This window comes from Arvicanthis niloticus, chromosome 4, assembly GCF_011762505.2.
Source record: "Arvicanthis niloticus isolate mArvNil1 chromosome 4, mArvNil1.pat.X, whole genome shotgun sequence".
NCBI lineage: Eukaryota > Metazoa > Chordata > Mammalia > Rodentia > Muridae > Arvicanthis > Arvicanthis niloticus.
In genome coordinates this window covers 48880237-48952325 of record NC_047661.1, presented here as the reverse complement: position 1 = coordinate 48952325, position 72089 = coordinate 48880237, and the positions used below count along the sequence as shown (strand labels likewise).

The window sequence follows — 72089 nt, the reverse complement described above, 5'->3', positions numbered from 1 at the left end:
CTACTGTGAACACTGTGTATGTGTTGTGTACAGTGGTACACTCAGACAAACATTCATACACACAAAACAATAAAAATTAAAAACTCAAAAAATGTATTTTAAAGCTGAAGAAGGCTCAACAGATTGACTGTTGTGTCAGTCTGCAGACGTTGGCAAGCCATCCCTCTGTCTCCCCGCTCAATGGTTTTGTACCACAGCTGTTGTAATATACATCACATATTTACAGGACTGAGTCAAGGAAGCTCACCAGAAACACACAAAGTTGAGTAATGAATATAAAAACACAAGTATAAGGAACACGTCCAGTGTTCTACTGTACAGGGAGGCAACTATAGTTCACAAAAGCCTATGAGAAAGGAAGCACTCAAAGATTCAACAGCTCCAAAGATAAAGGAATAATAATCAGCTGGAGCCATTATTCTAATTTGATAGATAGACATTCTCTATATATTTATGGATAAACATTATAAACCATAAATTTTTACAACTATTATATGTCAATCAAGTTTTTTTCATGTTTAAGGCAAAGGGAATGTTATCTATCTTGATTTGATCACTACATGTTTTATACATATACACAAATACAAACTATCATCCTGTATAATTATAATATCTTATAAGAATATTATTAAGATAATAATTTTAACATAAAAAATAAATAAGACTTGCATGTTGCATAATTCTTCTATCAGATCAGAGAGAAACAAAGACACAGGGTGGTTCCGTGACATTCCACAATAACTTCAGACAAAACTGGTGGTTACACCATAAGGCCACGGACTTTGCTGTGTGGTTGCATCTCTCCATGACATCAGAAGCTACACCCATAAAGTCTCACCAACACAACCACCCAAGCCTGAGTGGACAAGGACACCAATGGGCATGCAAACCACACAGGGAAAGCCCATGAGGCCTCAACCCTCTACAAAGAACTACAAGCAACTGAGTAAACTCCTGGGAGTTGGAGGGGTCGTCCTCCCCATGGAAGAGCAAATCAATTGGTTGCCCAGTGCCAAATGGTCAGCCCTAAAAACACACATACATATATGGCCTCAACAGGTTGTATTCAAGAATATACTTATATATAAATACACATATGCATGCAATAGCAACTAATGAAAGAAGAAAAATACTAGTAGCTACAATTTTCATGGGTGTTCAAAAAACAACTAGCATATCAAACCAATATCTTTTATTACTTAAAATATGACCAATTTTTTTTTAACATGTGTCCATTAAAATTAGAATTAAAATGTTAAGAATAGGGGCTAGGGAGCTGGCTCAGTTGTTAAGAACACTTGCTGGTCTTATGAAGGGTCCACGTTTGATTCCTACCACCCACATTAGACCTCCTCTAACTGCAGCTCCAGGGAATCTAACACCTTCTTCTGGTTTCCATGGGCACCAGCACACATGTGCACATACACTCAGACACACGTATGCATAAATAAAAACATAATAAATCTTTTTAAATGTAAGGAATATAATTGTATATACAAATACTAAAAAATGATAATGATTTACAAGTTTCTGACTATTTACAAATGCTAATGTCTGTTGTCACTAAAGATGTGTATTTTAAAAAAAAACAAAAAAAAAACAGCAAAAAAAATGTGTATTTTTTACTATTTAGTTCAGGTTACAGTGAAATATAATTGAGAAATTCTTTAGTCTGAATAGGCTGAGTATTTTTCCTCTTTGGCATCTGTTTCAGTGACAGGGTGAGCATAACTGTCAGCCACGAGACTCTTGGGTGCTAAGCTATACCTGTAGAAACTGTCAGGCAGAGAGAAACGGCCGGGCTTCAAATTGTGGCCTCGTGGCATGCAGTAGCATGAGTTTAAGTTTTTAAGTGAACGCTACAGGCACTTGATTGCCTGATAGGCTTAGAGGCAATGAAGCACTGGATACGTGCTCTGTGAGTCTTGTTGGGTATATCTGCAAAACAAGGGCAAATAACACATGCTACGTTCAGTAGAAGGTAAAGGTATGATTTATATGATGGCACTTAAAAATAACTATAAAACAACTGTACTGTAATTACAGCTATTAGTATGCAGAAGGCCCACAATTCCATGACAGTAAAAACAGTCCCCCATTACTGCACTGCTCCTAATTTTAGAGCGCAATCAAGCTCACTTACAGGGTTTTAGGAGCAGATGTACCAGTCTCCCTTTTCAGATACTACCGCTTATGGTGAGTCTGCCTCATACCCCTCAGTCCTCCCCACAGGAGATTCTTTTAGAGAGTCTAGACTATCAAATACCAAGCAAAACCTCTTTGACAAGCCCAACCAATGCTACAGAATAATGGCTGCTTGTACCACCCAAGGTCAGCTGCCTGGATGACATTACAATCAGCCCATGGACAACAACAGAACAGACCACAAGGATGAAAGCTCAGGGCAACCATGTGAGCAGAGCTGTCAGTGGGAACACCTGAAATGCACACAGCCCCACACAACGGTGTTTGTGCAGCAATCCTATGCAGCAGTACTGAGTGAAGCAGGCATGGGTGGCTCATGCCTGTAACCCTAGAACTCAGGAGCCTAACACACAAAGATTTCTGTGAGTGTGAGATCAGCCCAGGCTACACTGTGAGACCTTGTCTCGGAAAAGGAAAAGCAGTTTAAAAAAAAAAAAAAAAAAAGCACAGCAACATGATACCAAAAATTCAAGCTATCAGGAGAAAGAGGAAGGAGTTAGAGTCTTGCAAAGGTGTCTGTGACTATCCTCAGCTCATCTCTCTGATTGTGCCTTTGTTCCTCTGGCTCCTCACAAAGCATTATCAGCTTTGTAAGATGTCAGCAAAGTATACAAGAGAAGGGCTCAGTATTATAAAGCAAGGATGATGCTGTGTGGCATGACCTGTCTTCTCAGAAGTAACCATAGGAATAGCAGCCAAAAGAAGTGCCCAGATAGCAACAAAGGAAGCTGGAAGGCCAACTTCCTCCAAAATCCCTAAGCCTGACAAGCTACACAAAAGGCCAGCTAATCAGTTCTCCCCATCAATTCACAGACTACAAGGTTTGGTGTGATTTGGTTTAGCAAATATTTCCTATCACCTGCCCATGCCAGATCTGAGAGTACTGGCACTAATAAGAGGTACTTCAAGTGCCAGATGTTTGGGTGCTGAGCAATGAATGTCCTACTGCTGTGTAGGGGGATAGGGTCCTGGTTACACAACATGTTTTAGAAAGGAGGCAAAGCTACCAGCAATGGAGGCTTTCTCCACATCCTCGCCAGCATGTGCTGTCACCTGAGTTTTTGATCTTAGCCATTCTGATTGGTGTCAGCTGCAATCTCAGAGTCACTTTGATTTGCATTTCCCTGATAACTAAGGACTTTGAACATTTTTTTTAAGTGCTTCTCAGCCATTCGAGATTTCTCAGTTGTGAACTCTTGGTTTAGTTCTATGCCCCATGTTTTGATCAGGTTGTTTGGTTTTTGGAGGTTAGCTTCTTGAGTTTTTTATATATCTTGATATTAGCCCTCTATTGGATGTGGGGTTTGTGAAAAAATTTTTCCCAATCTGTTAGTTGCTGATTTGTCCTATTGACTACGTCCTTTGCCTTACATAAGTTTTTCACTTTCATGAGGACCCATTTATCAATTATTGATCTTAGAGTGTGAGCCATTGGAGTTCTGTTTAGGAAATTTCCCCCTATGCCAATGTGTTCAAGGCTCTTTCCTACTTTTTCCTCTATTATATTCAGTGTATCTGGTTTTATTTTGAGGTCTTTGATCCATTTGACTTGAGCTTCATTGATGGTGGGATTACAAACTGGTACAACCACTCTGGAAATCAATCTGGAAGTTCCTCAGAAAATTGGAAATAGATCTAACTAAAGATCCAGCTATACCACTTGTGGGCATATACCTAAAGCATGCCCCACCATGGCACAGAGGCACGTGCTCCGCTATGTTCATAGTGGCCTTATTTGTGATAGCCAGAAGCTGAAAACAACCCAGATTCCCCATGACAAAAGAATGGATACAGAAAATGTGGTTCATTTATTCAATAGAATACTACTCAGCTACTAAAAACAAGGACATCCTGAGTTTTGCAGGCAAACGGATGGAACTAGAAAATATTATCCTGAGTGAGGTAACTCAGACCCAAAAGGACATGCAGGGTATGTATTCACTAATAAATAGATATTAGCCCAAAAACGTACAGAATACCCAAGATAAAATCTATAGAACTCAAGAAGGTTAACAACCTGCAAGGCCCAAGTGAAGATGCTTCAATCCCACTCAGGATGGAGAAGAAAGTAATCACAGGGGGTAGAGAGAGGGGGAACCTGGGTGGGAGAGAAGGAGAGGAAAAAGGAGGAACATGATCAGGTTTTTTGGGGGGGAGAAACAGGAATGAAGCTCTGAGGGCCAGCAGAATGAATGAAGATACACAACCTTAGGAAGTAAGAGTGGGACCCTCTGGAATATACCAGAGACTGGAGGTGAGAGACTATTAGGACTCAAAGGGAAAGAACTTAGATGAAATACCAAACAATGTGGGGAGGGAACATGTAGAGTCCACCTCCAGTAGAAGGACAGGGCATCAAGTGGAGGGATGGAGTTGCCATCCCACAGTCAAACACTCTGACCAGAATTGTTCCTGACATATTACTGATGCCATGTTGTACTTACAGACAGGAGCCTAGTGTGGCTGCCCTCTAAGAGGCCCACCAAGTAGCTGACTGAGACAGCTACAGATACTTACACCCAACCAATGGACTGAAGTCAGAGGCCCCTGTGGTTGAATTTGGGAAAGGCTGGAAGACAGCAGTCTCAACTAACCTGGATCTCTGAGATCTCTCGGACACTGAGCCACCAACTGAGCAGCATACACTAGCTGGTCTGAGGCCCCAGTCACGTAGACAGCAGAGGACTGCTGAGTCTGGCCTCAGTGTGAGCAGATGCACCTAACCCTCGAGAAACTTGAGGCCCCAAGGGAGTGGGGAGACCTGGCAGGGTAACGGTGCGGACATCCTCTTGGAGACAGGAGAGGAAGAATGGGATGAGGAATTGTTGGAGGACAAAGAGAGAATAATGACTGGACTGTAAAAAAAGATTAAAGATAATTGTAAAAAGAAAAAAAGAAAGAAAGGAGGCAAAGTGTGAGCTGGCCAGTAATCCTGAAGAGGATAACACTTAATACATTTGGGATTTACACAGTTGAATTCACTCTCTGAGTACTTCTGTGGTTTGCATAATTTAATATAATTATAAAGTTAACTATATTTGCAAGAAAATAACCAGAGGGAGGTGAGGAGCAGTGTGAGTCAAGGTGAGGGAGAGGCCAAGTGCCACATGCAGGAAACTGTGAGACACATGAATGCAGGAGAAAGGCCCAGGGCCAGAATGGCATGTTCTTTCACAAAGCCTTATCTCCTTCTGCTCCCCATTCTGATCTTTGCTCTGCATGTCTCCCTCTCCATCAGAAGTGAATACTTTGGGATATGTCTCAGAAGCACATCTGGCTGGCAGTAGGAGATAGGTTGCAGTTTATTGCTACTTCATGGGGGGAAATAAAATCTAGAAGTGAACTTCCTCTGAGCATGAGTATGAGTATGATATTTCCATAAACATAGGAACTCAGCTCGGACTGCATACAACTCTAGCACTCCCAAGTAAGGACCAGTAGAGTCACAGAGGAACTCCATCAGTGACATCTACATCCAGAAAGCAAAAGGAAGATTTGAAAGCGGAAAGCCATGGGAGGCCTGGCTGACATTCCAGAGTAACTATCAAAGGTTTCCCTAGAACACTCATCTATAGCGCGTCCAGACTTGGGCAAAGTTTTGCCTAGCTGCAAGGGAAGCCACTCATCCAGCTGGAAACTGGGAATTCAGTTACTGGGTGAATTAGAGTACAATTGTTACATATAACTGTCAGGTTCTTTCCATGATAATCTCATTAACCTCTTGCTTCTAGAACTGACTGGCTAGGACTCAACTAGACTACAACATTTTAGAGAGCAAGAGTTGCATTCTGCTATGTGAAGTGCTTCATGACATCTAGCACTTGCCAAACATCCAACAAATGATGTAGAAAAACAAACTGACGAGCACCAAAGGAAACAAACACATTTTCTTGTGTTTCTTGCTTCTTTTCTGTTATTTTTTAAAATAAGTATCCAGAGAGATATATTTCATCTTGGCATTTTCAGCTTGATGGTTGCCAAAAGTTTGTTTTGTTCCATTTTGTTTTGTTTTGTTGTTCCAGGGATTGAACCTATGTATTGTTATATAATTGTGTATGTTAGTCAAGTGTTCTACCACACAGTTACATCCCCCAGTAGTAAGTATGGTTTCCTCTGTTTCTGTTGTTTAAACCTTGTTAGTATATGTAGGCTAATTTCATTGTTGAGCTTCACAAAAACACTGTGGCTATGAAATTGTAAAGTTGATCTATGTATAATGAAAATATGAAGATTTTTAATATTAGCACAAACACTGTTAGATTTGTTTGCTTGCTTGCTTGCTTGAACAAAATATACTTTAAATTAGCAAAAGAGAAGTTTCACCTTCTCTTTTGATATGATCACCCACAGCACAGTCGATTTTATAATAATCAACAGTGTTTAGTCCTAGATGTTTACTGTTCAGAAATATGGAACAGAGGGCTTGACACACTTGGATTTTGTCTGCTGTTGCTCATCTTTCCTAAGCTGTGAAGACAGGAATTGGCCTTACACTTGCTGGGTAGGGCACTCCCCCAGATAGCCCGGAATTTAGAGACAAAAAAAAATTCTAGATCCAAGCCTGATGAACAATGATCCAAGGCTCATGACAATCCAGTAGTATGCCAATTTGGGCTTTTTTTTTTTTTAAGTATAATGATGGGGCTGTATAGATGACGCAGCAGTTAAGAGTATTGGTTGCTCTTCCAATGAACCTGGGTTCAATCCCACGTTAGCTCATAGCCATCTGAATCTTTTTTCTGGCTTCCAAAGGCACCATGTACCTATGTGATATACAAGCATACATGGAGTCAATATACTCATATACATAAAATTGAATTAAGTAAAAGATAATGATAAAGTGACTGGTCTAGATTTCTTCTATACTTATAAAATTCCTGTTGAAAGCAATTTCAGAAATGTAATTCCTAAAATAACTTCAGCAATCCAGTATTGAAGCCAGACATGGTGGGCAAACCTAGACATGGAGTCAGGAAGATCTGAAGTTCAAGGTTGTCCTTAACTCTATAGCAAGTTTCAGGCCAGCTGGGCTGTATAAGATCTGTCCCCTATATGTTTTAAATTTAAAATGAAAATAAAGAATGCCAAATTGGTTAACTGTCATATTAACAGTTACTTATTTCAGTATAACAATAACATATAAATATTTTAACATGACATATATATATGTATATATGTATATATATATATATATATATACATCCCTGATATTTAACAGAATTTTACATTGTGAATAATGTACATTAGGATTACATTTACATAACACTTACATAAACATATACCATACACACATTTACACATATACAAGTACACATATGAATATGTAATTTGTATATGTATTCTCCTATTATTTTATAGATAATATAACAACCAAAAATAAATAAGAAAAATTGTTTCCAATCCAGGTCTTTCTCAATATAAAGGGCTTACTGGCTCAAATTCATTTCTGATAATTACAAAAAAAAAAAAAAAAAAAACAATCAAAAGAATATATTTCAACAAGCTAATAAAAGTACAATAACAAGATGATCAATTAAAATCATGTAATAATGTCTTTTTTTCCAGAGAAACTGGAGGCATTTTATAGACATCAATTTTCCTGAAAGAAAACACAGACCACCTCTCCACTGCCAGGGATTCTTGGCTCTTTATGCAATGCTGAGCCATTACCTGATATGTGGAGAATTTTATATTAACCACAAGGAAAGGCTGAATCAATAATATTGCTGAGAATGGATGTGCACTTCTCTCTTCCCAGCACACATCCAACACTGACAAATGAAGCTCTCAGGGTCCCAGTGAGACTGGGACGGAGTCACAATCTGTCACCTAGGGAAGGAGAGAGACAGAAGGCCAATCCACTGCCCTCAGCATTTGGGGAGCAAGGGAGAGGGCGGGCTGAGGCTAGAACTGAGCCTGTGGGGTGAGCTATGCACCACACCCAGATCACACAAAACCTCCCGCCCCAGCCTCACTCTGGCTTTGGAGAACAGCAGTCTTGGAACTCAGGCGCCCCATTGTCTGAGGCATCGGAGAGAATGTGTTTTCAAGTTGAATATCTATCAATCAACACATATCGATTTTCTTTAATTCTCTCCACAGAGCATTCTTTCTTCTGAAGAGCCTGTGTGATTTGAAAAATGTATCACCTATTTGTCAGGCATGTATAATTCATGAAGGCCCTTTTATTCAAGGTCTGTAGTCCGAAGCCAGCAATTCCTGAGTTATTAACATGTTATTAGATACACCCTATTAAGATCTGTAGACATCCAACCTTTTACACAAAAGCAAGAGACACTACATAAATTTTCACTTGCATGATTAGGCTTAAAGGATTCTGATTTTAACACCACCCTATGAATCCACCCCACAGAGCAGCCTGCCACAATAAAACAATCAAAAAATTATCCTTGACTTTAGTTTAAAACAAGTCTGCTTTAGATGAGTCTCTTAGAATGTGTGGTTTCCTTCCCAGGTACAATGCCTGTCAGTACTGACTACTCAACAGGAATTCTTGGGAATTTAGCACCAACACAGACTCCTGAATTGGTATTAAATAATCTACTTTATAAGTAACCAACTTAAAATAATAGCATTTAATTCATGAAGTAACATGCCCTTCATGTTATATGTAATTAATGCAAAATAATGTCATGTTTTAGTATGTCCAAAGATATGTGGCAGGGATTTCTGTTAGTCTAGTAAGGAAATTTTTGATATCTATCATTGTTTTACATGTAGCAAAAATAGGAGGGTAGTTGTCGTCAAGTGGAGACTTTCAAGCAGAGGTCGGGCAAGAAAGGAGTCTTGTGAATAGTAAAACAAACCATTATAAACCAAAAACCCCTGAGAGTCTGGCTTTTTCTCAAAAGATAACTTGAATCAGAATTTAAGGTGATGTTTTCAGCTAAAAAAAAAAAAAAAAAAAAAAAAAAAAAAAAAAAGGTTCACCTTCTCAAAAGCTCATGAAATAAGCTCAGTTACCTACTGCAATGCCACTCTGTCTGTCCATCCAAAGTCATAGGGAGAAAGGGAAAGGGTTAAATATCAGTAAATGGATTAAATAGTCCCCATACACCAAAAATATAAAGAAGAAGCTATGGTAAAGACCCCTATGCACACCACCAAAGTTTAGCCAACATTCATTCTACAGTATTTTTTCTTTCTTTTGCTTGCTCAACTCTTTTTGGAAATAAAACATTACAGATATACATTGACCCTGCTCTGTTTTTCTCCTCTTTCAAGAGGCGAACATCTTCAAATTCCTGTTTATCTTTTATGGATGTGGTCTTGTATGCTATTACAATTTAAAAAAAAAAATCATGTTTCAAATTGTATGTGTGCAATGGCCCTGTCATGTCCAGAAAACACCATTTCACAGAAATCGCCCACCATTCCTGGCTCTTTCTGCACCCTCCTCAGTGTTGGTCCTAGGGTCTTTGGTAGAGGGTCTATGGTACAGGTGTCCTATGTAAGGCTGGATGTTCTGTTGTGTCTTATTCTTTGCACGTTGAGTCATTAATCTTAGCCACTGTGTGACTGTGTTATGCTGATGGCACTGGTAGGTATTTGGCATTTTCTTCCCCACTCTTCTCTGATTAGAAGCAACACCGCCATGAACATCCTGGTGTTTATCTCCTCGTGCACATGTGTATGTATGTGAACTTTTAGCACACTGGAGAAATGCAGCCTATTAAATCAAATCAACAGTCTAGTTGCTTGTCATAAAAATAATACAGCAGTGTGTTCAGGTTTCAGAGAACAGTTCGAAACTGCCATTTCCTTTTTCAGGCTGTGACTGAGACTATATAAAATCATCTAAATGGAGATAAAGAGTGGGTACACAGGAGTCACCCAGAACTTGAAGCTCTGATTCAGTGGCTGTGCCTCTGCAGTGTCTGATCTAAGCTTTAAGTCTGGTTGACAGAGTTGAGTGTGTCTAATTTAAGATATATGCCGAGGAGACCTAAATAGCAAACGAAATGAGAATAGATGTGCTAAGGGGAAAGAAACTTGACAGGTCTGGGTGTACAGTTCATGGAACACGTTTCAAACCCCAGAGGTGCAGCCAACGTCCAGTTACACAACATAAGCTGCAGAGAGAAGAGCTCTTCAGAGTCTGATTTTTTTTTTCTGTCTAACAATCTCAGGCCAGGCTAGAGTCAGTCTTCGCTCACCCAGGGCTGCTCGTTTCTTCAACACTCCTCTGTGGTGATACCAAAGAGCCACTTGATCAGAACCTGCCCTGAAGTGAGAGTGAATATACCTAAACTGAGCAGCAGCCCCCTGTGGGTGAAAGGCAAGGCTCCATAGGAAGAAACGATGTACAGGGTCCATCTTTCCTGATCCAATGGAGGACATAGGTATACACCTCACCAGCTGCCATGCAATCCAAGAATAATTCTTCCTAACATCTGGAAGAGAGCATGCGAGCTGAGCTCTCAGTGCTGCCACTCCTGCAGCTCAGACAGACCAGACAGAGCGTATTTGGAATCAGAAAAATTGGTACCTTTGATTTACAAGGAATTGAAGGTATCTCATTTAAACAAACCACTTAAGCTTGTTTTGCAGGACGAGAAAGGTCCTGTGAAGTATTGTGTTCCGGCTCACACAGCAGACTATAGAAGCACAAAGCCTCCAAAGTTTTTGTTTTGTGTTCTTTTCCCTGTATTATATGTATCGCATGTAAATATAATATAATATTTATTGCATGTAAGTATAATATAATATTAAGTTGGCAATTAAAAATGTTTATTTCCACTGGCTAGGTCTATAGCTCAGGAATAGAGCATTTGTCTGCCATACAGAGTTCTATCCCTACCATATAAAAACCATTTTTCTCTTTTACTTGTCATTCATTTTAAAAGTTGCATTTCAGATGCGGAGAAAGGATAATCTCCACTTTGAGGTTAGCATAGTGAACATAGCAAATTTGAAATCCCTCTGGACTACATAGTCCATATATGGAGAAGTGATGTGCTTGCTTGCAAGCATGAAGATCTGTGTTTGTGTCCCCAATAGCCACATAAAAAGCTGGACATAGCACACATACACTTGTAATCCCAGTTTGGGAGGGGAAGATGTGGAACTCCTTGGTTAGCAGACTAGCTGAGTTAGTGAGCTGCAGATTCAGGGACAAACCCTGTCTCAGAAAATAATGTGGAAGGTGAAGAGGAAGCCAGCTGACATGGACCTTTGGCATCAGCACACATGGGTGAATAGGTATCCACATCAACACACAAACACACACCCCCTACACACAAACACACACCCCTACACACAACTTCCCAGAAGCGATACCTTATGTCTTCCATAGAAAACTCAGCAGATTGTGTTAACACTCTCAGCTGTATACTGTGCCTTTCTTTGAGAAGATTACTCTGTCCCAGTTGAGATAAGGTTTGACCATGCTACAAGTTTATCATCTATCTGCTGTGAGCTAAATTCCCCCAATGCAGACTGTTCCTTTTGCCTGGATCTCAAGATAAGGAAGAAACAGAAATGAGACTAGCTCACAGTTGATGCACTGTGAATGAGAAATAATGCTTTGTTGTAAGCCATTAAGATTTTGGGGCTCTTTGTTATTGCCACACAACCCCACAAAATCTGATTCATATTGTTAGCAGCAAATTGCAATAAGAGCGAAGACGCTCAATGGGTCATCATTAAACCACTCATATAAAACTAGGAACAAACAGACCAACCTCACATACCATTTTTGAAGATGGGGGCAAGTCATAACTGATTAATCTTTTCCTTTGCTTCCATTGTTGCACAGAACTTCTTTTCGAAAAACAGTATGAGAAGTTCATTGTGGAATCAGCTGCTTTATCCCACTTAACACTCTCAGGAATGCATACTTCATACCAAAAATGAATATGGAATGAAGGCATCCTGTGTCAGCACTGCTGTGTCTGTTATAGCTGGTGCCTGGAAAGAAGGATGAATGTCGGGCCTAACACAAGGTCTAATCTCCATTCCACCTTCACCCTTCAGTCATGTACACAGGTGGAGGGCATGAACAGGCCCTAGAGAGATTTACATACTAATGAGGTACCTGAAGGCCAGAGGTGGAGCCAATTAAACATTCCTCCCCAGCCCTCCCCATTCTCCCCCCCCCCTTTTAACTCAGGTCGATCCTGGGTTTTAGGGGGTATGCATCAGATCCATCCACCATCCACCATAACCGGTTTTGGAAACCCAAGGACTTGCTCGTGTGTTGGGGCTGTGCCGCCATGAGGAATTGTGAGGAGCCGGGGAGAGGCTTTTAGTTAATGAGCAGCCAGGCCCAACTTCCAGCTGGAGGAACCCAGAGCGTTCCCAGCCGACTACCCACAGCATGGCGGGAGGAACCCTGAGATCCCCAGCCTTATTTTTTCCCTACAGATGAAGAATAGAAGTAACAAAGAATTCAAGTACCCAAAAGCCAAGACCTTGGGATAAAATATCAAGCTGTTTTCCTTTTCTAAATGCTATTTATTTACCTATTTACCTATTTATTTATTTATTAATAGGTGCTAGGAATCAAATCCAGGGCCTGATGCAGGCTAGCCAGGTGTTCTACTACTGAGTTATATCCTCAACTCAAACTACCTCTCCTCATGCCTATGTCTGATGGTAGTTGCCAACAGCCTCAGAGGCCAACTGGCCATCATCCATATGAACCCAGCAGTAGCATCCATTCCACCGATATCAAAGAACAAGCCCCAAGTCTCCATTCCTGCAGGCATATCTAAGCTTTTAACATGTAACAGGACATGCCAAGGTTCATGCCAAGAACACACAACCAAGTTCAAAAAACATGTTGCAAAAAAAATTCACATACATAATGTTTTAAGTAGGTTTACAATCTTGTGTTTCTCCACATTCATAGCTATCCTGGAGTGCAGCTCATGGGCTACAGGTTAGACATCTAGCACTACACAATAATTAGGAGAAGCCAGATGACAACTGTAGAAATGTCTACATGTTCAAGCTACTCTAAGAACAGAGACTAGGTCCCTGACCTCTATAAATATATAATTCAGTAGGGAAAAGACACAAAAATCAATCAAAATATAATAAGCAGATTTTGTGGAAATTTTGGAAAGTAAAGAAGCTGATAAAGTTAGAAATTGCAGTACAGACTATTTCTGAGATAGTAAAAAGCCCCTCGGACTACATGACATTTCGGTTGAAATCCTAAGGATAAGAAGAACTCAGCCATGAAGAGAAAGAGCTGAGAATGTGTATTTGAAGCAAGGGGAAAGGGTCACAAAGATTCTGAGGCACAAAAGAGCATGACATATTCCAGGAGCAGATTGGCTTTCAAAGAAATGGACTCGTGAGCCAACTTGGTATTAGAATATTTCAGGCTGAATCAGAGCCAGGGGAACAGGACTGCTGACAAACAGGATTGTGGGGGGCGAGAGGCAGGCATGCTTTTCCTACAAACGGATTCCCTCCAATGTTCTAAGAGAATTATTGTGACCCTCAGGAGGCAACTGATGCAGCTCTTAGCCACACAACTTAGGAACACAGAAGGTGATATTAAAAAAAAGTTGGTAACTGTGGTTATCTGCACTGTGCCCACATAAAACCAATCCTATAGTTGGTCAAGGAGGAAGGTGGGTTTCACAGACCTTTACCATTGAACCATTGTTACAGATAGACTCTGGAAGGTAAGCAATCATTGTTTTTGGCTGTGTACTCAGATGAACCTATCAAGCCCCAATCAGTAGTTCCAAAATCTACAGTCACACAGATGTTTCTGGTCAATCTTCTAGGTCCCAAACAAAATGAACAGATCCTAAAGAGAGAGAGAGACCTGTGGGGTGGAGGATGGATGCACAGAAGTAATAAGGATTTGAGAATGGTCAGTGAGCAAAACCTATACATGTAAAATGATTTTTGCTTTCCTCCAATTTTTTGTTTGTCTTTTCCTGGATTTTTAAGGGATTTTTTTTTTTATTTTCTCTTTAGGGACCTCTATCATCTTCAAAAAGTTTGTTTTAAGGCCATTTGCTTGTGCTTTAGCTACACTGGAATATTCAGGCCTTGCTGCCATAGGATAACTGGGCTCTGGTGGCACCACATTGACCTGGCTGTTGTTGACTGTGTTCTTACACTGGTGTTTAGGAGTCTGGGTTTGAGATGATTACAGGTCTAGGTGCTGATTTCTGGATTTGTCTTTGTTGGATGGGTTTTTTGTTCTTTGGCTTCTGTTTCCTCTTTGGTATTTCTGGCCTAGATTTCTGGTGGCCAGTATGACCTCTGATCCAGTAGGGAATCTCTGGCCGGGCTGGAAACTTGTCTTTTGCTGACTAGCTTGGCCTTTGGTGCAGCAGGGAATCTCTGTTCCTCTGACTGATGTGTGAGCAGCTGGAGTCTGCTAGAGTTAGGGGCATGGGCCAAGCATGAAATTATTTTTTTAAAAAGTTAAAACCAAGATGGAAACACTTGAGGAATGACAGCCTGAAGGTGTCCTCTAGCATCCAGATGTGTGCACACATGCATGATTATGCACATACATACACACACATACACACAAACACAATACACATACACTCAAAGGACAATACACACACTACACACATACATATACACACAAACACAATACACATATACTCAAAGTACAATACAAACACTACACACACACATATATATACAAACACAATCATACAAAACACACACATACAAACACTCACACACATACACACATACATACACACACACACACACACACACACACACACACATACACATACTCGTGATTTCCTGGAAGAGAAAAAGAGGATATTGGGTGCTCGGTCTAACCATTGGGCAGCAAAGTCTCTGGAGTGTCCAGGTGGTTCTGAGCAGTCAGTTTGTTATAAGAGTTCAGGTACAAACAGAAAGAACAGAGAGCTGCTGACAGGAAGTAGGGGCTTTCAAGGCACAGATGATGTAATGAATCCGCATACTATTTACAAAGTATTTTCTAAGAGTCATGAGTTCTTTTTCTCAAGTAAGCTTACAATAAAGAAACTAAGACAGGGATGTCTTTCTAGATGAGTAGTCCCCTGCCCTGACTCTCCATAGGATTTGGGTATAATCATTTCTTCTTCAGGTCTTGTCATCCTCTTGTTCTCAGTAGTTTAACTGGGACAGACATAAAGCTTGGAAAAGATAACAGGACTGTTGGGGACTCAGAACTTCCTAGCCGAAACACAGTTTTCTCACTGGATTTTCAAATGAGCAGATGGAAGAGTTCAGTCTATGACAGAAAAGAAGGAAGCAGGACGTGTATCAGTGTGGAGCAGACTTGGAGAAAGTGAAGCAAGAAATGGGCAGAGTTGGGTGGTTCAAGTGGTACCATGTGGGCTTCTGCTGCAGGCCTTACCTAAACCCAGACCCCACCAGGACATATGGATTGTAGGAATCCATAAATTTTTGCTTTGTCCCCTTTGACCTGAGGGTTTTTTTTTCTTACCAGCAAGGAAGTCATTAATCAACGGACAAAGAAGAGAAGGAGCTGTTTCAAGGATTGCTCGTGGTATGTGGTGATTAAAGGTTTCCACTGAGTCAGCAAAGTTCACATAAGGCTGGATACCCTGAAGGTCACCGCGAGATTTGGCAAGATCAGCTACAACACAGTGGTGACTTGGAAACAAGGTTCTTCAATAGTCTAGAATGTTCTCCATGCCTGTGTGTTATTGATATAGCTTCTATTCTATCATGTGGAGTAACGGAGCGCCCTGGATAGAGCGCTAGGGCTCTTTGTCCCAGGTACTGCTCAGAACCGACTAGCTGTATACTTCGGGGATATCACTATTTTAACTTCCTGAAGTTTAACAGTTTGTGTATATCTCAAATGATTCCACCTGTCTGGTGCTCAGAAAATCACAAACATACACATGAGAATACAAGTGTGTGTGCACACGCGCACACACACACACACACACACACACACATCTCAGTATTTGCTGTTTCCAGCAAATTTATACTGCTCAGAAACTGAGCAAGGAGAGCAGCCACCCAGGTCTTCCCAAGTCCTGTTAGCGTTCTCCCTTTGCTGCTAATCTATATTCTTTGGGCTCAATCTCATCCTGTGCTGATCGCTTTACCAAAGGCTACATAATAGTGTGTGTAGCCTGTACAGAACTGCGGTGCACAGCCTGACCTCTGGCACCTGCTCTTATTTTCCATGGCTGACATTTCTCCATGTGTCCTCTGTGTTCTGAAGCACCCTGCTGTGCATCACCACTTTCACTAATAACCCAAGACCAGAGTGATGGGCTCATGGTATCTGTCCGAGAAGGTATGGGACCTTTCATCCTAAGAAGGCAATTGTTTCCAAGTAGCTATGGTCTTAGCAAAGTTGTTATTGTTGCTGCTGATGCTGTGTGTAGTTTCGTTTGTTTTGTTTTTGTGCTTTGAGACAAAGTTTTACTGTACAGCCCTGGCTGGCTTAAATGTAATATGTAAATCAGGCTAACCTAGAAAGTCACAGAGATCCTTCTGCCTCTGCATCTTAAGTACTAGGTATAAAGGGTTTTTGCCGTCATTCTTGGCTTACAGAGTCTTTTCTGGGGTCTGGAGCATATGTTCCCTTTTTCTTTCTCTTTGTAGCCTGGATGCTTGAACACTGGCCCTGAAACAAAACTTTCAGCAAAGGTTAGGAGCCATTAAAATGCATCCCTCTTATTCAGCTCAGTTGGGATCAGGAGGCGAGAGGTTAACTTTCCAACAGGGCAACATACCCCGTATATATCAGCCCTAACAATGAGGCTTTTATTTCCCTGAGTCAGCTTTAAAAATAATGTTGACTTTTATGGTCGATACATTATAGATCACCATATTTATGTCAAGACATATTGGCATGAAAATAAATCAATGAAAATATTAATACCCAAGCCTTGTGTTTAAATGAAACCCCTTGCAGCTCCACAGTTTCCCTCATATTTCACTGTAGGGCTCTCAGGGAGCTCACCCCGGACGTGTGTCACTGAACATGAAAGCAAGGCTCATTTTCATTCTCCACAACGACTGCTTTTAATCAGCCTTGTGTAGAATCAGCTCCAGATTTTCCCACTTTGTTCTTTTACCACAAACATACATAACTGCCTCCCATCATTAATAGGAATGTCAATTCTAATTTACAGTTTATGCTTAAACAAAATATCTCAGAGCAAAGCTCTGGCTGATATATTTTTTAATAAATGAAACTCTGCACTTGGAGACCAACTTCAGTTATTATTTTCCATCCACATTTTATTTTATTGTCATATATTTCAGAAATCAAGCCCATAATTTAGAAATTTTTTTAATGAGTTTTAAAAGAAAATACATTCTTTTCACATGTGTCTTCTCTTTTGGATGCCCTCTACCCTCACAGGACACATGAACCAGTAGCTTACAGCCCTTCTAAGGGACCTATGCTCCCAGACTGTCAGCCTGGATGTTCAGTCACCAAGTATGGTCTGTTCCTAACTTCACAGACAAACAATACGAATGTTAGTTCACAACTGTCAGTCCACATTGTGTGAGTGGCCTGGCTATGGGGACCGATCACCATGTCCTGGAAGCATTTCTTTGCCTCTGTACAGAGATTAGACATATCAACAAGAGCAGATGCCAAAGGATGCCCTTAGCAGGCTTCAAATGTCCAATGTGTGAACATTGCAATACATCTGAAAACCTCAGGAAACACTCAATAGAGTTGCAAAAAAAAAAAAAAAAAAAAAAAACCCAAAACAAAGAAAAAACACCTTCATGTTGGGTCATAGCTATCTGGGATGAGCAACCCAGAGGTCATGGGTTAGACACACCTGCTGAGACGGGGAGAATTATGGGAGGCCAGAAGAAAGCAGAAACAGAACAGAGAAGTAGTGAAGTAGAGAAAGGGAGGAGGGTGAGTAGAGAAAGGGAGGAGGGTGAGACAGCTTGATTCAGGCAGAAGCCTGGTAGGCCTCCCTCATCTCAAACTCACCTCATCAGCCGTTCCATCCCACTTGCCACGCACTGCTCATCCTTTTCCTAGACTAGCACAGTAGCCCCTAACCTGCCCCTACTGACCCAGCTCTCTGCTCTTCAAACAACAGGCACGGTGACCTTTCAAACTGCAGATCTCACCATATTGTTGTGCTTTTTCTTGCACACAGGCAGACATGCACAGAGCTAAACCCATTAGGAGGATACAAACAAACCCATCTGAAGGGGACAGACTTACACACACTAATACAGCAATGAGTGTATTTTCAGTACACAGAGATCCACAAGCTGCTACAAAAATCACAAATCATCAATAAACAGTAAGTTAAACTGTATTCACAGTAAGATTGAGGCTGGTGGTCACACCCAAAAAGACATGCATGGTATATACTCACATATAAGTGGACATTAGCCATAAAGCACAGGATACCCACACTACAGTTCACAGACCCAAAGAACATAAGTAACAAGGAGGGCCCAAGGAAGGATGATTGAATCTCACCCAGAAGGGGAAATAAGAGTCATTGGAGGTGGATGGAGGGAGGGAACTGGATGGGAAAGGGGATGGGGAGGGAAACAGGGTTGGTGGATCAGGTGAAGGAAGAGAGAGACAGGGAAATAGGGCAAGTAAACAAAACTTGGTGGTGGGGGCTGGGGGGAGACATCTCTAGAATATGCCAGAACCCTGGAGTTTGGGAGGCTCCAGGGAGCCTATTGAGGTGACTCTAGCTGAGACTCCTAGCAATGGGGGATATAGAGCCTGATGTGGCTACCTCATGTCACTAGGCAGGACTCGTAGTGAGGGAATAAGCACACCAACCCACCCACAAAACCTTCAACCCAAAATTTGTCCTGCCTACAAGAAGTGCAAGGACAAAGATGAAGCAGAAACTAAGGGAATGGCCAACCAATGACTGACCCATCCCATGGGCAAGCACCAATCCCTGGCACTATTAATGATACTCTTTTATGCTCGCAGACAGGAGCCTAGCATAACTGTTCTATGAGAAGCTCCACCTCTGAGAGGCAGCTTGTGGGACCGTGAAAGGATAGCTTGGTTTCTGGTGGAGCACTGGCTAGAGATGGTTGGAGATACAACAGGTATCCCTCTGCAAGGGACGACATACATTTCTCCCACTCCCGGACTCCAGGCTCCTGACATGCAGCCGAAGACCTCCACTGATTAGTGTCTTTCAGTCACATAGGGCAATGCCCCTTCCAGCCCCTCCACAGGTAGAGGGTATGACTAAAGGCCACAGAGTGTCAAGAGATCTCCATATTAATGAGATACCTAAAGGCCAGAGGGCATAGTCAATTAAGCATTCCTTCCCAGATCCTCCACCCTCCTCCCACCTGAGGAGGGTGGAGGATCTAATTTAAGTCAGGTCCACCCTGAGGTCCAGGTGGTACAACCACATCCATTTTCCACCATGACAATAAACCTTTTAAAACCATGGACTTCCTCATGTCTTTGGGGCCCACCGTGGGGAACCATAGAGAAGGCCTTTGACTACGGAGCCCTGCTGCTTAGTCTCCTGCTAGAAGATTTCTCTACATTCCTACCACAGAGGCTGCCAACTCAAGCAAGCTAGCTGAGCCAGCCTTGAACCAGCCAAGGGAGTGCCATAACCAAGAGTCCCACCCCGCAGGGTGCCACCAGAGTGCTCTGTCTTCAGGCTGAGACCTCTCCACACCTGGGCAGAGCCCTGTGGCTTCTCAGCCCAGTGTCTGCCAAGCGCAGCGTAGAGTGAACTCAGTCAAATTCCTGCGGGAACCACAACACAACCCAACAGGACCCATGCCCACGCACGAGCTAAAGACCCACAGCAGCTGACTGAAAAACATGCAAAGACCCACAGGCAAACATTAGATGGATCTCCGGAAATCCCGTGGAAGAGTTGGGGTAAGGATTGAAGGACCTGGAGGGGATAGAAATTCCATAAGAAGACAACTAACCTGGACCCTTGGAGGCTCTCGGAGACTGAACCACCAACCAAAGAGCATACATGGGCTGGACCTAGGCCCTCCACACATATGTAGTAAAAGTGAAGCTTGGTCTTCATATGGGTCCCCCAACAACAGGAGCAGGGGCTGAACCTGAAACTGTTGCCTGCCTGTGGATCCCACTTACCTAACTTGGCTATCTTATCTGGCCTCAGTGGGAGAGGATGTGCTAGTCCTGTGGTGACTTGATATGCCAGGGTGAGTTGGTACCCTGGAGGGGGCCTCCATCTTCTCAGAGAAGGGGAGGGGAAGACGGGGAGAGGGGCTTTGTGAGGGGAGGGACTAGGAGGAAGGGGACTGTGATTAGGATGGAAAGTGAATAATTAATTAATTGAAATTAATTAATGGTGTTATAACCTCACCCATAGGCAGGAGGATTGCCAATCTAAGGTCAGCCTGGACCATAAAACAAAATTTTTTCACAAAGCAAAATTAAGAACTTATATTTCTCAAAAGTCCAAAAATAAATATGAACATTTATATACCACTAAGTCAGGAAAACATAGTATGAAATAGAAAAAAAAAAATGACATGAAAGGCTGGTAAGATTTTTAACATAAAATACATAAAAGTCTGGGTTAACAATAATCAAGAGAGAGAGATACCAGAATAAGGAAAATTAGAAGACCCTGGAACAATGGCTTCACACCAAAAGATCTGGGTCAGGATATGCAGGAGCCTTTCCTTTCCCAAGAAACAATGCGTGAGAAGGGGTGAGCTCTCAATGGATGGCTGTAAAACAAGGCTCAGGACAAAAGCACAAGGTCTGACCCTGCTATGTTTGCATCCTCAGTATACTCTCTGCATCAACTGTTATGGACCCATCTGAGGAACTTGCATCTCTAAATCAGAGAAAGAGCAGTACAGATGTCCCTGTGGGGTGTGGCCTGAACAGAAACAGACAGTAGCATGTGGACCACTGTTTGCCTAGTCCTGTCCAGAAGAGGCTTTTCTTCAGGTAGAGTTTGCCCAGTTTCTCAGAGGACAGTCCCTTAGAGCTGGGCACTCTGCACCCTTTGTGGGGACCACCTCAGTAACACATCATCAGTCCTCATATTGCCTCCCTCTGTAGACATGTTACTCAAGTCCCTCCATCCTTACCCCACCAAATAACAACAACAACAACAACAATAATAATAACAACAACACATATGGCCAGGGCTCTGCTTCCTGAGTGGTCCAAGCTGGAGCAACATCATCTGCCCCATTCTCTCCCTGATAGAGTGAGCCTTCCCACTGGGTAGCTTCAGGGTAGGCTGCTGTTAGCTTTCTCAGTGCAAGGTACAAGAGATTCTCTCTGCCTTGAAGTGAGGCTGGGTAGAAGAATGGATTCTGGCTTTTTTGAGGCCTTGAGCTTTACCTCGGGCTCTACAGCTGCTTTACTGTCTTGACCTACACCAAAGACACAACACATAGAGACTCGGGCATGATGTCTTTAAAGGTCTTCAATGCTAAACAAAAGGAAAGAGAAATTTTTCGTAGACATTCTCTCTTGGGGTTCTAAGTCCAGAAAGAGTGATGGAGCATCCTCAACCATAGACTATAAAGTAATGTTGCAATGTATTGTTGTTGTTTTGTTCTGTTTTACTTATTACACTGAAGCTAAAATTTCCAACTTCAGAGTCAAGTTTAAGGTTATCGCACACTTCTACAGTGGACCAACGAGAGCATCGTGTCTGCTTTTCTGGTGCAATATCAGCACCAGAACCACTGCTATGACAGCACAATGTTTCCCACCATCCCGTGTCTACACTAACTTGAAACATGCTTGTAAACAGAAAAGGAAAACCTTCAAACTGCAACATAAACTCACTATTGAAGTGAAGGATTCACTGTGTTAGATTCAAAACAATTAAGATGTTGAGCCAGAGCCCAGGTACAGAGCAGTCATGAGCCCACACTGTAAAATCGAATACAAAATCATTTAAAAGCTAGCATACATATTTAACGATGACTCCAGGTAAACTATAAAAGTGGGTAGTAGATTGATATGTAGATCTACTTAACAATTTCCTAAAACAGTACATTCAGTTGTTGCCCCTGTGGGGTGTACATCTCAAGGCATGCATTCCGTGGAAACCTGCTTCTGTGTTTATTACTTCCCCCTGCATTTGCTATGCTTCTTCCCATACACGCATACTCAGGATGAACTTTAACTTGTAATGAGGCACACGAAGGAACAAATAGCAGTCAGTAATAACAGAACAAAACAACCGTAACCATATAATAAAACTTTGTGCTCTGAGAGCATTATTGAATAACATGAGGGTTTCTTTGACACAAGAACTGTAGTACTTCATCTGACAACCTAAATGACCACCAAATGACTAGCAGGCAGGTAGCTTATGCAGAGCGCATACATCTGACTAAGCTGATTCGTGGGACAGAACAGTACAGTGAGAGAATTCATCATGCCACTCTGAATGGCACACAATTTAGAACTTAAGAATTGTGCAGCCAGGCGGTGGTGGTGCACACCTTTAATCCCAGCACTTGGGAGGCAGAGACAGGTGGATTTCTGAGTTCGAGGCTAGCCTGGTCTGCAGAGTGAGTTCCAGGACAGCCAGGGCTACACAGAGAAACCCTGTCTCGAAAAAACAAAAACAAAAAAAAAAAAAAAAAAAAGAATTGTGCAGTGCTGCAGTGCTAGAATTTTCCATTTTATACTTTTGGACTGTAGATGACATCATACAACTGTAGTCTCAGAAAGTGAGGACCAGGATAAAGGGGAACTACTGCATTCTGTTTAGTAGCTTCTCTGATTTGAGGCAGTACAGACAGGGAGTTGGGGAGTGACTTGTTATTTATTTGCCAAGTCTTACTTTTTTGGGTTGGGGAGGAACCTCCAATTGTGGTGGAGTTAGGGAGGTAAAAGAACATTTCCCTGAAATCTGGTTTTATAAAAAATAAAATAAAATAAAATAAAATAAAAAATCCAAGCTTGCCCTGCATGAGCTACCCCACAACATACAATTCTCCTGAACCTTAGATTCTCAGCTGTAAAATGAAGAGAATGTTTCTGTGCTTACCTCCCAGAAAATTCTATACAATAGCCACCCACCATAAAGATCCGCTCTCAGCTAACTGTAACTCCATTTGTTTGTATGAAATCAACATAGTAACGATAGATCCAGACTGATAAGTGAAAGGTTTGTTGGTAGGATTATGTGGGGAGGGGTCCTTAGTCATCATGTCTCTTCTACAGCCATGATGCTGTGAACAGAGCCCAACCCCAATTCAGGTTTTCATCCACATGAGGGTGAGGAGGGGGATTGAAAACTATCTGTGGTCTTTACTGCCATCCAGTGGTCAGTTGTCAAAATAAATCAAATTATTTTCTAGTGCATTTGAAACAAAATTAATTCCAGGTAAAACATTTGCTGCATTAATCTACTGTAGAATTAATTGTACCCACATACCCTCCATTTAAAAGAAACCATAAAAATTGTTATGGCAATAATTTTTGTAAATAAATATTTATATAATATATATGTGTATGTGCCAACAGATAAATGCATATGTACATTGATATATAAACAGATAAGCATATGCTAATGATTTTTGGAAAACAAAACTTGGTAAGAAATGAACACAGTCTAGGGATATTTATGACTCTCCAGTAAATAGCTTCCTTTGTGAAAGAGAGGTCTCTGGGGACTAGATGTAGCTCAGTGGTGATTAACAGGCATGGAGTCCTGATTTCAAACCCTATCACCTCAAAAACATATCTAACGGGCAAATGTGTATCTTTACACAAAAGAGTGAGTGAGACTTTGGTGCTATTATTATTGTTGCTGTCATTATTACTAATTATCTGAAACAAAATCTTGCCATGTAGTTTAGGATAGCCTGTTACTTGACCTGTCTGTAGCATATGCTGGCCTCAAACCCACAATCCCCTTCCTCAGTTTTCTGAATACTATAAACAGCACCTAAGAGTTCTTGGGTGGGGCCAAAGTCAGTGATCTATGCAGACTCACCAGATTGAGGCCCACAGTGTGACCCAACGGGTTCATCAGCCAACCAGAGGTAGTGGTAGTGTTTGATTTGCAATGTTGGTCACGTGAGTGAAAGGCCAGGGGAGGCAGCACTGAGTCTCAGCTTCTCTCTGGGAGCTACTCACTGAGCTGGGAAGACAGCTTCTCCAGAAATAACTAAGCATTTGCCAGCACCCTGGCATGAAAGATTACAGGGAACAAAATGAATGAAAATTATGTTTCTTTCTCTCTCTCAGCCAAAAGGCTTTCTTCTTGTTGCCCAGTAGATTTTAAAGCCAGTCAGAGAAGTGAACTGTTGGCATCCTGAGGTACAGAGACGCTCCATCTCCCACAGTGTCTGTGCCTCCAAAGCCCGGGCTGCACCATCCTAGTCCCCAGCATTCCAGACTTGAAAGCCCCAACTCCTCCTCAGGCTTGTGCCCCACATACAAGGCCACAGTACCTCCTGCCTTGGTAGTCTCTCCTGTCAGCTCCCTGCTCTATAGCCATCCTTGTTGGCTTTTCTGGCATGGAGATGACTTGCTCCTACATCCTGCAACAGCTCCTCCTGGTCTGACTGGTTTCTTCCTGCTCCAGGTTCAGGTCTATGGCATTATCAGTATATTCTTCAAATTCATCTGTTAGAAGGGATTTCCAGATAGTCAAGACGAATCGAATGCAGAGATCACCTGAGAATTATCACAGTTGACTCGTGATGTCTGAAATTTCCAACAGTGTAATATCTGGAAGTTGGGGGACAGGGGTACCAATAACAGGGCTCAGTCTGAGAGCAAAGATCTGTGAACTGGGAGCCCATAAAGAATGTCCTATAGTCCAAAGGCCAGAAAATCTAGAGCTCTGATGTTTAAGACCAGATGGGACTTCCAGCTCCAGTGAGAAAGGTGGATTTACCTTTCCTCAACCTTTTCTTCCTGTCTGGGCCTTCCACCAATTGGATGGTGCCATATTGGGTAAGGGATGATCTTCCTTAATCTGATTCAAATGGCGGAATCCTCTGGAAGCACTCTCACAGGCAAAATTAAAATAATCATGTTCTATCAACTCTCTGGGTTTTTGTATTCTGTCAGATGCACACCCAAGATGAACCAACACCAGACTTATTCCATCACTGCTCTGCTTAGGAACGTCCTTCCTCTCAGACCCAGTGCCTCGGTCATGTCTACCCTCTGCGCTTGCCACCTCTTCCAAATGTCCCTCATCTCGTCCTCTTGCAGCTCACCTTCTGCTCAGCAGGCTCCTGTGTCTTCCTCTTCTGGAAGCTCAACTGCTGCCTATTTTGAGAAACCTTCACTTGGTCCCCGCAGTGACTGTATCTTGACATTTTCCACAGCTTTTGTGACCATTTCTCACAAAATACAATTAGCTGTACCCATTTCTGACTTTCCCACTGAGGTACAAGATCCTGGAGAGCAAGGGCTATGTCTGTGCACACACGTTCCTGTGTGCATGTGTGTATGTGTATGTGCAAGCGTGTGTGTATGTGTGTGTTGTATGTATGTATGTGTGTGTGTGCAGGTCCATGTGTGTCTGTGTGAGTGTTTATGTGTATGTGAGTGTAGATGTACATGGTGCCCAATATGGCACCACCCAATTGGTGGAGAGCCCAGACAGGAAGAAAAGGTTGAGGAAAGGCAAATCCACCCTTCTCACTGGAGCTAGAAGTCCTATCTGGTCTTAAACATCAGAGCTCTAGATTTTCTGGTGTGTGCTTGTGTGTATGAGGGTGTGACTGCATGCATGCATTGTGTGTATCTGTGTGTGCAGGTACATGCGTGTGTGCCTATATGTTAGTATGTGTATGTGCATCTGTGTATGTATGTGAGTGCATTGTCTGTGTGTATCTGTGTGTGCAGATGTGTGTGTGTGTGTGTGTGTGTGTGTGTGTGCAAATGTATACTGTGTACATGTGGTTTGGAGGCCAGACATTTACTTGTGTGTCATACTTTAGGTGTTATTCTACCTTATTTTTATAGAGATGAGATCTTCAACTGGGCAGGAACTCACCAAGTAGCCTAGACTGGCTTGCCAGCCCCGGGGGATCCTCCTGTTCTCAGCTTCCCCACACTGGGTCTATGAGTGAATGTCACCTAGCCTGGGTTGTGTTTAGATGTGAGATCTAGGAGTCAAAGCCGGGTCCCCACACTTGCACACCAAGCACTTTACCCACTTAGCTCTTTCCTCGGCAGAAGTCCTGTTGTTTTCATTGTGAATAACGCTCAGTAGACAGTTGTCAGCAATCAGTGGAGCCCCAGACTGTCCACCTTAAGCTTGTCTCTCTTGCTATGTTTTATTTTTCAATGTTATTTGGTTTAATTTGTTCTGAAACAAGGTCTTGCTATACTGCTCAGTTGGGTCTCAGACTCTTGGGTTTGACTAATCTTGCCTTGGCCTCCCTTGGAGTGTGAACACAAGTGCATGTATACCGCCACATTGGCTTTCCCCCACTCCTTGTGTTAACTGTCTTTCTAAATATTAAGTGCCTAGTGTTAAACCCTGGGAATCTACATCTCTCAAGCCCTTGGGTACCATGCTAATTGGCTGACCACACACTCACTGACTTACCTAAAGTGACAGAAAACTTCAGGCTCCCCACGCAGCCCCTGTTGCTACTGGAACCTGTCCTTTGGACCTGCTATGTCAGCCTGGACAACAATAAGGAAGAAACTGCACCTGGCTTCAAAGCTCAAAATTGTTTTCTTAAGTGTTCAGGAGGTTGAGATGGCTAATAAGCAAATTGTCCTCAGTATTCAAATAAGCAGTTAATAAATCCTGAAAGAGATACAAATCAAAATCCTTCCACGGAGCACATAGGCAAAACCTGTGTTTTCCCTAATCCTGAAATTCCATGGGTCACTTTCTCTTTCACAATGGCTAATGAGGCTAGCACAGGATTGTGGGCAGTAGCAGATCACCTCTGGGTGCACCATCCTCTCAGCTGGAGTGACTCCCCTAAGAGAGTTCCTGAGTCTATGCAAAGGGTTCTACAGGGCGGGGGTGTCATGGAACTGGCAGTTTTCTATGTCCTATTTAAATGACAGCACTGTCTTCCAGCCACCATGATACAAATCTGCCAACAGCAGAGAGCAGAGGAGTCAAGGTAAGACCACTGAGCCCCAAAAGTCTAAGCACGGAGTTTAAAGGTCAGGTTTAACTCTCTTTTTTTTCCACCTCAGTCTGCTTGTGCTCAAAGACCAGGAGAAAAGCTGAATGCTGGGTCGGGAGAGGCTAACGCCCAGCTGAGGTCCTGATGCTGAGTGTTTTATTTCCTTTCAGGGGGAAGCAGAAGTAGAGGCCATCTTCGAGGAAGCCTCCTTGGAGATGGAGAAGCTACGTATGAATGTCTCGACAGATCATGGCGCCTGCCACTTCTCAGAGAGCTACAAGCAAGTCTATCTATCACTAACCTACAGTCTCATCTTCATGCTAGGGATGCCCCTCAATGGGGCTGTCTTATGGCTCTCCTGGTGCCAGACCAAGCCCTGGAGCTGTGCCACCATCTACCTGATGAACCTGATGGTGGCGGACCTGCTTTACATACTAAGCCTGCCCTTGCTCATCATCACCTACGCGGTGGGCGACACCTGGCTCTTTGGGGAGATGCTGTGCAGGCTGGTGCGTTTCCTGTTCTACACCAACCTCTATAGCAGCATCCTGCTGCTGACCTGCATCTCTCTACACCGCTTTCTAGGAGTGTGCCACCCCCTGAGCTCACTGTCCTACCGGACTCACCAGCATGCCTGGCGAGCAGCTGCTGCCACCTGGGCCCTGGTAATCCTCCAGTTGCTACCGACTCTGGTTTTCTCTCACACAGACTATGTAAATGGCCAGATGATCTGCTATGACACAGCCAGCCCAGAGAATTTTGATCATTTCTTTGCCTACAGCATGGTACTGATGTTATCTGGGTTTGTCTTCCCCTCCTTGATCATTCTTGGGTGCTATTCTCTGATGGTCAGGAGACTGACAAATCCAGTGGAGGATCTCCCAACGGCAGGCCGCACAGCCCGTGCCAAGTCTATTCGGACCATCCTGCTGGTGTGTGGCCTCTTCACACTCTGTTTTGTGCCCTTCCACATCGCCCGATCCTTCTACTTGGTCATCCGCTTCCTGAAGTCACAGGACTGCCAGCTCTTGTCAGCAGCCAGTATGGCCTACAAGATCTGTAGGCCTCTGGTAAGCATGAGCAGCTGCCTCAACCCGGTCCTGTACTTCTTGTCACAGGGCAACAACAGAACCCAACTCCTCCAGAAGCTGAGACAAAACAAGGTGGGTGAACACCCCACTGGCATGAAAGGAGCACCAGGTGCTAGGCAGATCCAGGCACTGCCAGGATGAAGTCTCAAAAGAAAGAGCTGGACACAGATCAGGGGCTTGTTAGTGGGAGAGGGGCTGGAGCCTTCTTCCTACAGGGAGCTAGTAGAAAGGATTTTGTAGAAATGGCAAGAGATTTGGAAATAGGACTACAGAGCGAGTCACCAAGCCAAGAGCGAGCTGACATTGATATCTTGTCATTCTGGTCTCAAGTCAAAAGTTAGCACCTCAGAAGGCTTTGCTGCAACCCTCCCCAACCCCCACACACTAATGTTGACCTCTCCCCATAATCCAACCACTCTTTTTTCTTCTCTGATCATTGTCTGTGGAAGATTTATTTCTGATGTACCTCATGCCATTGGTACACAGGTTCCAACAGGAGAGGGACCTTGTCTTACTGCTGACCCCCATCATTGGTCTCTACAGCAGGGCTCTGCAGAGTGCCACACAGTGGATAGAAGCTGAGGGAGTGAGGGGGTGAAGAGAGGAATGAATGAAGCCCCTACTGTGTGACAGCAATACACTCACACCTCACAGCAGCCCTTAGTAAGGAAACTCAGACCCAGCATGTTAGGCTATTGGCAAGTTCATCCACCTGGAGAACACCCGTCCTCATCATGGTGGAAGGGACACTTCAAGCAAGGCTCTTGGAACATGTGACCCTACATGTCAAGCCTAGGAGTGCCTGATTGCTCAGCGACACAGCCGGTCCCCAAAGGTCACCTGGCTCATTCCCACTGTTTGCTATTGACAGATCAGAGTCTACCTTTGGGATCTTTTACTACGTGTCTCAACAGTGCCACACTTAGGAAGAGTTCTACCGGGGATAAAATGGTAGCTATGGAGCCGAGTATCTTCCTGAATGATGGCTTCTCTTCTTTTTATTTAAGCATGATGTTTCCATTCATGACAACAACAACAACACACACAGAGTTTCCATTCTATAAATTAATATTTAGCTTTTATGTATTTTACATAACATTGATTTTCTTCTTTGATAATCTCATACACATATAAAATATATTATTCTCACTGCCAAATTCTCCCATAAATTATAATTTTTTAATTATTTAAAGGCCAAAGGATTCCAAAAAATAACCTTTGTTTAATAAATTAATAACCATTGTTTAATAAGTTAAACAATGGTTTATTGTTTATGTTATTGTTTATGGTTTAACCATTGTTTAATAAATTAAACAATGTTTCTGATCTAAACAATCATCTACTACTTCATTATAATCTCCCCAGGAAGAGATGAACAAATCCTTTTCATAAGAACCAAGCCTCCCCCTCTACTGTAGCACTTTAATTACAGGAAATATCAGTATAAGCCGTGCATGTGTCTAAATTATCGTTTCATTCTGAAAGTACAGTTTATTGCTTCCAAGGCCACACAATAATTAGCTTAGAACCAAGTGCTGCTTAGAAGAGTTCTTCAGGATAATTGGTCTAATGAACAGGCGAAGGTGGGCTCTAATTAGCAGGTCAGCTGTTTCCGTGTAAATGTTTCTACAGGAGCAGAGGGGGCTTCAAACTGTTTATTTGTTTGCACATTCTCTCTCTCTCTCTCTCTCTCTCTCTCTCTCTCTCTCTCTCTCTCTCTCTCTCTCTCCCCTCACCCCCCTCTCATTAGTAGTTTCTTTGCACAGCACATAAGGAATATTCAACCAACTTACTGGTTCTGATTTTCACCACTTCTACTTTGATACACGGCCACATCACTGCAGAGTTAGAGTACCAGGTCCCCAGTGGAAGTTTGGAGCCATCCCATGTCATACTAGCCTACCATGCATTACCCACAATCCTTTCTTTAAATCCTTAAGGTGGAAAGAAACCTCCCCTAAAATCCTCAGCACACAACGCCTTCATCCCAAGAACATGTCACGCTCCCAGACAACGTTTTCCTACCACTAATTCCCCAGCCCCACTAACCCACATGTTTGCAATGGTCTCCTCAACTCACATAAAGCTGATTTTGATTCTGCTGAGTTTGTTTACCTACTTAGTAGGAAAGTGTAAGCAGCTGTATTAATCTTACTTGTAAGAAGCTAGGATGGAAAATCTCTAACTTAGTTGATACCACAGCCCTGGTTTTCCAGGAATCATGTCTCCAGATACTAGAATCAAATCAGTGTGCTCCCATTGTGAACTGTGGATCCTATAACACAGGGGGACTCTACACTTACTTTAGGATTAGGAAAAACTCCTTACACAAAGAAACCAAAAAGACCTAATGTCCCTTCTGAGTGTGGCCACCTCTGCAGGAAAAGCTGGGACTCACAAATCCATTAGACCTTGGCTCCTCAGCGTCTTCTGTAGTCTTTCTGGTTGTTTGGACAGGTTAAAAAATAAAATTGAAAGTCAGCAAGAAGTATGTTTAAAAAACCATAATGAGAGCTACAATGGATGAAAATGACTGTGGCCACCAAAATGGCTAATCATGACCGCAGCCCTTCAGGAGGTCATAGGCCATAGGAGAAATAAAATGTAAAAACATACAAGTAACATAAGAACACTAACTGACAATAGAGGCAGCTATAAAGAAGCCCTGTCAGCGGCTCATTATCAAATAGAGACCCACGTTGCCAGGTTTCCAGGGAGCAGGTGGGAGTGCTCATGCTGAGAGGAGCCCAGAAGGGACTCTATGCATAGCTGAAGCTCAGTGTGATCAAGATCCAAATACTTTTCCAAGCAGCAAAGAAAACAGGAAGTGGCATCATTGTGAGTAAATTCATAGGAGATCATCAGTTGGTTTCCAACAGGAAGGAGTTAGAGACCTGCCTGGGAAAGCAGGCTGAAGTGCAGCCATGGAGCCTTCCAAAGCCAGCAAGAAGGGTCACTTCTCACATCATGGAGAACTGCCAACTGCACCTGAGCAGAGCAATCTGATAAAAATTAGCCTAGCAGCCCCAGAACTTAAGTGAATTGGAGAAAATAAATAAAAATGTCACAGACAGAGTCCTACTGGATCTCTTAAACTGGTTTTCCTTCCCTTCAAAGCATACATACATACATACATAGCACCTTCCCTACATAGCACCTCCACCTTCATTAAAAAACTGTATTTTCAAGGGGTTTGGGGTATGCCTCAGTGGGTCAAGCACTTCGCAGAAGTTGCAACAACCTGAATTCTGATTTCTAAAAGCTATGGAAAGGTAGCAGCATTAGACATGGCTCTCTAATCCCAGCTCACCCATGGTGAGATGGTGGGCAGAGAATCCCAAGATCAAAGGCCAGAGAGCCTGTCATACACAGCAACAGTCTGTGAAAAATAAGGCAGAAAACACAGCTGGGGTGACCTTGAGCCTCTGATCTTCCTGCCTCTACCCTCTAAGTGCAAGTGCTAGGATTACAGGGTACAATGTACCCCATTTGTGTGGCACTGGGGGTTGTCATGCATACTAGGCAAATAGCCTACCAAGTAAGCCACCTCTTCAGTCCCCAGTTTCTCATTCCTTCCCACTGGTTCACTTGTTTTCATTCTTTCTAGTGTATTTAAAGTTTTGTAATGCTATTAATACCACCTCAGTTCTGCCCGTTGTCTGAGTCTTAGAGCCCTGCAATGGCCTTCTGATACTCAACATTTTCATCTTCCTCCTCTCAGTTTTTGATGTCCCTCTTGCTTCCTCTCTGCTCTGGTTGTAATGTTGCTATGTTGCTGTGTGCTGTGGATTGAAAACAGAGTCGTGATGGAAGTAAAGAGACCCAAGATAAGAAAAGATACTGGATCAGCCCCAAGGTTGGAGTCAACTGTCAAGAGCGCTACCAGGGGGCTGGAAGAACTGGAGTCCATGGTCTGTGGGAAGGGAAAACTTAGACGTTAGGAGAAGGTTCTCTCTGGATATAGAGTTGGAGATAGTGGGCTCAGGAAATTGGGAGAGTGGAAGTCCCACTTTTAGTGCTGTGGTTGGAGAGGTGAGAGCAAAAGAGTATGTGAGGCTGGCCCATAATGGGCTGGTAGGCCAGCCTGGGGACCATGGGCACAGATGTAGAGCGTCTGTGGAGGTGACTGGAAATGGGGGAAGGTGAGGTATAGAAAAGCACTTCTGCTGCTTCCTCTTCCTCTTTCTTTCTCCTTCTCCTTCTCCTTCTCCTTCTCCTTCTCCTTCTCCTTCTCCTTCTCCTTCTCCTTCTCCTTCTCCTTCTCCTTCTCCTCCTCCTCCTCCTTCTCCTCCTCTTCCTCCTCCTTCTCCTCCCCCTCCTCCTCCTCCCCCTCCTCCCCTTCCTCCTCCTCCTCCTCCTGCTATTGCTGCTTCTCTTTCTCCTCTTTGTATGTGTGTGTGTGTTTGTGTGTGTGTGTGTGTGTGTGTGTGTGTGTGTTCCTTGGTGGCAAGGTTTCATTTATTCCTGGCTGGCTTAGAACTCAATATATAGCTGAGGGTGACTTTGAACTCCCAATCCTCTCAGGCCCCATTGCTGGAATTACAGACCTGCTCCACAGTGCTCAGTGCAGTTCTGAGAATAAAACTCATAGCTTTGTACTTCTTAGGCAAGCATTATACCAACAAAGCTATATCTCACTGCCCTATCACCCCCATACTTAAATTGTGTGCTCAAACACATGTGCATGCATATGTGTGTGCAACCATGCACATGTGTGTTGTGACACATATGTGCATATGTGGAGATCAGAGGACAACCTCAGCTATTGGTCCTCACCTATTTCTCTCCTTCTTTCTTCTTTTGGGAGGGGAGAGGTCAAAAGGAAGGGGAACATGGGAGAATTGGGAAGTGGGTGCGATTGAGATGCATGATGTGAAATTCCCAAATTATCAATAAAAATATTATGTTGGGGAAATTAAAAGGAATAAAGGATGTCTTCTGGCTCCAGCTCTAGAAGGTTCAATTCCTCATGATGGGGAGGGCACACTGGAGCACAGCAGTTCACACCACAGCCAAACAAGGAGCAGAAAGTGGAAGCAAAAGTAAAAGCAAAAATCATCAGGGATAATAGAGCCTCCAACAACCATGCCCCTCCTCCTGCCCCAACTGGTGCCCTACTTCCTCCAGCTAGATCCCGCCTCGCAAAGTTTCCAGAGCTCCCAAAGTAGTGCAGCAGCTGGGGACCCAACAGTCGCAGCATTAGCCTGTGGGAGACATTTCAGATTCAAACCATAACACCCACCAATTTCAATTTTACAAAATCCAGAATATAAACTTTCACTTTTCTTTGTACTCTATCTTCCAAAGACAGTAAAAAGTATAAATTGTTGGGGGGAAAATCACTTGCAATTAAGCATAACCTAGGTTTATAAACTTGTGTATTCTCATTATCTTTTACTTTCCTATAAACAAGCTAACTCTCTCAAGGATTTCAATTTCCCAGCTTTCGGGTTTGTTATGGACTTGTTGTTGTTAATGTATCAAACTACTTCAAAGGTAATGGCTTCATGAAGAAATCCGTGTGAAGAAGCAGAACTTACGTTCTCGAAGCAAGCTATAGCTGGGCATTTTTATAGTGCTTAAATCACAAACACAAAGCAAAATGTGCCATTTCAAGAAAATTGAAGAATCGCGGAGTCTGAGAATACTCCACTCTGCAAGAAGAAGAACACATTAGGAAAGAGACCTTTATAAAGCATTAGTCCGTCAAGCCATGCAGCTGCACTGAAGACTCTTTATGGCTTCCCTTTTTATGGCCTTGGTCTTTTTTTGCAAGGGTAGGCTACACTTTCTTTTGCAATTCTACTCTGATTTCATAATCTAAATCATTCTCCCTGGCTGCTGCTTCTCCCCCACCGCCACCTCACTCCACCCCTGCCGACACCCCAGTCCCCACTGCTTCAACAACACACTTACGACCTGCCAGTTACAAAGAGCAAACCCTACCAGCTCATGTTTGACATAACCACACTGTTTCTCCCTACCTACCCCCCGCCCTTCAGATAGCTCTCTTGGCTTCTGTAGATTGCTTGCTCTGCTTCCTGTTTTCCAACATCCTTGGAAGAAGAGGATGTGCCCTTAGAACTGTGACCTTCTCGTCCTTCTACTTACAGTCTTGTATTAAGCATCTTGACTTCTTGCTGGATTAGTTTGCTGCCCTCCTGGTGCCTTCAAACCTAAACCTTGTCCCACTAGGAACCCTTCCCATTCATGTCTACTCAAAAACTACTCTAAGTGTCTTGGGCACTTACTACAAGCTCCACAAAGCAGCACTGAACTCATTTGCCTCCCAAACTGCAGCCCTGTCCTGTGTTCTCATTGGTCAATGGGCAGCACCTTCCATCCAAGCCAGAAATCTGGAAGGTGACCTTCACTTGAGCCTTCGTTTCTCACCACAACTCCCTGAATGGTCATACTTTGAGTTGGAGCTCCCAGCCATCCCCAGAATCTGTCTCTCCCTCATATCCTGCTGACACTGAAGTTCAAGTACTATCATCTCTCCAGCATCCTTGCTCCAGTCCCCTAACCATTCTCCTGCCTCCAAATTTGTTCCCTCTAAATACAATTTGTTCCCTTCTGTGATGGTTTGTATAAGCTTGTCCAGGAGGTGGCACTATTAGAAGGTGTGGCCCTGTTAGAGTGGGTGTGGCCTTGTTGGAGTGGGTGTGTCAATGTGAGTGTGGGCTTTAAGACTCTCCTCCTAACTGCCTGGAAGTCAGTCTTCCACTAGCAGCCTTCGGATGAAGATGTAGAACTCTCAGCTCTGCCTGCACCACACCTGTCTGGATGCTGCCATGCTCCCACCTTGATGATGTTGGACTGAACCTCTGAACCTGTAAGCCAGCCCCAAATAAAAGTTGTCCTTTATAAGACTTGCCTTGGTCATGGTGTCTGTTCACAGCAATAAAACCCTACCTAAGACACCTTCCTACTGCTTCCAGGTGTTCTAAAGTGCAGGGTAAATCTTGGCAATCCCCAACATAAAATTCCTCTGGAAGCCAAAGATCCCTGTGCTGAATGTGGAGAAGTGGCCTTAGCCATCTGCCTTGCACCAACACTGAACCCAAACTCTCCTGTGCAGCTTCTACTGTTGCCACTACCTAGCAGGCTCACTTAGCCTTAGGGTCTAGCTTGCTTCTCCTGCTCTCCCTTACACTGTCCCTTCTCCACCTAAATGAATCAGCCAGCTACTACTAGATAATGAGGTTCAAATACCATCCTCTCAAGGAATCTTGGAGCTTTCAGGTTCTCTAAATCCTTAGTCCATAGACACATCATATATCACAATCTCTGAGCTATTGACCGGCACCTAGGACCACTACTTACTGAGCAAGACAGCCCATGTCTTCTGCATTCCTGAATCACCAGCCCTAGTAAAGAGCTTTATGTCCAGTGATCTCATAAGTGAATGATGGTAAAAAGCCCATGCATAGCGGGGTGGCTGTAAGTAACCATAATGTACTGTGTATGGTTTTTGTTTTTTTTTTTAACTGAGCCACCATGCTGGCATGTGCCTTTAATTCCAACACTCAGGATGCGGAGGGGGCAAGTCTTTGTGAGTTTGAGGCCAAACTGGCCTACATAGTGAGTTCCAGGCCAACCAGATCTACACATGAGACTCAGTCTCAATAAATTAAATAAGTAAATAAACAAATAAATCCAAGGTAAATAGATTTTCGATATTTTTAGCTGTGAGGAATTATATTTAAAGAGAATACTGTATTAGCTAATTCTATGTCCACTAGACACAAGCTAGCCATTTTAGAAGAAGAAACATCAGCTGAGAAAATGATCCCATCAGACTGGCCTGTGAACATCAGATTGGCCTGTGCATTTTACTAATTGACACTGGATGTGGGAGGGCCCAGCTCACTGTGATTGGCACCAACACTGGGCAGAGAGTCTGGATGCTATGAGAAAGCAGGTGAGCAAGCCACGAGGAGCAAGGCAGTAAGAAGCGTTCTTTTATGGCCCTGACTTCTCTGGGTGGTGGAGTACCAGCTGTAAGGTGAAATAAACCCTTTCCTCCACCAGTTGGCTTGGATCATGGTGTTTATTACAATAGGAACCCTAAGACAGTTCAGATTTGAAGCTACAAGTATCAAAGCGTCACATGGCGCTCCATACAGATGAACAATTTTTACCTGTCAAGAAATAAATGAGTCAGGCCTGGTGGCCATATCCTCAGTACTCGGGAAGGTAGATAAGATTACTGCAAGTCCCAGGCTAGCCACGGCTGCATAGCAAAGTCTGTTTCTCAAATTCAATTCAGATTAAAACTTCAAAAACCAAAGTGTGACAAGGAACAGAAGCAATTTTTTTTTTTTTACAAGAAACAGAAGCACAAAAAGCCACTTGTAGACAGACATCAAACCCACCTCAAAGGACAAACTCCTCCAACATGGCAGTCCCAAATGTCCCTCAGCTTCCCTGAATCTCATTAACCAATCTGCTTGCTGTCATAAGTGCTCAGAGGGGTAGATCTCAGAAGCAGAGGTTTCACAGGTCCCAAGGTGTGATAAGGATAACAAGCAACCTTATAGGTGTGTGCACAGCGGTGCCTGGCCATATGCACAAACAGTAGTCTAGAGAATAAAAGCAAGCTGGAGAAATTCGGCTGTCTGCCCTGCTTGATGCAAGGACTCTGGTGTTGCTTATAAAACCCCAGCACTGTCTTCCTGAATCTCACAGCAGCACACACCTTTAATCCCAGTGGAAACCTGAGTTAGAGCTCAAAGGGTCTACATAGCAAGTTCCAAGCTAGTCAAGGCTATGTAGCAAGACCTTGATGAAAAAGAAAAGAGGAGAAAGAGACAAAGAGGAAGAAGAGGAAAAAGAGAAAGAGGAGGAAGAGAGGGGCCAGGAGGAGGAGAAGGGAAGGGAGGAGGAGGGAGGGAAGAGGACTCATTAGTTAGCCAAGTTGGACTTCAGTGCAATTGATACTTTGGTCTGTAGTGGGTTCCCCTCCCAGAGTAGTCATGTGTTTTGTACCTCCTCATGAAAACACTCACTTGTTTTGCCAAATAGGAACAATACTAAGAGGCTAAAGCTGACACTCCAGCATGCATCCCGCCCTTCTCTTGGTCTCCATCAGCTTGTTGGTAAGTTAAAACAGTTCTTGTTCTCTTGAACTCTGCACTCTTGCCAGTACTCTAACAGGAAGAACTCTACCCGTGAGCTGACTCTCCTTCCAGAGAATGCACTTCCCAGAGCTTGTGTCTTGGGGCTGCTCCTCTGGTCAGAAGCCTGTGCCTAACACATGCAGGGCCCTGCCCTGGCTCATACACTACATCCAACAACTCTTAAACTACAGATGTGAATGACTCCCTGTCAGGACATTATAAAGCCCAGAAGGCCCAGAAGAAAGATGCTGCCTTAGAATATATATGATTGTTCAGTGGTTTCCTAAGGTAAATATTAAATATAAGGTTTCTAAGCCAGAAGGCATGCAGCCCACCAACCCATTTGGGACCATTTTATTTGTATTGCCATTTATCCTCCAAAACAGGTTATTCCAATTACTTTTATTTTATACATTATTCAAAAAAAAAGAAAAGTTGTGTATAGACATTATGCTAGGCACTGGGATACATTCACTTGTTAACAAACCAGGCAATATCCCTGCTCTCGTGGAGCTGACAATCTAAGGAAGAACAAATACACCCCAAATCCATGGTGCCAGAAATTCCTGACAAATTGAAGTGAGCTAAAAAGGCACAGTATGAGTCTTCAAAGTTCATAGGTATCCTAAGTTATCTACGGCCTGAGTGTCCTGCAGAAGTTTCTATGTTAGAATGATTCTGGGCTGGAAACTACGGTTTTTATTTAAATCAGATGAAACCAGGTTAAAGTGTGCACTAGAGAATACACTCTAAGAGAAGGAAATCGCAATGGACAACCCTGTGAAAGGGGCAGGCACACACCTATTCATAAGCACGTCAAGGCTCCCCACACCTTGTGTGGACACACAATGGAAAGGACAGCTAGTGCAGAGGAGCCACTTCATGTACGTGACACGTGCTACAAGAGCCACATGTAGTCAAAGCCTCGAAACTCACAAGTGAAGAATGTATAACTATAAACCCAAAAGAAAAGGAATGCATTTTCAAAGCAAGAGCCTGAGGAGACCAGATGGTGCTGTATCCCTTGGAGCTGGAGTTAGGTGACTGTGAGCGGCCCCATGTGGATGCTAAGAACTGAACTGGGTCCTCTTGAAGAGCAGTAAACGTTCTTAACCACTGAGTCATGTCCACTCCTTTGATGCCAAAGCTAAGCACACAATGCTATGTACCACACGTACCCTACCCCTATAAAACTAATCAATGAGACTGTACTTAGGACACTTTCTTGATTGCAGCTTTGGTTTCTGGAGATTACCTTCCACAGAAAACTTGAAATCACTGTTGCAATGTTTAAAAAATATAAGACATCAGGTATACCTTTTGCATTGGTGTTATGTACTCATGTACATAGGTAGCCATCGTAAATTGAAGGACACTTTTATTGTCTTTAAGAAAAAGAAAGAAAAAACTCCCAAAGGTTAGCTGCCCAGCAGCCATCACTAATAACATTCATACATAATCTCCTACTGGAAAACATGGAGCAACTGCACACTGTTCTCTAGGACACGGTGAGCGTGGTTAAATACCATTCTTTATTATGGACGTAACAGCCTTCTACCCCAGCCCCTCAGGTTTTGTGCGTTTTTTTTTTTTTTTTTTTTTCTTTTCTTTTCTTTTCTTTTCTTTTTCCTGCTATAATACAAAGGAAAGGTTACTTTTGAAGGATGCACTTATTAAAAACCACCCCAGCAGAAGATGCAGACCCTTACAGAGAGGTCCTTACTGAACTTCGCCTGAATGTTCCAGATTCCCTGAACTGTTCACTGCTGACTAGAAATCTTTCATAATACATGGTTACAAAAGGCTTAAGTAGTCTGCATGAACCACTTTAAGTATATTTATTTCAAATATAAATATATTTTCCACTCTATTATTTTCCTAAATGACTTTTTTAAAAAGAAACTCTTCCTGAAGGTTTCCAGTCAGCAGCGAATGCCATCCCTTCTCACGGCACAGTCATTTCAGAGCTTTATCTGTAAAACATAACACGAGAAATTACCCAAAAAGTAGCAAAAAAAAAAAAAAGACAGGAAGCTCCATGCAGTTTTCAGAATGAGAAGTGTATGTAACATTGTAAAATACATGATGGTGTTTCTGTTTCCTATTATTTCTAAGCACTTAAGCCATTAAGCCTCTTGTGATTCAAAGATTTATTTGCAAATACACAAATCATGTTTATTGGGGCAGCGGAGTGCATAAGTGCAGGTGCCCGCAGAAGAGACCCTGGGCTCCCCAGAGCTGCTGTTCCGGTCCTTCCTGAGATCCCAACATGGGCACTGGAACTGACCTCTGGGCCTCTGTAAGGGCAGTACACACTTTTAACCACTGAGCCAGCTCTTTAACCTTTCACTTCCAATTTTATAACAATTTTAAACAAGACTACCACCCTACTTTAAAAAACATGGGCTGTTATACCAGACTTCATCCTATTCAAGTCTCAAAACTTAATAATCAGATGACAGGTATATCTACAAATAAATCTTTAAATCATAAGAAGCTTAATGGCTAAATTTTTTTAGAAATAACAGGAAACAGAAATACCGTCATACTTTAGCACATACTTATAAAAAAAATAACTTAAACCCAATACTATAATCTTTCGAAAAGCAAACAGCATACAGGTATCAAGATGTAACTGGACACAGCCTGGAGTCACCAGGGACAGAATGTAAAACAGATGAGACTGGCCCGTGAGCTTGTCTGCTGGGCACTATCTTGACTGTTAATTGATGCAGTTCGTGCACCAAGAAGCAGTGTCATCCCTGCACAGGAGGTCACGGGCTGCACAGGCAAGGCAGGTATGCATGGGCCAGTGAGAAGGAGCCAGCAAGCAGCGTTCCTGCTTCGAGTTCCTGCCAACTTCTCTCAATGACAGGACTGTAACCTGGAATAAACAGTTTCCTCCCCAAGCAGCTTTTGGTCAGAGCATTTTAACCCAGCCCAGAATGAAAGTAGTAGTAGGGAAAGTTGAAATGTTATCTTACCCCCTGTCAGAAAGTCCAGCTGACAGAGAGAAGGAGGGGCACATGCAGGCAACACGGGCGCAGGGCAGGGCCGCGCTCCACGAACAAGCCCTGCACTGCCCGGAAGGCAACAAGTTCAGTTCCTTTTCTTTCTTTCATTTTACATCTTGATGGTTATCTTAGATTTCCTAAAATAAGAACTGTGTACTGCTTTTTTCCAGACCTAATTATTGGCTCTTAAAAATCAAGAAAGCAACTAATATCTTTAAAGTCTAAACCTTACTGGAAATAAATGCCCCTAGTTAAGAGTTTCAATATCCAATCTCCCCAGTACGTACTCACCCTGGCTAAGAAAGCTTCATTCGTTCCCTTTGTTTTGCAGAATAATTTAGATTCCCACCTAAAACGTAAATGAACATATTTTAAGTAACATGAATAATTAAAATCCAATCATACATAAAGTGTGTGAAAGATAAAAAAGAATATATCCTATAAATCATGCTTTAATTTTAGCTTTATATTTTTAAGAGTGAAAGTATGTGTTAACGAAAACATTGTGTTAGATGTTAGTAATACTGAACATTAAGAAAAATTGAAACAAATTTAAATTTATACAGGCAACATGGAGTTACATTCTCCATTACCTTCTACCATGCCCTTTAAGAACAGACAATTAGAAAGATTAATACAGACAACATCAAACTCTTATTAAGAAAAAGAAATATTCTAATGCATATTAACATGTACTAGTTTTAAAAATCTGTTATTTCTAATTCTAACTCAAACATGTTCAACACTAAAGTAAAAATTTTTACTTTCACTTTTTTAGATATGAGAATATGAGGGTCTTGGGGGGGGGTTGCTAATATACACCTGAGATTTTATATTATCAAACACTGATTTACCTAGAAATGAGCTGCCTAATGGCAATTCTAACATGTGATGGTCCAGAATGTGTGATTATAAACTTAGGTTCCTGTCACTAAGACTGGGAAATCACTAACACAAACTGAAAACAGCACTGGCCCTCAATACAATCCACCCGAGATGAAGAAGAAATCTAGAGAGCTCATTACCTTGGGCACGGTTCACCAAATACAGAAAGACCACAGCTAACAGTGACACTGGAAAACACAAGGCACACTTGTAAATGGCACCAATGCAATCCAACTGAAGCACAGACCAAGTTCCTCTTCATCGACATTTAAAAAAACACTGTACATTTTTGCTTCTGAGAGCCCTGAAGTACCACAGCGTTTTTGCCCATAGGGAATCACTGCTGCTTAGCCCAGGAAGGGTAGAGCCGGAGAATAGCTGGGGCCCTACAGGAGAGGGAGCCCACACAACCCCAGGCAGCACCCGCCCTGACCCTCTTTCCTCTCTTCTTGTCTTCAGAACTCGTGGCACCTCTGCAGGGATTTCCATCCGAGAAAAACACGTGCTTTTACAAATGAACAAAATCAGAACTTTAACCTTAGCTTCCTAGAAGCCCAGAGCTACTTCAGAGACCAAGGCAGAGCTTGGCTTTCCACCCTGACTTGCTGAGACACACTGTCTAGTGTACTTTAAACAATATGACAAAGCCCAATTATAAAAACATCAACGCTTTACTATGTTATAAGAAAGCAAACACTGCCACATGACACACTCACAAGAAACACAGGCAATGAAGAACACCTCCAGAAGCAAGTATCCCTGAGTGTCCAGTATCATGCCAGCAAGGATGGAGATGACGGCCAGCCCAAGGTTCTGAATAGACTGCATGCTACAATTTCCAGAAACAGTAACACATCATTGTCAAAAGTCTTCATACACGGATTAACTTCACTGTTAATATCAGCATCTGAAACCACACACTACCGGTGCTTTGAAAGACTTTCAATCAGGGAGCAAATGGATAGATTTTGGTTTGAGATAAGGAGATTATGTCACCCTGCTGGCCTGGAGCTCACTTTGTGGACCAAGCTTGCCTCACTTCACCAAGGTCCACCTGACTCTGACTCGAGTGCTGGGATTAAAGGTGTACATCACCATACCCAGCAGATTTTGGGTTTTATCCTAGACTGTTTCTGCTACCAGACCATCTTATGGGTTATAGTTTACTCCACCTGTCTTGCTAGAGGCTTACCCTGCTTGATGGCCAACTGTAACTACAGTTAACTAGACTAAGAAGCACCTGACAGAAAAGTACTCTTCTAGGCGTGACTATTGGTCATGTCCAAAGAGGAGTAACGTAAGTGGGAAAGACCTGAATATGGACCACACCATCCCATGGGCTGGAGGCCTGAATAGAATAAAAGGGCAGTGTGAGGCTGTTCTTGGTCGTCAACTGGACTGCATCTGGAATTAACTAAAACCCCAAAATGTAGGGCACACCATGAGGGAAGTGGGAAGATCCACTTCTAATCAGGATCTTTGCGGTGGGAAGACACACCTCCAATCTGAGCCACACCTTCTGCTGGAAGCCTATATAAGGACACAGATAATGGCTCTCTCCTCGTTAGCACCTCCATTCCTTCACTGGCAATAGAGTCTACTTCTTTGGCATTCTGACATTTACTGAAGACCAGCTGAGATATCCAGCCTTATCAAATAAACTACTGGATTCCTGAACCTTCTGTTCATAGACAGCCATTGTTGGATTTACTGGTTTGAAAGAAAATGGCCTCCGTAGGCTCACAGAGAGTGACATTAATATGAAGTGTGGCCTTGTTGGAGGAGGTATGTCTGTATCTCAGCTCTCCTCCTGCTGCCTAAAGATCAAGATGTAGAACTCTCAGCTCCTTCTCCAGTACCATGTCTGTCTGGATGCTGCCATGTTTCCCTCCATGACAAGGATAAACTAAACCTCTAAAATGTAAGCCAGCCTCAATTAAATGTTTTCCTTTATAGGAGCTGCCATGGTCATTTGTCTCTTCACAGCAGTAAAACCCTAAGACACTGGATTAACTGGACCACAGTCTGTAAGTCATTTTAATAAGTTTTGTTCTGTATATATAGAGAGATGCAGTCTATAAATTCTGCTGCTTTGGAGAACCCTGACTAACAGAAGAGGAAAGGAAGAAAAACCTCAGTGCAGACGTATGTGTGTGTGAGTAGCACATGCCTGCATATCTGTCTGCCCGCTTCCTGGCTGCCATGATGGAGCTGCCTCACCACAGGCCCAGAATCAATACAACAAAGACCGATATCTCTAAAACCAGGAGCTATAATGAGCCCTCCTCCATTGAGCTGTTTTCCCCAGATCACAGTTAGGGAAAGTGACCAGAAACACCACACATGACACCTGCTTAAATGGATTAACTGATGTTCCTAGTTATATGCAGGCTCAGAGCTGTCCCAGAACCCTGAGCATAACTACATTAGAACACACAGGATGTTCCAATAACTGATCACAGCAGCAGGCGTACGTCTGATCTGCGGTAGAAACACAATACTTACAATCCATATGCAGTTCCCAGTTGGTGTTCAGGAACTAAGAATGCCACCATTGGCCACAGCGCGCAGGCCAACAATGAGTAGGAAAACCCCAGGAGACACTAGACGGGAAGACAGAGCAGTGCAGTATGTATCAGGTGACAGGGGATTCTCAGGGAAGACAATCGGTGAAAGTGACATCCTAGCTAAACAGAGTACACACCTAGTCACTGTAATTAGACTAACACTTTAAATCCGAAGCTCAGTCGTGGGCCTCTCTCAGTACCCTCCACTGTTCTAACCATTTTCACTTGTGATATAAACAGACATAAACTATCTGGGCCACTGTCCAGTCAAGGGCACAGTTACCTGGCAAAAATTTCTTACCCAAGTTTTCAGGTAACCTGATTAGTTCCTTAATTATAAAGGAAGTAATCACGGCAGCAGAGTGACCTGATTCTGCTGCTGCCTCTGGATGATAAGTTCTGATCTGAGAAGCAGAGCAGGGACAGAACCACCCTCACCAGCACTTGTCAGACTCTGTAAGGCTGCCTTTTCCTCAATACAAAAGGCACTAGCCAAGCATGGTGCTGGCATGCCTGTGGGAGGAGGGATGAGCCAAGGCCAGCCAAGGCTGCACGGAGAATATGGGGGTCACTGTAGCTATATATAAACAAGAATGTGTCTTAATTTAAACTGAATTTAAATTGAGTGTTACATGTACCCATCAGACTGGTAAATATGAAATAATGCTGGCTCCGATACCAGCAAGGAAAATGGGCAGATCTGTGTGTGGCTGGCAAAGTCACAGGTGAATAGTAAGTTCTTGTCACATCTGTCAGATGACCACTGCACAGAGCCTCTACAGCGGCACTGCTACTCTTAGAACCTGAATGTCCCTCTAGGAAGGCTTCCGGGTACTGTCCACTGGGTCCATAACCACTTATGCTCAAGATGTTCCTTTAAGAACAAGTAAGAAACTCAGCACTCAGCCTGCACTCCCTAAAGACAACAAAACCTCCATGGATAGATTGCTATCCTTTAAACTTTAAGAGTCAAAGTCAAACAGACACTAGGCTGCAAGACTGGCCACTTTTAATGAGATGACTTATTTTAGTGAAGTTCAGCAAAGTCACTGGAAGTGATTAGAGACTATTTTATTTCAAATTCTACTTCAGCATTGAAGATTCCCTACTAAATAAGCCATTTGAAAGCAAACTTCATAAATTAATAACTGACCATTCTTTTTTAAATAAATACTTATTTGTCAAGATTAAAGTGAAGCCATGTCCCCCGTCAGCTGCCAGCTGGGGTTGCTGGGTGCAGCAAACATGGACTTGGGGTTCTCTCTAAAGCCCTCAGCATCCCTCTCAACATTACCATAGCAATCCATGGGTTCCAAAAGGTGAAGGCCAGCATCATGTGGGACACGAGGGTGGCAGCTACCGCATACAGGACCCAGATGATGTTCTTCCCAGTCTTATCCACCAGGAGTCCAAATATTGGGGACATGGGAGCTGATATGATATATACAACACTGCCCAGAGAGCATAAGGCGTTAATAGAACACAACACCATTAGAAACTAAGTATCAAAGCACTCCCTAAGATACCCACAAAGCAAAGCCTTGGCTCCTCTAATTTGGCACCCTTCCAAAATGAGAGCCCAAGAACAAAAATATAAAAATCATTCCAAGAATTCTTTGGGTTTTCTCTTTATGCAAAGCCAGGCTCCTGGGATTTGGGTCTGTGGTGTTGGGTATGGGGAGTTGAGAAGGGGCGGGGGGGGGGCACTTTGGTGTCAGGGATGTGGTGGGGGGTTGGGGGGCTGCAGTCACACAATATTTGTGGCCGCTCACGTGTGGCCTCTGCTTATGCATACATCACACATCGCAACAAGCACCTACAGATTACACCAAATACCTGTTAACTGCACTTGCTGACTGGGAAGAAAATCTGAATTTCTCCATGAAGAAAACTCTAAAATTAAAAAAGAAAAGTGTGCACATTAGAAAGAACTACTTTGTTTTCAAGAAATAAAGAAAAAAATTAAAAATAACTCTTAACATTGAATAAGCTTTTCTTCCACTGTTGTCTCCTATCCATCCTAGAGCCACCTGCTACAGCGCAAGTATTCACTACTTCACTGACTGAATCCAGATTGGTCGACACATTTTCAGAACAGCAAATCGAAAAGCAGGAGTGCAGAGGTCCTTTCCCATGGAATAGGGTTCTTGCCGTAAAGGGACTGTATAGTCTTGAAGGTTACAAAGACACAAAGCCCATCCCTACACGCTGCAGCAGCCAATGACTGAGGAGAGAAGCAGGCACAGCAGGCAAGGACCTGCCTTGATGCCTGAATCTGAGTCTGGCAGAATCTGCCTGAGGTAGACAGTGCACAGCCTCACTCACAGCAGGGAGCCTCCCGACCCAAGAACAGAAAGAAAAATCTAAAAGTCTTTCTTCAAGAGGATAAAGAAAGTAGTAAAACAATGTTGAACCTGGAACTAAAAACACCTAAAACGCCCACTGTATCCCCGAATGTAAAATAATCAGTCTAGGTATAGAGTGTCCACAGTAGGAAAATTAACCACAAAGACACCCACTCGTTGATGTGACTCACCCTCATTACAATCTCTAACTAGAATGCTAGGGAACACTCACTTGCCCAGCCCGATGAAAGGGAACACCGCCACGTAGTAGCAGACACAGATGACGAAGACCAGCAACAGGGGTAAGGAGAAGTCCTTTATATCCGTCAATTTAATGACTTCACCTTCAGAAAAGGAAGACACATTATCTCATAAACCTAAGCACCTGTAGTCATCATTAGTCATTGTTTTTATTCATATAATAATAATAAAAACACTTTCCCAGAAAATCTCACAGACATTCGTCTGTGAAATACATTACCAAGTACTAGGAGGAAGAAAGCAGAAGTTGGTACTGTAGGAACTAGGATCATTTAACAAATAAACAAAACAAAATCAAGAATGTACATTCTGCTAAAACATTAAAAGGGGGATACAAACAAAAATGGAGACAAGCAGAAGTGGATGTGGAGACAGCACCACAGCACTGTGCAGCGTGCTCACGGGACTGTCGACTACCGCCAAGGCCCCCTGAGTCCCACTCGCAATGATGTACCTGTTTTTCCTTGTTCTTTATGAAGTATTTTCTCTGCTCTCCGATCCAAATAAGCAAGGGCCAAAGCACAGATTAGTGAAAGAATGCACGTTATACCCCCTAAAAAAAAGAGAGAGAGAGGGGGAGAGAGAGAAATATTAGAAGGTTCGGGGGCTTGGAGAAAGCGGCACACTGCATGAAGAGCAGCTGTGTGGCCACTGAGAGAACGGCTAAGACAGAGCTAAGGAAAGCCTGCCGACGCGAGTGCAGACACAAGGAACAGAATGGCAGACACCCAGCAGGCAGACTGCATCATAGCTGTTTCTCAATAGAAGGCTGGCAATTAGAAGGAAAACACTGGAACCAAACACTCCAGTCCTGTAGACTGCGGAGAGTACATGACCAGCCACGGAAAGGTGAAGATGGACAGACCCTTGCGCTCGCTGTCAGCTGGTCTTAGCTGAATCAGTGAGTTTCCATGAGAGACCTCGTCTCCAAAACTAAGGTGGAGAATGATCGTGGAAGACACCTAACATTGAGCTCTGGCCTCTACATGATGTAACATGTACACACATGTGCACAGAACAATGCGGACACATACATACATCACAGAAAGAAACAGCAGGGGAGGAACCTTCTCTGACCTGTGCGCTACAGAAGTACAGAGAGCCAGCAGCCACGGACTCTACTGCCACCCTTGACAAGGTGGTGGTTCGTAGCCTGTGAGGCTCAGCCCCCGTGTGTAACATGAGAAGTGCTCACTCAATGAAGTGTCTTTTCTACCTCCAAAACACAACATAATTCCGCACATGGAGAAAACTGAATGCAAGTACAAAAGCTTATATGAGACTGAGTGTTTGAGAAGGTGGACAGCCTTGAGGTGAGATTCCTGTTAGCACTGCCCCTCCATGCCCTCTTTTAACCAGGCTGTGTGCATCAAGCCAATACAAGGGGTAAAAGATATGCAAATCGAGCCTTCACCCCACTGTGCCACAAGCCATGGTGGAGCCCTGTGAGAAGCCACTGACACAAGGGTCGGACGCTGCCATAGAGTCTGAGAATCTCTGCTGAGGGCAGCCTGAAAGGGCCACACGGAGCTTCACCCTCTACTCGGTGACTCGCCACTCAGCAACTGGCACCATGGAATGGGCTCAGAGAACTTAGGGACAGCAAGGACACACACAGTACGCAGACCCACAACTTTTCAGAACACTGAGATAAACTGTCTTGTCCTAGATAAAGAAACTAGTTATGGGCAGTGAAGAATGGACCCAGGTTCCTGGCTCTCAACTCAGTGGGCTTTGCACTGTCCCGCACCACATCTCTCCAGTGTCCTGGCTGAGCCCGAGCAGAAGGACCCAGTTTCCCCCTGCCACCCGCTCCTGTGAGTCACCTGGGTATACTCCCTGGATGGCCTGCCTTCACTCAACACAATCTCTCTGAACATACAATATGGAAGTGACCACACTGAGGAACACAGGGGAGAATCAGATCCTCCTTCAGAAACGGCAATAGACATGCAAACAAGGTATATGACTGTCTTTTTCTAAACAGTCAAAATAACTAATGCACTGTGGAGGGAAAACCCCGTAACCTCCAAGGATGGGAGTCTGGGACTGAGCCCAGAGTTCTTGCCTGTTTGGCACATCTCCTACGACAGACCCTCAAAAGGGACAAGACATGGGACACAAGGAGTCACTCACCAATCATAAGTGTCACGCCCAGGGTCATGTGGCCAGCTGAGCCCAATGATGCTTCAATCTTCCCATACAGCCAGCCCATGAGGTTCATGTTCACTGTGCTTCCCTGAGGAAGGAAAACAGGTTTCTCAGTTACTAACACTGGGGGAAGTTTACTCATAGTGCCTTAGTGTAACCAGAATCCAGATTACACAGAAGATAATCTGGTTAGACTGAGGAGGGGTAAGACGGACCTCTAATCCAGATCTCTGAGGTGGAAGACGCACCTCTAATCTGAGTCACAACTTCTGCTGAAAGCCCGTGTAAGGACATGGAAAAAAGAAAGCTCTTGCTCTTTGCCTGCTTGTCCTCACCCTGCTAGCAAGTCCATTCCTTCACTGGCATTAGAGCCTGCTTCTTCAGGATTCCAGCACAAGCTGAAGACCAGCTGAGACCCCAGCCTTCTCTCCTGAAGTACTACGGGATTCCTGGACCTTCTATTCACAGACAGCCACTGTTGGATTAGCTGGGCTGCGGCCTGCAAGTCATTCTACTAAATCCCTTTCATAAACAGATTCAGTCTATAACTCTTGAGAACTCTATAACTTAAACACACTATGGATGTGCTCTGAGGATTTAAAAGACTTAATCCATTCCCAGTGTGCTCTCCCTGCCTCCTACTGACAGATGAAGATGTGAGCTCTCTCTGTCATCTCCTCATGTCTTCGCTCTGCCACCAGAGGCTCTAATCCTGACACCATAAGCTCAATTAAACACTTTCTTTTATAAGTTGCCTTGGTCATGGTCACAATCATGATGGGGTTGTTAAAGCAATAGAAAAGAAATTAAGAGTGGGCTAGAGATGAGAGATCATGTGATCCTGAGTAAGCCTCCCTCTGCAGTCCTGAAAAGCAACTCTGGCTGGCTAGTTTCTACAAACCGGGCAGTCATGCTCCAGCAATAGGCCAAAACAAGATGGGTCTGAGATCGGGCTACTGGCAGTACAGTAAGACATGTTCAGAAGATGGATGTGGTTTTCTGGTACAGCCGATAGCATGTGCTGACAAATATGTCAGAGGATGGAAGGAGGTGGAGCACAGGGTGACACCAATGTTCTGTACAAGAAACCACACGAAGAAAGTAGCCCTTGCTGAGGAGAAACTCCTCAAGAGCTGATCTGAGGAATGGTGGGGAGAATATGAAGAAGTGGGTACAGCGTAAGTTCAGTTCAGGGAAACTGGACAGCCTGTGTGAGTCAGGAATTGGGGAGAAAGGCCTGGACGAAGACAGCCAAGGGAAACTCTGAGTACACGTGAGGAATTCAAGGGAAAGCCCGGACAAGTATCATGAACCTGGAAACAAGGCAATGCTATTCAACCTCACAAAACTAGGTAAGCTCTCCGAGGCTCTGAGTGCTGAAAGAGATGAGACACCAAAGCCACGGCCTAGAGCACCCTCACGTTTACAGCCATGATTGGAGAGAGAGAGGAGGATCTGACGGAGATGTGAGATGAGGCCTGAGTCTCAGGAACTAACAGGAGGAGGGTGGAGGAAAGCATTGCTCAGCTGGGCAATCAAGCAAGCTTCCCGGCAGTGGCGAACTCCTCAGCTGAGCTGCCGTGGTGCTATCGCCTGGCTCAGTGCTTGCTGAACCAGTGAGCGTAAAAGGAGCAAACTACAAAGGAAAATCAAAACAATACTCAACCTCCGGCCCCAGCCATAGCAGGATGGAGATACTTAAGACTCCCTGTCTCACAGGATGCATTAATCAAACCATTAGAGCTGCTGGGTACCCTCCCTAAGACAAAATATAAAACACCACAATCACTTCTAGTTCTAACCACCAGGAGTCTGGCTGATGGAGAGAAAGTCCAATGAGATGTGAGCATCATGGTGAGGAAGCCAAACATCCCGTGAGATGACTTAGATCTGGAAAAAACCATGCCTGATTGGGAACTGAAGAGCCATCGAATGCCAGGCGCAAACAATTAACACTGGGGGGGGGGGAGGGGGGTGGACAGTCAGTAAAGGCCCTTTGTGGGAAAAGGCTTCATCTGTGTCAGGTGGAGTATCAGGAGTTCATGGTGTTTCACGCCTTTAAACTCATCACTCTAAAGGCAGAGGCAAGCAGACTTCTGTGAGTTCAAGGCCAGCTTGACCCACACAGCAAGTTACAGGCCAGCCAGAACTCCACAGTAAGGCTGTCAATAAATAAATAAATAAATAAATAAATAAATAAATGTTAACTGAGAGAGAATGGGCTGCCCCACTGCAGAGTGAGCTTCCTACCAATGGAAATGTGAAAGCAGAACATGGATGTATGGATGGATGAATGGATGAATGGATGGATGGATGGATGGATGGATGGATGGATGGATGGATGGGACAGATAGATGGGTGGGTGGACGAACAGATGGATGACTGGATGTGTAGAGAGATTTTTGAAGCAAGGTACAATAATGGTTGAGAAATTAGGCAAGCTTTATCCAGACACTTTGAACTAATGTTTATGACTGCTTCACTGAAGACAATATAAATGTCTAAGTCCTGGAGAATTATATACAAACAGGGGCTATAAGTGGCTCCACGGTCAGAGTGCTTTGTGCAATCAGGAAGACAAGAATTCAGATCACAGCTCCCATGTAACAAGCCAACTGTCCCTGCATGCCAAATAACTCTGATCTGTGGAGACTGAGGACAGTTGCCTTCAAATGAACAAGCGGAGAATGACGAAGGAGGTCACCCAATGCCCTCTTCCGACCTCCGCATGCAGAGGTACCACACAGACACACAAGCAAGTATTTTTTTAAAAGACCCATAGAAATCACTGCCTACTGTTTCACATCCAAGTGTGCCCTAGCATACTTCTTTCTACGACTGAAGAGATCATTACAAGACTCAGTCTCATGCTTCCTATTGGGCCCCACCATGCCTGTCACCATACTTACAATTCTGGCCATGCTGAGTTGAAGTCCAAACACCAGGTTTAATTCTTTCCCTTTAAACCAACTCACAGCATATGTATTCTGGGCAACTGCTAAGGACTCCCCACCAATCCTAAATATGGGAGAAGAAAAGTCACAGCTTTGAAAGAAATCCCTGTTAGCCATTTTCTTCATCCCAGAGAGAAGTAGGATTTCCATCTCCTCTTGAATGGAGGAAGGCTGAAGTGCTTCAGCTAATAAGACACAGTGAAGCAAGACTGTGTGACCATGAGCATCCCAAAGATGGCAACTGCCATTTCAGTCCAACACTCACAGCTGGAGTCCCAAGCTACTTTGTAGGAAGCATAACCACCCTCACCAGAAAGCAAGGCACACAAGAGGCACCGCTTGAGGCACCCAACCTGAGTATCTAACATGCAGAACGAGCTTCCAGATGAGTCCAGCCTCCGGCCTTACAGGAATCTCTGCAGCAGAGATCCCAGACATCGGGACACAGACAACCCATCCACACACTCTAAAACTCAATTACTATTTTCTATTGTGATGTGTTGGAGTGATTTGGCATGCTGAATTAATTAGTAAAGACAGGCAGTGAGAGGAGCTACATAGGGAAGTCACCCTAGAGATTCTGTGCTAATTCAAGACACCTCAACAGGGAGCAGAAAGACATACATGACACCCCCTTCTGAAGAGATCATTACAAGACTTAGTCTTGTAATGAAGAAGATGCCCAGAGTAACCAATCTAGAAACTTGATGGTCCATACTTTTGTGAATGGGATTTAAATAAGTTTTCAATATAATCAAGTTTTAAAAGCTCAGGAAACGCATCATTTCTGAAGAAGCTTAAAATATTCAAACTCTACAAGCTAACCATGATCACTCAAAAAAACTAGTGTTAGTTAAATCAACTAAGAAGTACACTTACATAAATAGACTACATTTCAAAGATCTGAAGTAATTCCTCACTACAGGTCCAAGAATGGAGTTCTGTGAGGAGAATTCTGAGAGCTTGTAAGAAAACAAGCCGAGAGAGTCTTGTGACCTCCATTTCTTCAAAAGCACAAACATGTTCTTAGAGTGTGTTTCTGTGTCCCTCCCAGGTGTGACAGGAGTGAGTTCACGTCATTACAGCCAGCTGTTGTTGTTTATGCGCCTCTGTGGAAAAACATGTCTTTGACCACATGTGGCTTGTCCTTGTGACTGTACACTTTACTCTTCTTAAGACTCAGAGTATAAACTTTCTGGTGCTCTGAATGAAGTTGGCTATTCTACGAGGCTTTAGTCTGCCTCTCTTATGGACTTCACTTTCCCAGGTCCCATCCCATCTAGAGCAGTAAACACCTCACAAGAGACAATGTAAAGTACTAGAAGGGTGGGTCCGTGGGCTGGCTGGAATACGGAAGGCCCTAGCTTTAACTCTAGCATTGAAGGTCCTTAAGAAACACGGTAAGATAACATGAAGTTAAGTTATAACTTACCCAAACACAAACCTCCCAAGCTCCATCAGCCAAAAAGCATTAAATATACCACCCAGAGCAAATATGACCTGTAATATGAATAGTAATAAAAAAATAAATTCAGGATATTCAAAAGGAGTAAGTAACATGACAAATCCTCATTTCCACAACACTTTCACTAGCCTGCACTAATAAATACGAGAAACTAAAATACTAATGTTCATGCATTTAGCAGGACTTCTAGTCACCAGGAGGCAAGCCTCCAGCATACCTGGGAGGGATCTTTTGGGTAAGGTTAACCCACATGCAAATACCCACCCCAATGTGTGTGGCACCATTCTATGGGCTGAGCAGCATAAAGAAGAGAGCGAGCTGAACGTGCACCTGTCACTTCCTGTTTTCCTGACTGCAGGCAGGCACCATGTGACCAGCTGCTTCATGCTCCCACCATCGTTCCTCCCCCTCAAGCAGAGGGCTAAACAAACCCTTCTCCCTCCTTAGTCGCTTCTGCCAATCACAGCAATGAGGAAGTGACTAAGATAATGGAATTTAACGCTTAAAATTAATTATACCACATGGCCATTCATGGGCCCGATTAACAAATTAATCCATTCATTCATTCAGCATATTTTTTTCTAAGGGAATTAATTAAATAAGACTGCAAAGTCATTATCAAATAATGAATAAATATTTTGGCTTTTCTTACCTGTCCAATGCAAACAAAGCAGCTAAAAATAACTGTGCCCCACCTGAGTGAGAGAAAAAAAAAAAAAGTCATTTCTTCACATTATTGCCGGTAATCACAGAGTCTTATACTAATAACCACTTTGGGTTTTCTTTTCCCACTCTGCATCCAAGGAAGGCGAACACTCATCTGCAAACTTCCAGAGCCAAATGCTAACATAGAGAAGTCCAGAATTCTGACAGGATTCCGGGGGTTCATCAATGGCACAGGATCATTATCACCTCTTAAAACTTAAACAGTCTTCACAAGGTTCTCATTTAGAAATGGAAATTCTTTATCAAATGTCTATCAGAGTGTAGAGCCGAAGGCTAGTAAGAAAACCCAGTAGTTAACACCACGTGCTACTCTTGAAGAAGACCCGGGTTCAGGCAGCTCACAACTGCCTGTAACTCCAGCTCTGGGGATCAGACCCCTGTACTGGCCTCTGTGGCCGCCTCCACACGTGACATGTGTGCGTGTGCACAAAAATAAATCTTTATTTTACTAACTTAGAATTGATTCCAGGAAATTCTACTGGCTAATTCTAAGTTGGCTGTACTTCTTGGTAACTAAAAACTTCTTTTAGGAGACAAGTCTATGCCAAGTTAAGGAGTCAGTTACAGGTCCAACTACAGTTTATTAATATTTCACCAGAGCCACAAAACAGCACAATTAGAAGACTCTTCAAAAGTCATCAGAGCCAACTGCATTTCTGAAGCTAAAATTCACTCAAAGTCCTTGGAAAATCATGGCCTGAATGTTCTCTAAAACCGGAAAACTCAATGTCCCAAGATCTCTATCACCCCATGAAAAGGAATTCCTCCTCCGTAAGTGGAATTAGTTTCCCTAAAAATTCTATCCCTTGAGACCCAGTAAAATCTCAACACTTTTGTAATAATCAACTGTTTAAGATTCTTAAAAGCAAACCTATGCACACAAGGGTATCTCAACCCTTATCCATAAGAAAGGGTTTTAAAGCCACTCAGCAGCTCCACTTCTGCCTTCTGAAGAAAGCCCCAGCTGAGGCTCCCTGAGGTTCACTTGAAACACAGCCAATGAGAAAGACGAAAAGTGACAAAGCTCACGGCACTATTCCTCTTCAGCGCCAAATGACCGTGGCCACAAAAACTTCAATGGCCAAAGATGGGCAGAAATGGGGGGGGGTGTTGAATGTCTTAAATGTTACCAGAGCTGAGGGATATATCTCCAACAGGTGCAAAGACTTTACAACTGCATCTCTCATTTAATTCCTGTAGACGCTTGTAAGGTAGGAATTATTGCCCCTACTGAGCAGGGAGGAAGCGGAAGCTTAGGAAGCACTAAGTGTTAGCATTACAGGGGCTTCACCAAGTGGCAGCAAGAGGACTCACACATGGTTCGCCTAGCCCAATTTAAGAGCATAATTTACCTCTGGAAACTCCAATTTAAGAGCATAATTTACCTCTGGAAACCGATGACCTTACCCCATAAGCAACATCTACCAGACCTGACCCTAATTAATAAACCAACCAGGCTGCAAGGATCAAGTCTAGAGCCAAAACCAATCTTTAAAAACAAAAACCAAATCATTTTGACCACCATATATCAATTCACAAGTCTATTCAGTTCTTTGAAGAAAAACTTCAACCCATTCCTACATTCTAATAACCAGGTTAAATTTACCCACAATTTAACTTTTTTTGCCAGCTTACCGTATTCCAAATACTCGGTCTATCAAAAAGCCACCCAAGAAACACAAAACTACATTGGGCCAAGAATACCAGGCATACAGCAGCATGAATTTCGTGGTATTCACTTCCATGTCCTAGATAGGGAGAAAAGAAAACTTTTTTCCATACAAGTTCTGCAATTAGCAAATCAAAACAAAACGTGGTGAAAACTGTGTTTCTGTACAGGGTATGTTTCTTAACCATTTGGGAACTGATTACTTCCTTGAGACTCTGAAAGCTACAAACCCTGGCCTTAGAATAACAGCCACACCTGGGAACATCTTCAGTCCGCATACTATTCCTCCAGCCTCATGGACTCCAGGACCTGTCACTGGTATGGAGGCCAACTCAGCCCTTTTCTGCCTCCTCTCTTCTCCCTTCTTCATTTCCGCCTGCATTATAGACTCCTCCCAAACAGAAAACAATCATCCTTGCCTAGTCTTATAAATGCAACCCTCTTTACCTCCTAATAGAATGCAAAGGACAACCTGTGCATTTTTCCTCTGCCTAATGGTTAAAAAAAAATTGCACACAATGATGGTCTAAATGCTCAAGAAATGACAAGTACAATTTAACAATTCAAAACCAGACTAAGAATGCAGACAGGACCAATACCCAGCAACTAGTATCCACAGTTATAAAAAGTAAATACCAGCAAAGCTTATCTAAGAAGGCTAAAGCTGTCCCACCACTCACTCACTCATGGTTCAGAGGAATGTAAGGTTCCCACCAACACCAGCATTTCTGGTAACACAGTGGGCAGAGTCCATAATTACCTATCTAAAGAATAAAGCCATCTCAAGTCATATATGTGTTATTCATGTGTTCCTTAAAGGAGTAAATTTGATCCCAGGAACTCTGCAGCTTGTGGGTCTAATACCAGACACTAACAGAGAAAGTGAACATCTCAGATGGGGCACCCCAAGAGCCCATTCCATCTCAGCGTCTCTAAGTCAGTACTCCAAAGCAAAGCAGCACAAGAACGTAGAGAATCTACTCACCCGTTTCACCTGAGTCTGAAGGGCAGCAGGGTTGTCATAGCAGAAATAGCTGCCTAGAAAAGGAAGAGCACATATTTCATTCAGAATGATGTCTCCATAAAAGTTTCAAGTTACAACTCATAACTAGTAACTCCCCTGAAGTGTTTAAAGTTTACTATGGCTGACATCATGAAAACAGATTTTTTGCTTGTTTGTTTTACACCACTTTCTAATCTACCATCTGAAAGAACTTCCACAATTTAGTGGTATGCACACACAGCAAACACCAGAAACTTGATTAAGAGGGCAACATGGACTGGTTTTAATCACTTTTGGTTTCTTTTTTTTTTTCATTCTTTCCATGTTTATTACTGTATTAACACCTTCATGAAATGGTTGCATTTTCCTTACTTAAAAAAAAAAAAAAAAAACTACAAGCATCCTCTACAGATGAATGTTAACTGTCCTCACTTTTCTCAAAAGCAGAGTGAACTTCAGCTATTCAAACCAAACCAGTATTTGAAATAAATTCTGATCCTGCAAACAAACAAACAAACAAAAAAAAAAAAAATACCCAGGAGCAAATAACTGAGTGGATATGGTGCTAGAAACAAGAACAACACAACCGTGAGTCTAAGGGATCAAATGAAAAGCAGCAATGTCTCCTGGGAGCGAGGAAAACTGACAGACTTGAGGAGGCCCCAAGGTAACACTGCCCGTTTCCCGCTGACTCTGTAAATACACAAAGCTACCGGTCCAAAGGTGGAGAAGGCGGCTAGAGAGGCAGGACTCTGGTTTCTCAAACCCCAACTTTCGGCCCAATCTACCTACCAAAAATAAACTGTCAGCTAGAGTAGGGGCAATTTCTTCAAGTGTTTTGTCTATGCTTTCTGGTTATTGATTCTAAACCTAGAAACTTCTGCTTCAGGATTTAACTGCTTATAAGAAACTCAATATCATGGTTTGTTTGTTTGGTTGCTTGCTTGCTTGCTTGTTGAGGAAAGATTTCACTTTTAACCGGGCAGTGGTGGCATATGCCTTTAATCCCAGCACCTGGGAGGCAGAGGCAGGAGGATTTCTGAGTTTAAGGCCAGCCTGGTCTACAGAGTGAGTTCCAGGACAGCCAAGGCTACACAGAGAAACCCTGTCTCGCAAAGCCCACGGTGGGGGGGGGGGGCGGCGGCTAGATCTCACTTTGTAGCCCTGGCTGGCCTCTCTAACTCACAGGGATTCACATGTCTCTGTCTTCCAGTACTGAGGGCACCACCATGGATACCATCTTCCAAAAAATAGAGAAACCAGAGCCCGGGGTATCTTTTATACACCAGGAGCATGTATTTCTGAATCTGATCCCCTAAAAACACACTTTTAAGCCAAGCCAGTAGTTATGAATCCGGACAGTTTCAATGTAAACTAAAAACTGTAACACAAGAGGGAAGGATGTCTTTTAAAGTATCTAATGAAAGTGTTTTCCGAGGAATCAGATTTCATAAGTGAAACCAATTTAACAAGTGCGGTCCTGCAGGACTGCCTCATAGAGGAAAGGTAAAAGCAGACTACTAAGGTGCACTTGGTGGTGAACACTATCCAAAGCGGATCCGAGCCCTAAAGGAATGCAAAGGAAAGCACTGGGGGTGGGAGGGGTCGCCTGGAGAGAGAGGAAGAGGGACTTAGTCACGCTCTGAAAGTCTGCCGAGCAAATGTTCTGAAACTCTCCCCAGCACGGCGCTCCGGGAGAAAGATCTGAGATTCCTTCTCATTTGCGTCCCCAGGGAGGAGCTGCCTGCACTCCGGGGCTTGGCAGGAACAAACGTCACCTCGCTCCCGACACTTGGAAAAAGCGGGCTCCCAAGTCCCGGCAGCAGTGCAGATCCGGGGACGCAAACTCCGGAATCCCTCTATCACCTGCCCCAACCCAACCCGGCTCACCGAAGCCCAGGAAGCACATCAGCGACAGCACCACGAGCCGGTGCGCCAGGTGGCTGGGGTCGCAGAGCGCGGGCAGAGCGCGAGGGGCGCCCTGGACCGCGCTGTCCGCCTCGGGACGGCCCCCGAGCAGCGCCTGTTCGTCCCCATCCTCGTCCTCCATCAGCTTGCAGCCCGGAGTGGAGCAGGAAGCAAAGGCAGGGCGGCAACGATCACGTGACCGCGCACGCTCACATGACTCTCTCGGGTCAGGGCTCGTAGTGCTCACGTGAACAGCTGCTCACGTGGTGGCGGGACTGGGGTGCTGCTTTGCTGCTGATTGGAGTGGAGGTGAGGGCGGGAATGGAAGTAGGCGACCGTGTCAGGTAGAGTAGGGTCCTCCTTAGCATCTGATTTAAGACCAGTAGGAAGTGCTGGTGCAGAAGTCCTGGTGAAAGGCTTGGCCTGAGCGGCCTAGGGTCCGTCTCACAGCTCCTCCCCTCCGTCACTTGGTCAACTCTTCATGCTCCCCGACCTGATGAACAACATCTGATGTACCTGGCACTTATGTACTAGAAAAGAGGACAAATTCTCTCTCACCTCAGAATATGGGTGAGAGAATTTACTTAGATGGACAGAAACTAATCATGTGGGTGGGTGGGTGGGTGGATGGATAACTGCGGCTGAAATAGACAATGAATTCCTCTAGGATTTATACGCTTATAATTACACGTTTATCTTGGAATAAGAAGTCGAGTAAAGTAGAAATCCGAAACGTCCTAAATGAGGACCCATTCAAAGATGTCCAACAGAGTATCAAACCACTAGGTTTATTTTGAGAAGCCTGATTTGGCAGCACAGCCTTCTACCCCACTTGCAGTAGAGTTTTGAGTAGCAAGACTAGGTGCTAGATAGCTGAGAAGGATGCGGCAGAAGCCAAAGTGAGAGGCTCAAAGCCAGTCTTGGAAGGTCAGTAGGTATGGCACCAAAGAGCTTCCAGTGACTGCTTACAAAGTAAAATGGGGACGTGTTTAAACAGTAGCACACGAGGTTTGAAAGAGGAGGAGGGCTTTTGGGTGTCTCCTAGATTTCCAGCTTGGGCCCTCCAAAGATATCCAAATATAGTGGATGAGGAAGCAGAGAGACTGTCAGAGAAGTGCCGTTTGGAAGGTTTGTGCATAGCTGCTTTCTACCTTGCATTCCCCTGACTCACTGTGCTTGGCCAGCACAGCGATCGTACCCCACCTTGGACTTATTCTTTCTCTCAGCATCATTTGTACTACAGTGAAGGACCTAGGCCACCATTTTACACTCCTTGGCTTTGCCAAAAGGATAGATTACTGAGTGTCTTGTACTGGCTAGTTTTATGTCAACTTGACACAAGCTGAAGTCATCTGAGAGGAGGGATCCTCAGATGAGAAAAATGCCTCCATGAAATGGGCCTGTAGGCAAAGCAGTAGGACATTTTCTTAATTAATGATTGTTGGGGAGGGCCCAGCTATCCTTGGGTTGGTAGTCTGGGGTTCTATAGAAAGCAGGCTGAACAAGCCATGAGGAGCAAGCCAGTAAGCAGCACCCTTCTATGGCCTCTGCATCAGCTCCTGCCTCCAGTTCCTGCCCTACTGGAGTTCCTGTCCTGATTTCCTTCAGGGATGGACTGTGATACGGAAGTGTAACCCAAATTAATCTTTTCCTCCCTAACTTACTTTGGTCATAGTGTTTCATCAAAGCCACAGAAACCCTAACTAAGACAAGTCTAATGGCTAAGTCAAACAGCACCTTTATTATAAAATGTTATATATTTTAAAAAATAGTATTCATATTAAAAGCTATCCTCATTTACATGTCTATCAGCAATATAAGAGCCCGGTTGCCACTATCTCTAATCCACTTTTTTTAAGTCTTTGAAAATCTAAGTGAAAATAGCTATCACAGTATAGACAGTTTGTACTTCTGTGTTGAAGGAAGTTGAACTTCTTTTGAATGATAGTCACTTGTGTTTTAATGACATGACCAGGGTAACCTCTTGTCCTGACCCCATTTTGGTTTTGCTCAGACAGTGCATGTCTACCTTGGCTACACATTTGAGATATCCACAACTCTACTGTGGTCTGATGTATTCAGAAAACTAATTAATGTTTATACAAATTTAAACTAAAATAACTAAAGATGAAAGTCAAAAATAATTGGCATGCTATGTCTGAGATAATAATAATAAATTTTGAGGTCCTTCTGACCCTTATCTAACTTTGACTTTAATGTAAATTATGATCTTTGTGGGGTTTGCCTTTTAAAATGCTATACACCTGAGCTTTGGCACCTAGAGACTCTGAGGCATGAGCCCACTCTTGGTAGCCCGTCAATTAAAGGGCTCAATCTTAATTGCTTCCATTAGTGTAGTGGTCGGTGTCTTTCTCACATGGATGTGTTTCAATTTTCTACAAATTCTCTTTAAATTCTTTACTCCATGTTTTCAGAAGGGCTCCCAGGATTTTTTCCTTAATTGCTTAAGTAGAATCACCAGTGTGTATAGGACTTGACATTTCCTTCGACTATGTTTTATTTTCCACATAGTTTTTCATGCCAAAACAATTTTTTCATAATGTGAGATCTTTGCTCTCAAATAAGATTTCAACACCCGTAAATTGAGTATGACATCACATGTCTGTAATCTGAACTATTTAGCTTTTAACGCTATTAAGACTTAGGCAGGAGGTGTGTGGAGCAGAAGAAGCCCTGATTCAGTGACACTTTAAGTGTGCATTGTTGACATGGACACATCCATGACAAGGTCCAAGGCCTCAGGCCCCTAGTAAATTGCAAAGCCTTGCCCCTTATGGGTCAGGCTCAGAACTGGCTGGCTTGAGCGCCCAGAGGACTCAAGGGAACTTTCTTTGCTTCAGAGGTAAGAGCAGCTCTTCAAGAGAAGGGAGAGAGGAGGGGGAAGGGAAGAGGGCAGGATCAGGTGTGGGAGGGGACCTGGGAGATGTACAGAGGGTCAGGAATTGAATCAAGGTATGAAGCAGTAGGGGATGGGGAGCTGGGGGTAGCCACCAGAAAGTCCCAGATGGCAGGAAGGCAAGAGGTTCCTAAGGGATGACATTAGCTGAAATACCCAATAGAGGGTAGAGAGAACCTGTAGAGACCATATCCAAAGGTTAGGCACTGTCCCTGGTTGAGGGATGGGGCCACCCACCCATCTCAAAAATTTTAACCCAGAATTGCTCCTGTCTAAAGGAAATGCAGGGACAAAGAGTGGAGCAGAGACTGAAGGAAAGGTCATCCAGAGACTGCCCCACCTGGGGATCCATTCCATATGCAGACACCAAATCCAGACACTATTTTGGATGCCAAGAAGTGCTTGCTAACAGGAGCCTGATACAGCTGTATCCTGAGAGGCTCTACCAGATCCTGACCAATACAGATCTGGATGCTCACAGCCAACCATTGGACTGAGCACAGGGACCCCAGTGGAGGAGCTAGGGGAAGGGCTGAAGGAGCTGAAGGGGTTTTCAACCCCATGGGAAGAACATCAGTGTCAACCAACTAGACCCCCCAGAGTTCCCAAAGACCAAACCACCAACCAAGAGTACACATGGAGGGACCCATGACTCCAGCTGCATATGTAGCAGAGGATGGCCTTATTTGGCATCGATGGGAGGGGAGGCCCTTGGTCCTGTGAAGGCTCAATGCCCCAGTGTAGGGGAATTCGAGGGCAGTGAGGCAGGAGTGGGTGGGGGAGTGGGGGAGCACCCTCATAGAAGCAGGGGTTAGGGGGGATGAGATAGAGGGTTTGTGAAAGGGAAACCAGGAAGGGGGATAACATTTGAAATGTAAATAAATACAATAACCAATAAAAAATCTTATATATAAAAAAGGGGCCTGCCTTGCACAGCCACCCACGTAGCTTGGTATGATGGTTTGTATGTGCTTGGGCCAGGGAGTAGCACTATTAGGAGGTGTGGCCTTGTTAGAGTAGGTGTGTCACTGTGGGTGTGGTCTTTAATACCCTAGTCCTAGCAGCCTGGAAGCCTTAGAGGCCTGCAGATGAAGATGTAGACCTCTCAGCTCCTCCTGCACCATGCCTGCCTGGATGCTGCCATGTTCCTGCCTTGTTGATAATGGACTGAATCTCTGAACCTGTAAGCCTGCCCCAAATAAATGTTGTCCTTATAAGAGTTGCCTTGGTCATGGTGTTTCTTCACAGCAGTAAAACCCTAAGACACTCCAGTTGCCCAGTATCCACAACTGTGCATAGTGGCTTCTGTCAAAGTTGGATCTTGTAGTGTATATGACTTTCCTATTATTTCTAAAGGGCATTTGTTGTGACTTCCTATATTCTAAATGCATGAGTCATCTCTCCTCAGCTTTACACATTAACCAGACAGCATCCCGGCTTCTCAGTTGCCTTTTGTCTTTTTTGGTGATATCGTGGCTTGGTTCATTTTGCACATCCTGTGGTATTATGTCTATCACTTTTTTGTTGGCTTGTTTTGTTGTTGTTTTTCAAGACAGGGTTTCTGTGTAACAGCCCTGGCAGTCCTGAAACTAACTCTGTAGACCAGACTGGCCTCAAATTCACAGAGGTCCATGTACCTCAGCCTCCCAAGGACTGGGATTGAAGGTGTGCACCACCACACCAGACTCTTTACTGTCACTGAATCTGAGGTTTGGAACCTAGTTAGAAAATCTTCCACATCCAAATCATAGAGAATGTCACCTGTTCCTCCTCTGTGGTGTATGTGATCTTATTATCCAAACCCAGTGGGTAGTCTATTTTTAATGTATTCACTTGTATAACAAGAGGCATCTGGATACCAGTTAACCCAACACCATCTAGTCAAAGTTCATCTAGTCTAGTTCAAAGTGGGTGACGACAACACTTTATTTTGCAGTGATCTCCGAGTGTATTCAGTTCCCTTCTGAGGGCTTCACCCCAACTCTACTGTCTCTTTACCGTTCTTATTTTAGAAGCTTTTAGCTGTGACTCATTGACTAATCCAAGTCCCTCTTCACAGTTTTTGTTTTTCAGTTTTCCTGGGAGTTCTTGCTTATTTTCCCATTGGAAATTAGTGTCAATGTGTATTTCTCTTTGATCATTTGTTTAATGTTAATAGTAGCTGCAAAGCTAACCATGCTGGGAGCATGATCCAACATGAATATCAAGGAAGGTTTCAGAATGATGTCTACCTTCTGTTTCACTTTAAAAGTCTTTGCAGTACCTCATACTGGGCCAATGCTGTTTCTCACAGTTGTGAGCTACCCCGATGTTGAGACCAAATGCAAGACCTTAGCAACCCAGTACAAAAAATTGATGTGAGGGTGGGTGGCATCCGTGTTCTGGGAACTTCACACAGAGATCTGCCACCACTAGTGACTAGAGTGGCACTCCCATTTTTGCAGCACAGACCAGTGTCTGAGAGGAAGTGGGTGTACATTGCATCATCTTTTGCACTGAGATTCACAAAGTGACTAGAAAGGCTTTCCTCAGAGCTGGCTTCTCTGGCAAGATAGCTCACATTGTCACCGCAAATGGCAGCCATGAGCACATCTGTTGTTCTGACTGCTTGTGGCTAGTAGATCTGCCTGATCTAAGCATACAGCTTATAAATATAATAACTGAATTGTGTGGTTTTACACACGCTTATTGGTGTTGGAGATTTACTGCAACAAAAGAGATTTTTATGCTGTTCTTTCAACACCTCAGACCACCTTGCAGAAAAGACAAAAATAGAGATGTTGATGGGTCCATGATGGGTGGAAGCCCCCTGACCAGGACCGCTTAGTTATGCACTGCAGCCTTCTATTTAAACCTCAAGGAAGTCAAGGGAGAAGCTTAGTGAACCTCTCTGTTCTTCTTCCCAATGTGACAACACCAAATAAATCTCTCTGCTATTCACCATTCCTTGTCTCTTTAACTGTCTCATTAAAGAAAGGACAGAGGTAAAGCAATAAAATTGTGCATGGACTCAGCAGAAATTTCCACATGTCTGAGGAAAGAGATGACATCCAGGTAAAAGAGGCATTTAGAACTCCCAATATATAAGGCTAGAAAACAAAGTTCTACATTGGTTTTGTAAAGACGCCCTCAAGAGGGCGCTGGGAAGATGCCTCAGCCGGCAAAGCACTTGCAAGCATGAAGACCAGAGTTCTTGGCATCCACATAAAGCTGTAATTGTGGCCTGCATCCATAGTTCCTGTGCTAGGGAGGTGAAGACAGGTAGATCAGAGGAGCTCACTCAACCTCCAGGTCTCGATGGACTTGTGAGCTATAACAATAAAAAAGCATTGTGCTGGCACAAACTTAAACTTACAGAGTAGAACAGAGGAGCCAGGAAGAAAACCACTCAGCTGCAGTCACCAAAGTGTGCCTCCTCCTCCTCTTCCTCCTTCTCTTCTTCCTCCTCCTCCTCCTCCTCTTCTTCTTCCTCCTCCTCTTCCTCCTCCTCTTCCTCCTCCTCCTCCTCTTCTTCCTCCTCCTCCTCTCCCTCCTCCTCTTCTTCCTCCTCCTCTTCCTCATCTTCCTCCTACTGCCCCTCCTCTCCCTCCTCCTCTTCTCCCTCCTCCTCTTCTTCCTCCTCCTCTTCCTCATCTTCCTCCTCTTCTTCCTCCTCCTCCTCTCCCTCCTCCTCTTCTTCCTCCTCCTCCTCCCCCTCCTCTCCCTCCTCCTCTTCTTCCTCCTCCTCCTCTCCCTCCTCCTCTTCCTCCTCCTCCTCCTGCTGCTCTTCTGCTTCTGCTTCCTTTTCTTCTACAGGTGTCAAAAGCATACATGCAGAGCTGGGGACTTGGTTTGGTGGTAGAGTGTTTTCTCAGTTCACACAAAGTCCCAGGTTCAATCCCCAGCACTGCAAACCCGGGAGCTCTTTCACAAATGGTGCTGGAAAGAGTGGATATCCACAAAGAATAGAATTAGATTTATATCTTTCACATACACACCCCCCAAAACCCCAAAGTGTATTAACGTCCTTAAGAATAAGACCTGAAACTTTGTGACTGAAGAAATTGGGGAACATTTCAAGGTCTCCACACGGCAAGTACTTCCTGTAAAGGGCTGCGGTGGTCCATGAGGTCACCCCCAAGACCTGACAAATGGGACAACATTCAATGAAAAAGTGCTGGAAACAATCACAAGTAAAAGACAACCTGAAAAAATCCTTGTCAACTCTGCATTGGGCGGGACAGAAATATATAAAGAACTGCAAGAATTTAACACCCTTGTAAACTTTCCAGTTACAAAAAGGTCTGTTGAATGAACAGATTTCAAAAGAAGAAACAAAAATGACTAATAAATATTTGAGAAGGGTTTCAACCAACCCCTTTAGTCATTATGAAAAGACAAATTAAAACTGCTTTGATCGATATCTCTCTCTGTCTGTCTGTCCCTATCTCTCTGTCTCTCTCTGCCTCTCTCTGTCTCTCTCTCTCAGTGTCTCTCTCTCAGTGTCTCTCTCTCTCAGTGTCTCTCTCTCAGTGTCTCTCTCTCTCTCTCTCTCTCTCTCTCTCTCTCTCTCTCTCTCTCTCTCTCTGCTGTAGAGATTAATATCAAGAAAACAAACACCCTTCCCCTAGAGGCATTGCAGGTATGGCTGCAGTGTCACATGCTCACCAGTAGGTGGCAGAAAAGAGGCTGTGTCTATGCTCAGTTTGAACATCTGACTGATTTGTAAGCAGCCTGACATTTCCTGAGGAAAAGCAAGCCTGAGGCCACCGTGAGTCCAGCACCAGGGGGCCTGGAAAAGGAGCTAGCCTGAGAGGACCACCAATCCAGTGCCTTGGTGCTGCACAGGCCCAGACTGGCTCCCAAGGTGAGGAGTGAGCTGGAGACTAGATGAACCCCGCCTGGGACTGTTGGCCCCGGATGAGAAGCTAGCCTGAGATGACCACCAGACTGGTGCCACAGGACCTAACAGGTAGCTAGCCTGAGATGACCACCAGTCTGGTGCCACAGGACCTAACAGGTAGCTAGCCTGAGATGACCACCAGTCTGGCACCACACAGACCTGGGAGGGTGGTGGCTGGCACAGACCATATCCGAATTGACTCCTACCAGGTGTCATAATGCACAAGCAAGGCATAGCACTTATGAAACCACTTCTGAAACAACCTCAGACACTCACAGACTCTGGTGCCACTAAAAGGAGCAAGTTAGTGTTGGAAAAATGGAAGAGAAAGAGAAACAGAAGGATGTGGGCACAATGAAGAGAGGCAGAACTCAAGATTCAAGTGAAATGAGGAACACCTGATGTGAGTGGCTGGTGATGCCACCTGGAACCATGATGGGGTCCTGGCCTGTGCTGCCGCAGGGGGCAGGCGGTGGCATGTGTGGCCCTACAGTAGCAAGGGTTTGTTATCTCCAAAGGCCTGAGATGTCCCTGGTCTGAGATGCCACATGGGGACTTGTTGACGTCTGAGGGCTGTACAGAACTGGCCCCACCCCTCACCTGGGCTTTGTGGAAGAGCTGGCCCTGAGAGCATACGAGCAGGAGAGCTGACCTTGCCCCTAGCCAGCTGCAGTACTCAGGAAAGTCCTCCTCCCCAGTACACAGAAGAGCCCTGCCCCTGCCCTGCCCCGCCCTGCCCCTGCCCAGTTTTGAGTGTGGAAGAGGTGGCCCTGCTCTCTGTGTGGTGGTGTGGACAAGGAAAAGCCACCCTCCTCCCCTCTCCCCTCACCAGCTATGGCAGGTGGGAGAGTGCACCAGTCCTGCTGGTGAGGAGTCCAACAGTCTCCTCTGAACGGAGAGTGAGATGATTATAGGAAAGGAAGACTAGGAGATAAAGGTTAGAAATCGGGAGGGCTGCAGGTCTATACCACTCCAGCCCAAATGTACTTCTCATACCATTATATACTTTACAGTATCGTGGGAAACAAAGTCACAAGCCAGTAGAGACATGACTGATGTACATTGGATGTCTATGCCCATCCAGAGGCCTCCCTGTCCCTTCATCCAAGATTAACAGAATATTCAGCCCCTCACCTTGAGCTTCAAGTGTATATCCCCTTATCATTCCATTCATCAGCAGGCCAGGAAATCTGCCAGCAGGTCCTGGCCTGCCTTGACCCCGCCTGACAGAATCAGAAAAAAATGGCTCCCAAGAGCAGAACTGGTCCCGCCCCTCACCAGCTGCACTCAGGAGTTGCAGGCCCTGCATTTTGCCTGAACAGCACAATAGAACTGACCCTAGTGTGGGGAGCATGGGCAAGCTGGTCTGAGGGCATGAGCATGGGAGAGCTGGTCCCACCTCTTGTCTGCTCTGTGGTATCGTTGTCAAAGGACAGATCCCTTCCCCCCTACATTTTGCCCTCACCATCCATGGCAGGCAGGAGAGCGACCCCAGGATCATGAGAGTGGAAGACCTAGCCATGTCCCTTCCTGGCTTCAGCACTTGGGGGAGCTGGTCCTTCACCTTGCCTGGACAGCAGGGTAGAACTGCATCTGGTTGTGGAGGTTACTAGTGAGCCAATCCTAAAGGCATGAGAGTGTGAAAGCCAGCATGCTGGCCAGCTCAGATACCTCTCAGGCCCAGATCCAGGGCTTCGAATTGGCCCACCCTGACATCTTCCCCATCGATGAACTGTTGGAGTGCATCAATATGGAAAGATTTTATGGCGACCAATATGGAAATTTTTAAAATAAAACTAGAACTACCCCATGGTCCAACTATAGCACTCTTAGACACGTGTCCAAAGGAATCTAACTCAACACACCCCAGAGATGCTTACCCATCCGTGTTTACTGTTGCTATTCACAGTAGCTGCAACACGGAAAGGGCCTAGATATCTGTCACCAGAGTGAATGAATGAATAAAATGTACATACATCAGATGGAAATGTATTCAGTCTTGAAGATAAACGGAATTGTGACTTTGCAGGGAAACATATGCAGGGGAAACAGCATGGACATAGTTAAGGGAGTGTCTACTTGGGTTCCTGCCCTTGGGAAATACATCGAGCCCCAAGCTCCTTTGTTCTCCCTTCTCCTCTCCTCCCCTCACCGCATCCTTCCCTCTCCCATGACTCTTGGTGGCCACAAGGTGAGCCACTCTCCTCTACCACACTCTCCCACCACAGTGGGAGTTTACGCCTCATTACAAACTGCAATGTGACAGAGCAAGTCAGCTATGAAAGATGTCCCAAAGCAGACTGTTCCCTTGTCTGACTGATTCACTCACAGCAACAGAAACTTGTGTAACATACATGGGATTAATATGTATGGCGGAATGTATATTTATAATGCAGAGAGCTCCAGACTGGCAGCATGTTCCTATTATCTAGTTGAAAAGCTGGGCAGGGGAGGGTGGCTAGGGAGGTGGACCAGTTTTCAAGATCACCGGCTGCTCTTAAACAGAATCTACAGTCAGTTCCCGACATGCACACCATGGCTCACAACCATCTGTAAATCTAATTCCAGGGATTCCATGCCTTCTTCAGTCCTCACCAGCACCAAGGAATGAACATGGCACAGCACATAGCTGTAGGCAAAATACTCATATAGAAAATTTCAAAACAAAAGCTGTTAAGAGGAAGAGAGAGAAATTAATCTACCCTTGAAGATACGTAATTGGTTTGTCCCGAAGAACAGAAAGTCTGGCATGTTGGGAATAACAAAAGATACCGTGTTATTTAACTTTCTTTTTTTCTTTTTTCTTTTTTCTTTTTCTTTTTTTTTTTTCTTTTTCTTTTCTTTTTTTTTTTTTTTTGGTTTTTCGAGACAGGGTTTCTCTGTATAGCCCTGGCTGTCCTGACCAGGCTGGCCTCAAACTCAGAAATCCGCCTGCCTCTGCCTCCCAAGTGCTGGGATTAAAGGCGTCCGCCACCACTGCCTGGCGTTAGTTACTTTTCTTACTGTATGACCAAATGTTTGGCAAAAACATGCCAAGGGTAGAAACATTTATTTTTGGCTCGCAGTTTGAAGGGATGCACTCTGTCATGGCAAAGAGGGCATGGTGTCTGCAATGGTTAGCCAGGCACTGGCAGCTCCTCGTGATAAGAACAAGGAACCTCAAATAGTCACCACCTTCTAAGTTTTCCCCAGTCATTAGTCATTAACATCTGCTACTAGGCCACACACCCCAAACATTCTATGAAATGTTGCAGAACCAAAACAATGCCAACAACTGGGGATGAAGTCTTCAAACACATAAGCCTGGGGGGCGGGGAGGTGTTTCACATTCCCATACTTACAGCGCTGAGGATAAAATGGCGCCCTAAATGTCTAACATCAGTGACTAAACTTATGTCCTACAGAACTCAGTTTTAATAAATCTGCTTTTAAAATGTCTCTTATGACTGTTCTGTGTTCACAGCTCCCTTTTCATCCACTTGCATTTGTTTTCTCTCCTGTTTTTGCATGTATCCATCTGTGTGTTCATCCATATGGTTATCTGCTGGTCTCCCTACCCAGATGCATGGAAATTCTGTATTAAAGTCAATTGCAAAAAATACACATTATATATTTCCTCAATACGGATTCCAATAAGGATTGAGAGAATCAGAAAAACAGATAGTCATGAATGGTTCTAATTTGTCTTACAGTTACTTATGCATTTATTTATAAATGAGTGTGTGGTCGGGTGACAGCTTGCAGAAGTCAGTTCTCTTCCTCTAGCGTGTGTGTTCTGGCGATGAAGCCCAGGTCGTCATGCTTGACAGCAAGGCCCTCTACCCTTTAAGCCATTATGCCAAACCCTAACTGGAAAGTTTTTAAAGCAGCCTTTTAGCTTAGTAAAGGAAATACATCATTATAAATCAAGCAAGAAGAATGGTGCTTGTATATTTGTGAGTCACAAACTGAAGAGAAAGACAAACCTGATTCAGGAACAGCTATGGCCAATATCAATAATCATGCTCCATTTGGGCTTTAGATTGACTGTCTGCTGCAGACATTACCCTTCCCCTGGCTTCATGTAGTGTTTTCCTTTGCCAATGGTACGATGTTCACCTCTGCCAGTAGATGGCGCAGGAAAGACATCCAGAGGGAGGGGTTCCATCTTCCTTTCTGGCCAAAAGGCTACTAGGCGGCATGTTGTGTTCTCTTCTAAGCAAAAGAGGAAAAGCAGTCATAGAGCAACCACATATGCGCATGTGTACACACACACACACACACACACACACACACACACACACACACCCCTCTGGGGATGAGAAGGTTATTTTTAATGCCACTGGAATGTCAGCATGAGGAGATATGAACACTCCTCTACAGAGCATAGAATGTCCTTTAAAACTAGGACATTCCCCAAGTGGTGCCAACACTCAGCTTGTCAGAACAGAGAGGGACTATTCAGAAATGACACCCGGCTTTACATTCAACACACCCCCATCACAGATGAGCACAGGAACTCGCTAGCCCCTGGTCCAGCGCTGCCACCCACTCCAGGAGGAATTGCTCAGCAAGAACTGCAACCGTGCAGTTTCGTGTGGTTCGATTCCTCCTCCTAAACTCACACACATGGTTATCTTCCTCTGATCTGTATTTCGCATGTGTACACACTAAGTGACCTCATTTGGTGAGCATGTCAGAAAGGCTGGTGACCTACCAGGCCTGACAGGCCTCTGTTTTGCCTCCACCGTTCCTCCCTCCCAAGTTTCAAACCTAATCATCATAATTGATTCCCGCTTTAGGCATTTAAAAAGGAGACAGGTAGGGAGCATCAGTTTAAACAGGCAGGGCTATATACCAAGCCCTGGCCAAAAAGCAGTGGTATCAGTTGTCTACCTAACTTATACTGAGAAATGTTTTATATAAGATTTCACATAGATTTCCCTCACTCTTACCGGTTTGTATGATCTTCCTTATTCTTCTGCCACATCATACATCATGAAGTATATTTGTCCTGAATTGCAGTGCATTGCATGCATCCAGTATTCTGTTATTACAAAATATGTTTTGCAATCATCTCGAGTACAATAACTGTGCTGTTATCTGAAGGAATTGTGACTTTAGGCTAAGGGTGGATTCATGCATTAAAGTAAAAACAAACTTTGCTAAGTATTGCCAGATTTTCTAGTCGGAATTGTTGCAGTATTTTGTGTTACAAAAAAAAAAAAATCACCATTTTAGCATGATGCTGGAACAAAAACAGAGAGAAAAAGCAATAAGCTAGAAAAGCCATAAGTAAGGCCACTTAGCTGCAGCCTCCTGAGTCTAAACAAACAGGCCCAGAACATGTTGGAGAAAAGAAAGTTCCTCTAATGGACAGTCGTGGGTAAGCCAAATGCGTGATATCGAAATTAGATTCCTATCTCTTTCCTTATGTGGAAATCATTCAATAGATCAGAAACCTCAAGGCCCAAAACCTTGAGCCCACTAGAGGAATATATATGGGAAGCATTTCAGACACAGCGACTTTTAAAATAGGACTTCAATTCACTCAAGACGTAATTTCAAAAATTAGCAAATGAGGTCACATGAGATAAAACAGCTTCTGTGAAGCAATCACCGTATTACAGAGCCCAAGAATGGGGGGAAAATCCCTGCCAGATATTTATCACATGCAGGATTAGTATCCAAGATGTATATTTTTAAAACTCAAGAAATAAACACACACACTCGAGGAGGGGGATTTAAAGACTCCATGACATCCCAGTCAGTGTGGTTACCATCAAGAAAACAACAACTGGGCTGCAGCAACAGCTCAGAAGTTAGAGCGTGTGCTGCTCACAGTGGACCAAAGCTCTGTTTCCAACACTGTCAGCTCACAACCGCTTG

General features: G+C 43.9%; 1 protein-coding gene and 2 pseudogenes across 1 annotated transcript; 2 read left to right on the top strand and 1 right to left on the bottom strand.

Moving 5' to 3' along the window:
* The first annotated feature begins 25238 nt into the window (after positions 1-25238).
* LOC117707332 (uncharacterized) lies at positions 25239-28493 on the top strand (annotated as a pseudogene).
* A 9368-nt stretch (positions 28494-37861) lies between these two features.
* Mfsd1 (major facilitator superfamily domain containing 1) lies at positions 37862-58618 on the bottom strand. The gene is made up of 16 exons (XM_034500718.2): positions 58405-58618; positions 56497-56549; positions 55478-55590; positions 53769-53811; positions 53084-53151; positions 51607-51715; positions 48683-48785; positions 47001-47099; positions 46518-46629; positions 45777-45833; positions 45235-45391; positions 43879-43976; positions 42090-42202; positions 41514-41561; positions 40780-40837; positions 37862-39447 (listed from the first exon to the last, which is right to left on the bottom strand). The coding sequence occupies exons 1-15, from the start codon at positions 58562-58564 to the stop codon at positions 40785-40787; spliced, it is 1386 nt and encodes a 461-aa protein (XP_034356609.1). The 5' UTR covers positions 58565-58618; the 3' UTR covers positions 37862-39447; positions 40780-40784.
* Positions 58619-65938: 7320 nt separating this feature from the next.
* Positions 65939-66060, top strand: LOC117708033 (small nucleolar RNA SNORA17; annotated as a pseudogene).
* Positions 66061-72089: the final 6029 nt, after the last annotated feature.

Coding starts and splice junctions, on each gene's coding strand:
- Mfsd1 (XM_034500718.2), bottom strand. CDS start 58,564: ATGGAGGACGAGGATGGGGACGAACAGGCGCTGCTCGGGGGCCGTCCC. Junction 56,550..58,404: donor GATGTGCTTCCTGGGCTTCG/GTGAGCCGGGTT, acceptor TTCCTTTTCTAG/GCAGCTATTTCTGCTATGAC. Junction 43,977..45,234: donor GGAACCCATGGATTGCTATG/GTAATGTTGAGA, acceptor CTTCCCGTCTAG/TGTCTCCTGGGGTTTTCCTA.